General features: G+C 50.6%; 3 protein-coding genes across 3 annotated transcripts; all 3 read right to left on the bottom strand.

Annotated features, from left to right (window-relative positions):
• Positions 1-9006: 9006 nt before the first annotated feature.
• Positions 9007-14647, bottom strand: LOC104144872 (T-cell activation Rho GTPase-activating protein-like). Its single transcript, XM_068933765.1, has 12 exons — positions 14373-14647; positions 13620-13817; positions 13234-13275; positions 12713-12797; positions 12562-12609; positions 12204-12270; positions 11832-12004; positions 11448-11609; positions 10861-10970; positions 10313-10508; positions 9924-10041; positions 9007-9500 (listed from the first exon to the last, which is right to left on the bottom strand). The coding sequence occupies exons 1-12, from the start codon at positions 14645-14647 to the stop codon at positions 9007-9009; spliced, it is 1968 nt and encodes a 655-aa protein (XP_068789866.1).
• A 5347-nt stretch (positions 14648-19994) lies between these two features.
• LOC138066142 (T-cell activation Rho GTPase-activating protein-like) lies at positions 19995-25635 on the bottom strand. The gene is made up of 12 exons (XM_068933763.1): positions 25361-25635; positions 24608-24805; positions 24222-24263; positions 23701-23785; positions 23550-23597; positions 23192-23258; positions 22820-22992; positions 22436-22597; positions 21849-21958; positions 21301-21496; positions 20912-21029; positions 19995-20488 (listed from the first exon to the last, which is right to left on the bottom strand). The coding sequence occupies exons 1-12, from the start codon at positions 25633-25635 to the stop codon at positions 19995-19997; spliced, it is 1968 nt and encodes a 655-aa protein (XP_068789864.1).
• A 5347-nt stretch (positions 25636-30982) lies between these two features.
• LOC138066141 (T-cell activation Rho GTPase-activating protein-like) lies at positions 30983-36623 on the bottom strand. The gene is made up of 12 exons (XM_068933762.1): positions 36349-36623; positions 35596-35793; positions 35210-35251; positions 34689-34773; positions 34538-34585; positions 34180-34246; positions 33808-33980; positions 33424-33585; positions 32837-32946; positions 32289-32484; positions 31900-32017; positions 30983-31476 (listed from the first exon to the last, which is right to left on the bottom strand). Exons 1-12 carry the CDS (start codon positions 36621-36623, stop codon positions 30983-30985), a joined length of 1968 nt encoding a protein of 655 aa, XP_068789863.1.
• Between the last annotated feature and the right edge of the window lie 31099 nt (positions 36624-67722).

Here is a 67722-nt window from a genome sequence, read left to right as displayed (position 1 = left end):
CTCCTTTGCAGAATGTTGTCATCAGTGCAGTCCAGAAACCTTCTGGGTTGACCTTCCAGAAGAAATTGCCGTTGTGCAGGGTTTTGTTAGAATGTCAAAACTCAATATTTAATCGACTTTCTTAAAAAAAATTTTGACTCTTGTGAAGGTACTTGTTTCCAAATAATACAGAGAGCAGAAAAAACACTATAGCCATCAGATTTTTTTGAAATCTTAATTAACAACTCAGGTACTTTTATTTTGCAGTGCAATTAGTAAATTAAGAAAACAGAAATGTAATTAAGATAGTAACAGATATATGAAAAGAGAGAAACCACTTACCTTATTCTGACCTCTGGGTAAGCATATAAAACAAATGTATAACAGGAAGTGAAAACCATACCACTTCCAGAGAAAGTGAGTCGGCTAAAAATTGAACTAACACCAGTTTAGTGAAAGAAATCTTGAATGAAATCCTGGCTCAAGTGAATTCAAGAGAAATGATTGCTGGGTACGTGGCAGGATTTTACTCCTCATCTTTAACAAATGAGGATTTTGTTGCTTTTTCTGTCAAGCATGGCTGGGTAACCTCAGATAAGTTGGTCAGGGTCATGTTTTCAAACACACCCACTTAATTTACAAACCTCAGGCTTTGGATAATGATTTCAAAACCTACACCCATATAAGCTCAGGGTGCATAAACATCCTTCTGACACCACAAGACCCTTTGAAGGCTCACTACACCTGAAAATCCAGCAAAAGAAGTCATAAATGAACAACCGTTTTGCAGTCCTGCCCTTCTGTCTGAATGTGTCACTTCTCCTACCCTTTTACAGATTTGTATAGCCATAATATAGTAATGAGGATATTTACAAAGACTGCGCAAGGATAAACTAAGGTTTGTAGGTTGTACTGAAATTAGCACAGTAGATTCAAAATGCAAACTGCTTTTATACATTAATTTAGTAACTTTATTTTAGCGTGTAGTATACTAACCTTTGCAGTTTTTTTTTTTTTTCAGCATCATCCAGCAGTTTCCAGGGGAATCAATTTCACTTAGTTACACTTTTCCTGCCTGGGCAAAATTTGTTTGGCATCATAACTAATTGAATTAAAAAAAAAAAAAAAAGCCAAACTAGGCTGCAATATTACAGTGACTGGCCTGTTCAATTTGTTAGGTGCTTTTGTTTGATTTTATAGGCGCTTGTTATAGGCACTTTCTCTTTGATGTTCCCTCTCTTTGTGTTTGTTTCCAGTCATAAAACACCTGTTCTGATCTCCACATAATTGGGAAAAGTCAAGATAATGTAATTAGCCCAACATCCTTTAGCTAGTGAATCTTTTTCATGATGGGACTTTAGCTGAAAGAAACACTATTTCTTTCATCCTGCAATAATTATTCACTAATCTGTTTGGTCTGGGTCCGAGCTAAGAGCTGCAGTATTTTTTTCCATAATGAAGTCTCTGTAAATTTGGCTCCTCCTTGTGGATAATCTTTGTAACACAGCATTGGGCAACATGGTCTAATCTCTACTTTAAAAAATATTAGATCTACATTTTTAGGTTGCCTAGCCTTAGAAGCAGACAGAAATCATTAACGAATGATATCTAAAAAGTTGTGTGTCAGCACCCATTTCACATTTCACCTAGTGTTCACATACAAGACCAAGTCTGTCATGATTCTGCACTCTGCAGACATTTTTGTAAAAAGCCAGACCAAGGAGACGCAAGGGAACACGCTCTCCTGAAGAGACTGGTAAGCTCTTTATGCACAGTAAGGGTTTTGATAAGATTGTCATGAAGATTTGCAACGTGGGGGAAATTAAGAAACAACCTAAATTACAATGGCTGCAAGGATGCAAATGGCTAATCCGAGCAAGATTGCTCAGCACCCTTTGATTCCTTTTGAGTGAATTTTGCATTAGCTGGAGAAACCACTCCTAGTAGCAGCTAACCTGGCACCAGGAAGAACCTGGAGAGGAAACTCTTTCATAGAAAGTAACCCCATCTGCGTGTCTGTCCAGAATTTTGTTTCCTGATGATTTTTCAGTCAAGTATTCTTTCAGGAAAGCTGAAATAATTTGTTGTGTTTTCAGCCTTAGAATACCATATCTGAATGTTATACTGAAATGAAGGATCCTTTTCAAATGGAAACTCTATACATTCAAGTGAGAAAAATTCAATTTTTGACCTCATTAAAATTGTACAGGTCCTTCTTATATGCACTTTGTCTTTGATGTTCTCCCTTTTCCTGTTTATTTCCAATCAAAAAACGTAATAAGGAAAAGTCTAAATACATTTAGGTCCATCTGAAATAAAAATACTTAAATTTTTTTAGATATAATCCTTCTGGAGAATTTTTAAATTTGATTATTTGTGAAAGGAAGCCATTCAAGGGGAATTGATGCATTCTGTACAAAAATGATTTAGAAAATCTTGACTTATTTGTTGTGATTCAAAAGAGCAAGTATTACATAGTTTAGAATAAACAAATGCAGAGCATGGCTGGAATAGAAGTTATTGCATAGTGACATTTGAGGAATTTTATGAGAGAATATATTTTTCTCATGTCTCAGCAGTGCTCCCCCTCTTCTACATTAACTGAACCTTCATGGTGTCTTGAGAAAGCACTGCTTCTCTTTGTGCCTATCATATAGACTCCCCAGGCAGGAAAAACAGTGGGATCAGCAGATGGTCCTGCTCCTGGTAGTGACATTTCTATTGCTCCCAGCTTTGACAAATAGCAAGGGTAACATCAACAGCCACTTGACAAAGGGAAAAAAAACAGTCATCCTACTTTATTTCACTTTAGTACTGTTTCTCTTTCACTCTTAAGATAAGGGGAGGAGAAGGAGAAACAAAACCATGTCTCTACCATCATCTAATTTCTCTAGCAGATACAATCCAGATGTTTGGAACTGGATTTGGTACCTAGAGGGGTACCTCTCCTCCTCCTCTGTTAGCAACAGAGTGAGGAAGTGCCATCTGAGCCACAAAGCAACCCAAGGAGACAGCCAACCACTAAGCTTAACCTCTTTTGTGAGGGTGTCCTTAAGACAGGATTGTGACCACAGTGCTGTGATCAATTTCCTAATGACAAATGGCCAGGTGTATTGATTTTCCACTGGGACTAGGATTATAACAGCAATGGAGATATGGTATGAAAATAATCATTTAAAAATCCTTTTCCTAATATTTGTCGGCTAAGAAATTTGACTGATGTATTATCCAGTATCCATGCTACTGGGTGCAGAAAAAAACCTACGTAGACATTGGAAGCTTTTTCTGTACAGGTCTTTAGATAAAATAAATCAATATTTGCCCTTTTCCATGTGAGAAGAGGACATTCAACAGCAATGAAAGGAAGTAAAAGTCAAACTTCTAAAATAAAGATTTCCTTATAATTGACCTGTAGAATGTGTTGTGAAAAGAGCCTAAATGAGTCATTGTCATCGTCTCTGTGTCATGGTCCCAGAGAGAATCAGGGCATAAACAGCTGAAGTACTGGCAGGATTTTATTAAAGTGTTTGGAATTTGGAATTACTTCCATACCTTTAAGGATATGAACTATTTTGAGCATAGTAGGGAGTAAGTTGCTTTATTGGCAAGTTATTTTTGGCTGCATACTGTGGATTTCTTGCACCTTTCTCTACATTTTCTTATGATATTGACTTTGGAGATGATATAGATGACATAGAATCACAGAACAGTGGGAGAATGCTGTAGTAATTAAATAAGTATAATGCATATCTGTATGGATTTATTGGAAATTGTTTTACCAGCTCAGTCAATTATCCAAACAAACACCTCCTGCAGAAGCTAGTATTACTGTATTGTAATTAATGGAAATTCCTCATCCTGAAACACTGGGAGAAAGATACCTTTTAAAATTCGTTTCTCTCTCTCCTAACCTGAACCCTAACCTGAACCCTAATCTCAGATGGGCCCAAAATTTGAGCCCACCAGCCCCCGTTCCTGGCTCTAATGAAAAAGTTGCGCTGGGATCAAGGTTGGTGTAGCCCCGCATTTGCTTTGGCATGCCTTTGCAGCCTCACCGCACGTGGGGCTCTACACTTTCTCTCTCTCCTAACCCAAACCTGAATCCAAATCCTAACCCTAATCATAGCTGTGGCCTGACACCGGGCCCAGCAGCCCCCTTAATGGACTAAAGAAAAATCTGTCCTGCGAGGGATCTCGCTGCAGCCCCACATCTGCTTTGGAATGCCCTTTGCAGTATGTGGGGCTCTCTTTTCTCCCTCTCTTAACCCTAACCAGAACCTGAACCCATGGCAACACGGCTGGGCAAACGGCTGCGGTGTGGCCGTGCCCTGTGCCGAGCAGCAGCAGGCACCGGCCAAGCCTGAGCAAGGCTGGGAGCAGTGTCCCTGTCCTAAAGACTGCCACTCGGCTGGGAAACTGCGTCTCCCCGCTGCCCCATGCTGGCACAGCGCCACACTGATGGATGGGTGGGCGCTGGTGGCAATGGCTATATATATAAATATCTGAAGGGAGGCTGTAAAGAACATGGAGATTCACTTCAGCAGTGCCCAGTGACAAGACAAGAGCCAAAGAGCACAAACTGAAGCCCAGGAAATTCCATGGAAAAATAAGGAAAAGCTTCATTACTGGGCCTAAGCACTGGCCCAGGTTGCCCCAAGGGGTTGTCCATTTTCTCTCATGCTTGGAGAAACTGGAAAGCCGTCTGGGCACGGTCCTGGGCGGCCTGCTCCAGCTGACCCTGCTTGAGCAGGGCGGTTGGTCCAGATGATCTGTGACGGTCCCTTCCAACCTCCACCATTCTGCCAGTCTGTGAAGGCCGTTGTTCTTCGGCTGGCTCTTGCCAATGCTCGAAAATGAGAGAGGCCACGGTGTGCAAAGCCTGGGCGCTGTGCTGGGCAAGCTGAGCTGGGCAATGCCGGAGCAAAGATTTTCTCCTTTGCAGCGCAACCGTGGTGCCTCCCCAGGGCAGCTGCATCCCGTTGGGAAGACCAGCGGGCATGGCGTGATTTAAAGCCCCAGCAGGAGGCAGGCACAAGGAGCTTCCTTCCAGCTGCCCCAAGAGCCGGACTTCCAGCACTGTCTGCCAGCGCAGTGCTGGCGTCTTCTGCTTTCCTCGTGCTTGTGCGTTTCGAGCGTCTTCCAGAAACTCTCTTCCAAAAAGGGGTGAAGTGTGAAGCAGGTGGTGCAATCCTCCTAGTGGAGTAAGCCAAGGATCAGAGGAGCCTGGCTGACATCACTTGGCTCTCGCGCCAAAAGGCAGCTGCCGCTGAGGCAGCTGTAAAAGGGCATCTGGTCTTCCTGGCTAGGCGGCCAAAGGCAGCTTTGAGCCAGGCCCTCCGATAAGGGCCTTGTTGGCGACAGTGGTTCAAGTGCCTTAGCCCCGGAGGCCAGGAGGGCTGGGCTGGAGCCTTGCCTGTGGTCGGGTGCCCTGGGAGCTTGGTGAAGCAGTTTTCCGAGCTGCAGGCAGAACACGGAGCGCTAAAGCAAAGCCCTCTGCTTTCTGCGTCCTTCTCCTCTTTGGAGGCCTCCTAAAGCGTGTGTGTGGAAGAGGTGTCACGCGGGTGAAGGGGCTTGTCGTGAAAAGAGACTGCGGCCTGACAGGGCAAGCGTGCAAGGAAAGAGAGGGAGGAAGACAAAGGTTCTGTGCCTCTGTAGTTGAGGAAGTCAAGCTCTTGTGGGGTCTGCCTACGTTTGGGTCTTGTTGAAGCGTGGTGCTTCTCGGACTGGAGGCAGGGCAAGGGCAAGCGGAGCGGGGCCGGGCCACGCCTTTAAGCAACTCCTTCCCCCTACCGCTTGTTCCTGACCAAGGGGTGGAGCTGCCCTGGCTTATGGCCACCTCTCTTCCTTCCCTTTCCCCTCTTGCAAGTGCCTTACAAGAGGCTGCCCAAGGACAGAGCAGAGCAGAGAGAGGCTTTTCTTCCCCAAACCTCGCTTGCAGCCTCTGACAACAGCAAGAGCAGCGAGGCCGCTGCTCAGTCCCTTGCCCTCCTGCTGCGTAGCTCTGCCAGGGCATTCAGACACACCTGCCGCACCTGCCGCGTGGCAACAGGGACTGCAAGACGTGGCGTGCCGGAGCGCTTCAAAGAGAGGCACGGAGCAGGCAACTAGTGCTGCACAAAAGTGCTTTATTGTCACGGAGGCGCGGCGCCCCCGCTCCTGCCCCAAGGCTCCCCTGAGCCCTAAGCGGGCAGCTCAGTGCTAACCAAAGACAACTTCCAACGCGTCCAAACACAGTGCCTGCTTTCTTGCCTGCTTTCTGCCTTCCTTTTCATTTGGCCCTCCTCTTGCCTTTCCTTTCCTTATTGGTCTTTCTTTCTTCCTCCTTTCTCTTTCTTTCTTCCTCTTTCTCTGCTTTCCTCCTCTTCCTTTCTTTCTTCCTTCTTCCTTTGCTTTCCTTTCCTTGGTTTTGGTTTCCTTCTCTTTTCTTCTCTCTCCGCTCCTTAAGGAATTCCTTTCCCACTTCCCTCTTTTCTTCCTTTTCTCCTTCCCTTCCCCTTTTCCACCCTTTCTGCTCTTCCTTGGCTTGCTCCCTGCGATGTTGCCTTTCTGGTTTCCCTTTCGTTCTCTTTCCTCGCCTCGCTTTCCTTGTTTCTTCCTTCTTCACTTTCCTCCCTTCTTCCCGTCTGTCCTTCTGTCGCTCCTCCTTGCCTTCTTCTCCTCCTTCTCCTTCCCTGCTTCTCTTTCCCTTCCTCTCCTTATTTGTCGTCCCTTCCCTTTCTCTGTCTGGGTTTCTTTCCTTTGTCCTTTCCTCCTTCTCTTTCCAGTGTTTCCTCCTTCCTTCTTGCCTTCCTTTCTTTTCTTCCCTCCTCACTTTCCTTTGCCCAACACCTTTCTTTCCCTCTTCTTTTCCCTTATCCTTTCCTTTTCCTCTTGTCTTCCCGTCCTTTCTTCTCTCCCCTTTTCTTAGGCCTCTTTCTTCCCTTTTCTTTCCTCTTTTCTTCCTGTCTTCTCCCCTTTTTTCTCCCCTTGCATTTCTCTCCTCATTTCTGACCTTTCCTCATTTCTTTCCTTTCTGTCTTTGCCGAGTGTTTCTCTCCTTGCTTCTCGGGCCTGTCTTCATGCCCTTCTACTGTCTTGCTTGGCTCTCCTTGTTCGGCTTTCCTTCTTCCTGCCTTCCCATTTCCCCTTCCCTCTTCGCGTTCCCTTTGCCCTTGCCTTTTTTCCCCTCCCTGTTTCTCTTCCCGTTTTTCTTGCACGTGCCTCCTTTCGTCTTTCTGTTTGCTTGCTTCTTGGTTTCTTTGTTTCGCTTTCTTTTCGCTTTTGCTGCCTTGTCTTGCTTTCCTTGCCGCCTGCCCTTCCCTTGAGCTTGCCTGTCCTGGGCTCTGTTGGATTCTGCTGTCTCTCCCTGTTGTTCTCTGCCTCTCTCCTTTCCTTTTCCTTCCGCATTTCTTCTCTCCTTTTCTCCTCTCCTTTCCTTTGCTCGCTTTCTTCTTCCGTGCCTTCCCTTTTTTCCCGTGCCTTTCTGAAGTGACCGGCGGCAGGTTCGGCTCTTTCAAACAGGCAGCCACCACCTTTCCTTGCAGGCTGTCCCCTTGTGACCAGGTGACAAGCATGCCGCCAAGGGTTTCTCCTTTCCTTCCTTGTTTTTCCTGCCTTCCTTCCCTTTTCCTTGCTCGCTTTCCTCGCTCCAGGCCTTCTGTTCCTTCCTTCCTTCTTTCCTTCTTTTGTGCCTGGCTGCTTCACTTCCTTCTTTTCTTCTCTTGCCTTCTTCCCTTTTCCCTTCCTTGTTTTCTTCCCTTTCTTTCTTTCCCTCTTTCTCTTCTTCCTTCTTAAAGCCCTTTCCACTTTCTTGTTTTCCTTTCCTTCTTCCTCCTTCCCTTGCTCTTTCCTTTCTTCTTGCCTTCTTTCGCTCTTTTTGTCCTTTTCTTCTTTCCTCTGTCCTGCAGGTTTTGCCATGGTGTCAGCGTGATTAAGGGCTGCTTCTTTCCTTCCTTGCTTCCCTTTCCCTCTCTCTCTTTCCTTTGCTTCCTCCTCTTCCCTTTCCTTCTTTCCTCTTCGCTTCCCCCTTTTCATCCTCTCTTTTCCTTTCCCCTTTTTTCTCTCCGTTTTTCTCTCCGGGTTTTTTTTTCCTAACCTTTTCTCCTTCCTTTTGGGGGTACTTCCCATTTTCTCCCTTTTCCCTTTCCTTTTCCCTTTCTTGGTTTTACTTTCCTTTTCTTTCCCTTCTCCGTCCTCGGCAGTCTTTCCCAATTTTGTCTTTTTCCTTTCTTTTTCCTTCCCTTCTTTCTTCTTGCCTTTCCTTTCTTCCTTTTTTACTCTCCTTTGCTTTCCCTTCTTTCTTTTCTTACTTTTCTCTCCTGATTTTTCTTTCCACTTTCTTTCCTTTTCCTCCTCCTTTCCCATGTTTCCTTTTTGCCTTTCGTTTCCATTCTTCTTCTCTTTCTTCCTCCAGTCTTTTACTTTTTCCCATTCTCCTTCCCACTCTTCTCTTCTCGTCTTTCTTTCCTTTTTCTTCTCTTGTCTTGTCGTGTCTTCTCGTCTTGTCTTCTCTTGTCTTTTGTTCTCTTTTCTTTTCTTCTTTTTTCCTGCCCTCTCTTTTTCTTGCCTTTCTTTTCTTTCTGCTTATTCTTCTTTTGCCTTTTCTTTCCTTTTCTCCTTACATTTGGCTTTCCTTTTGTCCTTCCTGCTGTCCTGCCTGCTTTCCTTTGTCTTCCCTTCCCTTTCCCTTTTTGGTTTCCCTTTTCCTTCCCTCTTCTCTTCCCTTTTCCTTCATGCCTCTTCTTTCATGCCTCCTCGTCGTCGTCTTCTTTTTTTTTTTCCTTTTCCCCACTCCCACACCCGCGGCAGGTTTAGCTGTTCCTAACAGGAACGCAGAAGGTTTCCTCTCCTTGCAGGGTGTGTGGCTTCTTGGCTCAGAGGCGCAAGCCTGAAGCTTCTCCTTCGTTCTCCTCAGCCTGCCCTGCTGTTTAGACTGAAAGCACTTGCAAGCAGGCAAATCGTCCTTGCTCCACGCCCACGATGGCCTTGGGGGGGCTCCGAAGGCTGCCGAACCCCGGTTCGGCACGCAAGAGGACTGCTGGTGACTGCTCAGATGGTTCTTGCGGCCCGCAAGCAGGGAGAGGGAAGGGCAGCAGGTCCCGGGTGGATGAGGGAGGGGCCGTGGGAAGCAGGGAAGCAGGTCTCCAGGGAGTGCCTGGAGGAGGACTGGGGTGGAGCGCCGCTGGAGGATCGGGCAGGCAACACAGCGGGCTGTTTCTCCAGGGCCTCGTGCTCCAAGCTCAGCTCTTGCTGCCCAACAGCAACGTTGTGCGCGCTTCTGCTCCGCTTCTGGTGCCTGCTGCTGCCTTCCGAGGGCTTCTGGAAGGACAGGGCTGGCTCTGAGGAGCTCCTGGCCATCCGGCGGAGATCCTTTTCCCAAGGAGGCAGCAGTGGAGGGGCGGAGAGGCATGTTGCATATGCCCCGCTCCCACTGGGGCTTCTGCCGCTGGGCTGCTGCGCCTCAGAGGTTGGGGGGCTGCAGCCAGCTGCAGGCTCTGGGCTGTGGTGGGCAGCAGCATCTTCTTGAGCAGCAGCTGGGTGTGCTGTGGGCAGAAAGAGCCTGTTAGCTAGTTGTGAGGGGCCCTCTGAAGGGAAAGGGGGGCTTTCCCGGTGGCACCACGCAGCCGCAGCAGCCGGCAAGCTGCAACCTTAGCACCTATGGACGTGAGGGGCGGTTCAGGAGACACAAGGAGCCCCGGGGGCGATATTGTGCACGGGCAGAGCGCAGTTCTAGTCCATAGGGAGCAGCACTGTGAAGAGCAGAGCAGCTCTACAGGTGGTTAGCACTTTTGTGGAGTTAGCACGGTCTGTCTCAGCTTCGGGAAAGGCTTGCAGCACAAAAGCACTGCCATGAGCTACGGGACCCTCTGCACCCCTCTGCCTTGCCACAGGCCTCTTCCGAGAGCCAGCTGCAGAACTGGAACCAGCAGCCCTGGCCAGTGCCCGTCCTCAGTGCGGCCTCCTACCTGTGGAGCTGCCGGTGTGCTCGGGGGACTCGTCGGCAGCGGGGCTGCCGGGAAAGGCCATGTCCTCGCCAAACACTGCTGTGCAGTTGTCAATGAGGAACGCCACCAGCACCGTCACCTGCACACAGAAAAGCATGGACGTCAGGGCAAAGGGCTGAGAACGCGCTCCACAGGCTTGCCTGCTCCTGACGGACGTTCGTGTGCCAAAAGCTGTGCAGCTCTGGGGCTGCAGCTCCAGGAAGAGATTTGCTTGTCACACTGTGGATAGCCCAGCTGAGGGGTGCCCCGCATGCTCCCCAGCTAAATGCGGCTGCATTTAGCTTTTGCAATGGCCGTGCGACGGGTGGCCGTGCCCCAAAGTGGGGAGCTACCTGGGGAGTCCAACATACCTTGCTGTTCATCTCCATCTGCACTTGCAGCGGCAGCGTGCTCTCCGTGCCTGGGCTGAGCAGGCTGGGCCCAAGGCAGATGGCAAGATTGCTGGAGTCCATCCTGTTGGTGTGTGCGCTCTGGCTGATGCGGTGGAGTACAGCAAGCAAAGGCTTGAGCAAGAGGACATGTGGCCGGGGCAGCTGGTCCGCCACCCTACGGGAACACAAACAGAAGGTGCCGTGACTTCAGGGGGCAGTGGCCGCTGCCTCTTGCTGGGCGCACGTCTCAAGTTTCCTCCCACAAATGGCGCGTCCTCCAAAGAGAGCAACGCCTCTGCTTCCTTTCACTACTTTACACAAGGCCGCTTGAGAACCCCCCAACGGCAGCTGAGCAGCTGCTGAACTACAAGGTCTGGAGTGGCAAGATCTTGCCCAAAAGGCAGGCGTTTCAGCACCCTCCCTGCTTTTCAGTCGTCCACAGCGTGAACAGAGGCGAGGTTGTCAGGAGATGTTGCGGGAGGCTCTCCCAGGCACTGCCGAAGGCAGGCACTGCCTACCGCACTTACTCTCTCAATTCTGCAATTTTTTCCTCCCTGCTTGGCTTGTCCAGAGCCAGCATCCACTTCTCATACAGGGCCGCTGACAGCAGTGTGGAGGGGATGCTGCGGAGGAAGTCCTGCAAGGCCAAGACACAGAGGTGAGGCTTTGGCCATCAGCCCTGAGCCCAGGCGGAGCATCCCCGGCCCTCGGGCTCCCGACGAGGCAGCTTGCTTTGAGCTACCTGCTCTCCAAGGCGCTCGTGGCCACTGGCAGAGCAGTGGCGTGCTTGCCCGCACTTGTCTGAGGGCAGCAGCAGGCCCTGGTGCCTATCAGCCTTGAGTCTACCCCCAAATCTCCCTCTTCCTCCCTGAGGAGGGTGCTGGCGAGCAGGAGCAAGTGCGTTTGCCTGGGGCAGGCAGGAAATCGGTGGCACAAGAAGGCACACTGCAAACCAGGTGGAAACCACAGCTGCCAAGCTTTCCCCAGCCTGACAACATGTGGTTTGCCTTCCCGCGGGTTGCAGCTCTGAGCCCCCCCGGGCCCATCTAGGCCCTCGAGTGGGCCCATGCCGGCTCGCAAAGTACTCGCACAGCTGCAAGGCAGAAGAATTCACCTTCAAGACGACTGCCAGGAGGTGCACGGGCTTGCTTTCCAGCTCCACGGGCCCTCCTTGGTTGAGGGCCTCCTTCAGGTCCCTGCGGGCCCTCTCATTGGCAGCTTTGCGGAATATGCCCTCGCTGGCAGGTCCTTCCCTGTACAATATGGCCAGGAGATCCTGCAGGAAAAAGCAAGCAGCGGTGGCAGAAGCGTTCCTCGGCTGCAGAAAGGCCCGGGAAGGGAGGGGACGGGAGCTTCAGGCCTTGCCGGTGAGAAGGGAGCGGCCAGGGCAAAGCCCCACATGCCCTGTCTGCTGAGAGTCACGGCCCAAGCACTGCGCACGCTGCCTCGCGCGAGAAGCTGGGAGCAGCATACCTGCTGCACGGCCAGGCTGGCTTACCTGGACCGGCTGGGGCAGGCTCTCCTCTTCCGCGCAAAGCCTTGCCAGAGGCTGCCCAAAGAGAGGGCTCCTGAGGCCAGCCTGCGGCTGCCCTGGGCAGCCCCCGTTGGCCGAGGTGTGCCTGCGAGCAAACGGCCAGGGCAGCAACGTCTTCCTCTTGCGAGGCCCATCAGCTGCAAGCCAGACGAAAGCAAAAGTCAGGCTCCAAAAGCAGGAGGAGAGGTGTCTGCGTGCAGTGCCGTGTGCTGCCGACTGAAGAGGGTTTTGGCATGGCCAAGGTGCTGGCCGGCGGGGCAGCAGGGGCTCGTGCTTTAGAGCCGCCGTCGAGCGCCATGGGAGAAGGCAGATCCTCGGTTGCTCTTTTAAACTCACCAGGCCCGCAGCAAAGTCCCTCTTCAGGAGGTGATGGGACCAAGACAGGGCCCTGGGTGGTGCCAGCCTGCAAGAAACGGGTCCAGGTTACAGAGCCGCCCCGCAGCAGCAAGGGCTGCCAGCGAGTCGCTGCAGGGTGCCGAGAGGGTGCCGAGAAGGCACCAGGTGCCCAAACACGGCCCGGGGCACAGGCTGCCCTCCCGCACTGCCCCCGGCACTGGGCAGCTCCTCCCAGGCTTCCCCGTGGGGCAGCGGCCGGTGTCTGGAGGGCTCGGGCCCCTGCCACCTTCCCTCCCGACACTCAGGTACCTCCCGCCAGCAGCCGGCAAGGGCCGGGCCAGAGGCAGCCCCTGCTCACCTCCGCCGAAATCAGCGCCTCGACGGTCCGGGCACTCAGCGACACCGACTAGGCAAGAGAGCAAAGAGCCAAGGTGAGCAGCTGCTCGCGGGGGCTCTTCCCAAAAGCCCCGTGGCACTCGGGGCAGAGCGGAAAGCCCCGCCACACTTACGGGACCGTAGAAGCCAACGCCCTTCACAAGGAGCCGGAGGGAGGTCAGGCGGGTGAGCCGGGTCGGCTGGGCTCCTGGCCTTTGCCTGGGCACGGGGCAGCGACAAAGGCAGAGCTCGGTCACAGCCAGCCCTCTCTGCTCGCGCCCCGGGCACCAGCCCCGCACCTCCACCCCACCCGGGCACAGCAGACCTTCCGGCAGCGCCGGCTGGCAGCAGCGCTCCGCAACGCCCCGGCCCTGCGGCCTGCGGGCCTCTGCCGTGGGGGAAGGGGAAGGGGCAGCTCAGGCTCCCCGTCCAGGCAAGCAAGGAGCCGCGGTGACAGCTCCCCGCCGCTGCTGCCCATGTGCCCTCTCAAGGCCAAGCTGCTCCTGCCGCTCAGCCCAGCAGGGGCCCCGCGCAGGGGCTGTCCCTTTCCCCCACCTCCACTGCTGCCCGGCTGTGGGCAGCTCCCCCGGGAGCTCTCCACCGCCTGCAGCCGGGACGCCCAGCGCCGGCAGGCTGCAGCCCCGGCAGGGCTCACCTGAGCATCGCCTGGAGCCACAGCTCCTTGACCTCCTGCGACCTGCCGCCAGAAGGAGAAACAGCCTCAGCGCCCGCTCCTCCTCCTCCCCTGCTGAGGCACAGGCCCCCAGGCACATCTCGCCCGCTTGGCACCGCTCCACACCGCCATGCACCCAAGCCCCCCGTCGGTGTCCCCCCGCCGCGTCCCTGGGCTGAGCAGAGCTGCAGGGACGTGGTGGGGGCGGGGGGCGCGCACACCTGGAGCTGCCGGTGGGGGCGAGGGAAACGCGAGCAGGGCCTGTGCTTTCTCTCCCCGCTGCCTGAGCTGAGCCCCAGCAAGCCCGGAGAGGACCTGCCCTTTCCCTGCACGCCCCCCCCGGCCCTGGACATGTGCCCTAGACTCACCGGAAAGTGACCACGCACAGGTCGCTGGGCCACACGAGGATGAGGGAGTTGGCGCATTTCAGGCCAAAAACCTCCTCCTCCTCCTCCTCCTCCTCCTCCTCCTCCTCTGCCCGCCCGCACACCGCCTCGTCCTTCCCGCACAGCACCCAGAGCTCGCTGAGAGGCACGCGGTGCTTGAGCAGGAAGGTGGAGCCCCATCTGCCGGGAGGAAGAGCAGGCAGCGCCTTGGAGGTGGTGTGGTGGGGGCAGCCCCCGCAGTGCTGCAGGACAGAGGCCTAGCCTGGGGGCAGAGCCTTGGGGCGGCCACCCCGAGCCTCGGGCAGGAGGCGTTTGGTCGGGGGCTGCGCATGAGGACGGCAAAGGCAGGAGCCTGCCCCTTTCCTCTTCCACCGCCCTGAATGCAAGGGAAAGTGTGTCGCTCCCCGCAGCGTAGGGACAGCCATGCAGGCAACTGCAGGCCGTGTGGAGCACGGGTCGTGGTCAGGAGCAAAGGGCATGCCCGCGTTGCCTCCCCCTAGGGAGGGAGGACAGGAGGAAGGCCTCCTTCTGGGAGGCCTGCATGGGCCTTTTGGATCCTGGAGGCTTGGGCAAGCACTCTTTGGCAGGATGGAGAGCTGTTGCCCGGTGCTGGGCAGGCAGCCCCAAGGAGGCCCTTTCTGCTCTGGCGGGAGGCGCTCCGGGGAGGAGCAGTGCCCGGGGGCTGGTGGCAGAGGCAGTGGTGGGGGGAAGGATGGCTGGGGTTGTCTTGCTTACTTGAAGCTGGCGATGGCGACGGCATCGGCAAAGAGCAGGAGGTGCCTGTCCCGCGTGCGCTGGTGCCGGGTCACCTGCGCACGGTCGCTGAGCAGGAGCTGGGGGCTCCTGCGCGACACAAAGGCGCCGAGCGGCGCCGGGGGCCGGGAGGCTCCCCTGCCCACGAGCCCGAGGCGGGCACCAGGAGCCGCGTGGCCGGGGGCTCCGGACGGTCCCTGCACGTCAGGAGCAGGGCCAGGAGCGCCCCGGGCACGGCAGCAGTTGGCCTGTCCCATGGCGCCACGGCCGGGGCAGACGGCCGCAGCGCGGCCGTGCCCTGTGCCGAGCAGCGGCAGGCACCGGCCAAGCCTGAGCAAGGCTGGGAGCAGTGTCCCTGTGCCAAGCAGTGCCACTGGGCTGGGAAACTGCGTCTCCCTGCTGCCCCACGCTGGCACAGCGCCGCACTGGTGAAGAGACGGGCGCTGGTGGCCAAGGCTACGTGGTGCCACCGCAACACATTGTGATGCGCCAGCCAGGCCGCCGGGCAGCGCCAGGGGTGCAAAGGGGAGTCTCCCTGGCACGGCTGCAACATGCGCTGTAGTTGCTGGCCCAGGAGGACTCCTGCTTTGGAGGGGCAAGCAGGAGGGTCTGTGCCCGCTCAAGAACCGGGGCTAGACTCCAAGTTGCACGCTTCCTCTGCACTCAGGCAAGGGATTGGGGCTTATGAATCAGGTCCAGAAGTGTAAAGCAGTGAAGCTCCACTGATGTCCATGCACCTCAGCCATTTGACAGCACCTGAGCCTCTGGCCTTTCAGCTGCAACTCACCTCCCCTGCCAAATCCCTCTTGACGTACCGGGGGGGATCTGCATTTGGGCAAACGTTCTTTGGGTTACAAGGCGCGCTCCAAACTGCATAAGGTGGGCTGCCACCGCTCAGCTCTAGGGTTTCAGAAATCTGGCCGTGAAATGGAGGCATCTTTTCTGGCGCGACGTTTTACAAAGTGCTGCCAGATGCCTTTTGCAGCAATGGTCTGGCGCACCATCGTACCCCAGCGGAGCTTTGCTGGGAGCTCCTGGAGTGCTTAGGAGTGCAGCAAAGGGCTCCAAAGAGGAGGCAGGCCCTGGAGCATCTCTCAGATGAGGCAAGGCTGAGAGAGCTGGGCCTGTGCAGGCCGGGGAAGAGAAGCCTGAGAGGGGGGGATCTTCTCCATGGGCCTGAAGAGCTGAAGGGAGGCTGTAAAGATGGAGCCAGACTCTTTTCAGCGGTGCCCCAAGAGGTAGCACGTAGTCTCCATGCTTGGAGAAACTGGAAAGCCGTCTGGGCACGGTCCTGGGCGGCCTGCTCCAGCTGACCCTGCTTGAGCAGGGCGGTTGGTCCAGATGATCTGTGACGGTCCCTTCCAACCTCCACCATTCTGCCAGTCTGTGAAGGCCGTTGTTCTTCGGCTGGCTCTTGCCAATGCTCGAAAATGAGAGAGGCCACGGTGTGCAAAGCCTGGGCGCTGTGCTGGGCAAGCTGAGCTGGGCAATGCCGGAGCAAAGATTTTCTCCTTTGCAGCGCAACCGTGGTGCCTCCCCAGGGCAGCTGCATCCCATTGGGAAGACCAGCGGGCATGGCGTGATTTAAAGCCCCAGCAGGAGGCAGGCACAAGGAGCTTCCTTCCAGCTGCCCCAAGAGCCGGACTTCCAGCACTGTCTGCCAGCGCAGTGCTGGCGTCTTCTGCTTTCCTCGTGCTTGTGCGTTTCGAGCGTCTTCCAGAAACTCTCTTCCAAAAAGGGGTGAAGTGTGAAGCAGGTGGTGCAATCCTCCTAGTGGAGTAAGCCAAGGATCAGAGGAGCCTGGCTGACATCACTTGGCTCTCGCGCCAAAAGGCAGCTGCCGCTGAGGCAGCTGTAAAAGGGCATCTGGTCTTCCTGGCTAGGCGGCCAAAGGCAGCTTTGAGCCAGGCCCTCCGATAAGGGCCTTGTTGGCGACAGTGGTTCAAGTGCCTTAGCCCCGGAGGCCAGGAGGGCTGGGCTGGAGCCTTGCCTGTGGTCGGGTGCCCTGGGAGCTTGGTGAAGCAGTTTTCCGAGCTGCAGGCAGAACACGGAGCGCTAAAGCAAAGCCCTCTGCTTTCTGCGTCCTTCTCCTCTTTGGAGGCCTCCTAAAGCGTGTGTGTGGAAGAGGTGTCACGCGGGTGAAGGGGCTTGTCGTGAAAAGAGACTGCGGCCTGACAGGGCAAGCGTGCAAGGAAAGAGAGGGAGGAAGACAAAGGTTCTGTGCCTCTGTAGTTGAGGAAGTCAAGCTCTTGTGGGGTCTGCCTACGTTTGGGTCTTGTTGAAGCGTGGTGCTTCTCGGACTGGAGGCAGGGCAAGGGCAAGCGGAGCGGGGCCGGGCCACGCCTTTAAGCAACTCCTTCCCCCTACCGCTTGTTCCTGACCAAGGGGTGGAGCTGCCCTGGCTTATGGCCACCTCTCTTCCTTCCCTTTCCCCTCTTGCAAGTGCCTTACAAGAGGCTGCCCAAGGACAGAGCAGAGCAGAGAGAGGCTTTTCTTCCCCAAACCTCGCTTGCAGCCTCTGACAACAGCAAGAGCAGCGAGGCCGCTGCTCAGTCCCTTGCCCTCCTGCTGCGTAGCTCTGCCAGGGCATTCAGACACACCTGCCGCACCTGCCGCGTGGCAACAGGGACTGCAAGACGTGGCGTGCCGGAGCGCTTCAAAGAGAGGCACGGAGCAGGCAACTAGTGCTGCACAAAAGTGCTTTATTGTCATGGAGGCGCGGCGCCCCCGCTCCTGCCCCAAGGCTCCCCTGAGCCCTAAGCGGGCAGCTCAGTGCTAACCAAAGACAACTTCCAACGCGTCCAAACACAGTGCCTGCTTTCTTGCCTGCTTTCTGCCTTCCTTTTCATTTGGCCCTCCTCTTGCCTTTCCTTTCCTTATTGGTCTTTCTTTCTTCCTCCTTTCTCTTTCTTTCTTCCTCTTTCTCTGCTTTCCTCCTCTTCCTTTCTTTCTTCCTTCTTCCTTTGCTTTCCTTTCCTTGGTTTTGGTTTCCTTCTCTTTTCTTCTCTCTCCGCTCCTTAAGGAATTCCTTTCCCACTTCCCTCTTTTCTTCCTTTTCTCCTTCCCTTCCCCTTTTCCACCCTTTCTGCTCTTCCTTGGCTTGCTCCCTGCGATGTTGCCTTTCTGGTTTCCCTTTCGTTCTCTTTCCTCGCCTCGCTTTCCTTGTTTCTTCCTTCTTCACTTTCCTCCCTTCTTCCCGTCTGTCCTTCTGTCGCTCCTCCTTGCCTTCTTCTCCTCCTTCTCCTTCCCTGCTTCTCTTTCCCTTCCTCTCCTTATTTGTCGTCCCTTCCCTTTCTCTGTCTGGGTTTCTTTCCTTTGTCCTTTCCTCCTTCTCTTTCCAGTGTTTCCTCCTTCCTTCTTGCCTTCCTTTCTTTTCTTCCCTCCTCACTTTCCTTTGCCCAACACCTTTCTTTCCCTCTTCTTTTCCCTTATCCTTTCCTTTTCCTCTTGTCTTCCCGTCCTTTCTTCTCTCCCCTTTTCTTAGGCCTCTTTCTTCCCTTTTCTTTCCTCTTTTCTTCCTGTCTTCTCCCCTTTTTTCTCCCCTTGCATTTCTCTCCTCATTTCTGACCTTTCCTCATTTCTTTCCTTTCTGTCTTTGCCGAGTGTTTCTCTCCTTGCTTCTCGGGCCTGTCTTCATGCCCTTCTACTGTCTTGCTTGGCTCTCCTTGTTCGGCTTTCCTTCTTCCTGCCTTCCCATTTCCCCTTCCCTCTTCGCGTTCCCTTTGCCCTTGCCTTTTTTCCCCTCCCTGTTTCTCTTCCCGTTTTTCTTGCACGTGCCTCCTTTCGTCTTTCTGTTTGCTTGCTTCTTGGTTTCTTTGTTTCGCTTTCTTTTCGCTTTTGCTGCCTTGTCTTGCTTTCCTTGCCGCCTGCCCTTCCCTTGAGCTTGCCTGTCCTGGGCTCTGTTGGATTCTGCTGTCTCTCCCTGTTGTTCTCTGCCTCTCTCCTTTCCTTTTCCTTCCGCATTTCTTCTCTCCTTTTCTCCTCTCCTTTCCTTTGCTCGCTTTCTTCTTCCGTGCCTTCCCTTTTTTCCCGTGCCTTTCTGAAGTGACCGGCGGCAGGTTCGGCTCTTTCAAACAGGCAGCCACCACCTTTCCTTGCAGGCTGTCCCCTTGTGACCAGGTGACAAGCATGCCGCCAAGGGTTTCTCCTTTCCTTCCTTGTTTTTCCTGCCTTCCTTCCCTTTTCCTTGCTCGCTTTCCTCGCTCCAGGCCTTCTGTTCCTTCCTTCCTTCTTTCCTTCTTTTGTGCCTGGCTGCTTCACTTCCTTCTTTTCTTCTCTTGCCTTCTTCCCTTTTCCCTTCCTTGTTTTCTTCCCTTTCTTTCTTTCCCTCTTTCTCTTCTTCCTTCTTAAAGCCCTTTCCACTTTCTTGTTTTCCTTTCCTTCTTCCTCCTTCCCTTGCTCTTTCCTTTCTTCTTGCCTTCTTTCGCTCTTTTTGTCCTTTTCTTCTTTCCTCTGTCCTGCAGGTTTTGCCATGGTGTCAGCGTGATTAAGGGCTGCTTCTTTCCTTCCTTGCTTCCCTTTCCCTCTCTCTCTTTCCTTTGCTTCCTCCTCTTCCCTTTCCTTCTTTCCTCTTCGCTTCCCCCTTTTCATCCTCTCTTTTCCTTTCCCCTTTTTTCTCTCCGTTTTTCTCTCCGGGTTTTTTTTTCCTAACCTTTTCTCCTTCCTTTTGGGGGTACTTCCCATTTTCTCCCTTTTCCCTTTCCTTTTCCCTTTCTTGGTTTTACTTTCCTTTTCTTTCCCTTCTCCGTCCTCGGCAGTCTTTCCCAATTTTGTCTTTTTCCTTTCTTTTTCCTTCCCTTCTTTCTTCTTGCCTTTCCTTTCTTCCTTTTTTACTCTCCTTTGCTTTCCCTTCTTTCTTTTCTTACTTTTCTCTCCTGATTTTTCTTTCCACTTTCTTTCCTTTTCCTCCTCCTTTCCCATGTTTCCTTTTTGCCTTTCGTTTCCATTCTTCTTCTCTTTCTTCCTCCAGTCTTTTACTTTTTCCCATTCTCCTTCCCACTCTTCTCTTCTCGTCTTTCTTTCCTTTTTCTTCTCTTGTCTTGTCGTGTCTTCTCGTCTTGTCTTCTCTTGTCTTTTGTTCTCTTTTCTTTTCTTCTTTTTTCCTGCCCTCTCTTTTTCTTGCCTTTCTTTTCTTTCTGCTTATTCTTCTTTTGCCTTTTCTTTCCTTTTCTCCTTACATTTGGCTTTCCTTTTGTCCTTCCTGCTGTCCTGCCTGCTTTCCTTTGTCTTCCCTTCCCTTTCCCTTTTTGGTTTCCCTTTTCCTTCCCTCTTCTCTTCCCTTTTCCTTCATGCCTCTTCTTTCATGCCTCCTCGTCGTCGTCTTCTTTTTTTTTTTCCTTTTCCCCACTCCCACACCCGCGGCAGGTTTAGCTGTTCCTAACAGGAACGCAGAAGGTTTCCTCTCCTTGCAGGGTGTGTGGCTTCTTGGCTCAGAGGCGCAAGCCTGAAGCTTCTCCTTCGTTCTCCTCAGCCTGCCCTGCTGTTTAGACTGAAAGCACTTGCAAGCAGGCAAATCGTCCTTGCTCCACGCCCACGATGGCCTTGGGGGGGCTCCGAAGGCTGCCGAACCCCGGTTCGGCACGCAAGAGGACTGCTGGTGACTGCTCAGATGGTTCTTGCGGCCCGCAAGCAGGGAGAGGGAAGGGCAGCAGGTCCCGGGTGGATGAGGGAGGGGCCGTGGGAAGCAGGGAAGCAGGTCTCCAGGGAGTGCCTGGAGGAGGACTGGGGTGGAGCGCCGCTGGAGGATCGGGCAGGCAACACAGCGGGCTGTTTCTCCAGGGCCTCGTGCTCCAAGCTCAGCTCTTGCTGCCCAACAGCAACGTTGTGCGCGCTTCTGCTCCGCTTCTGGTGCCTGCTGCTGCCTTCCGAGGGCTTCTGGAAGGACAGGGCTGGCTCTGAGGAGCTCCTGGCCATCCGGCGGAGATCCTTTTCCCAAGGAGGCAGCAGTGGAGGGGCGGAGAGGCATGTTGCATATGCCCCGCTCCCACTGGGGCTTCTGCCGCTGGGCTGCTGCGCCTCAGAGGTTGGGGGGCTGCAGCCAGCTGCAGGCTCTGGGCTGTGGTGGGCAGCAGCATCTTCTTGAGCAGCAGCTGGGTGTGCTGTGGGCAGAAAGAGCCTGTTAGCTAGTTGTGAGGGGCCCTCTGAAGGGAAAGGGGGGCTTTCCCGGTGGCACCACGCAGCCGCAGCAGCCGGCAAGCTGCAACCTTAGCACCTATGGACGTGAGGGGCGGTTCAGGAGACACAAGGAGCCCCGGGGGCGATATTGTGCACGGGCAGAGCGCAGTTCTAGTCCATAGGGAGCAGCACTGTGAAGAGCAGAGCAGCTCTACAGGTGGTTAGCACTTTTGTGGAGTTAGCACGGTCTGTCTCAGCTTCGGGAAAGGCTTGCAGCACAAAAGCACTGCCATGAGCTACGGGACCCTCTGCACCCCTCTGCCTTGCCACAGGCCTCTTCCGAGAGCCAGCTGCAGAACTGGAACCAGCAGCCCTGGCCAGTGCCCGTCCTCAGTGCGGCCTCCTACCTGTGGAGCTGCCGGTGTGCTCGGGGGACTCGTCGGCAGCGGGGCTGCCGGGAAAGGCCATGTCCTCGCCAAACACTGCTGTGCAGTTGTCAATGAGGAACGCCACCAGCACCGTCACCTGCACACAGAAAAGCATGGACGTCAGGGCAAAGGGCTGAGAACGCGCTCCACAGGCTTGCCTGCTCCTGACGGACGTTCGTGTGCCAAAAGCTGTGCAGCTCTGGGGCTGCAGCTCCAGGAAGAGATTTGCTTGTCACACTGTGGATAGCCCAGCTGAGGGGTGCCCCGCATGCTCCCCAGCTAAATGCGGCTGCATTTAGCTTTTGCAATGGCCGTGCGACGGGTGGCCGTGCCCCAAAGTGGGGAGCTACCTGGGGAGTCCAACATACCTTGCTGTTCATCTCCATCTGCACTTGCAGCGGCAGCGTGCTCTCCGTGCCTGGGCTGAGCAGGCTGGGCCCAAGGCAGATGGCAAGATTGCTGGAGTCCATCCTGTTGGTGTGTGCGCTCTGGCTGATGCGGTGGAGTACAGCAAGCAAAGGCTTGAGCAAGAGGACATGTGGCCGGGGCAGCTGGTCCGCCACCCTACGGGAACACAAACAGAAGGTGCCGTGACTTCAGGGGGCAGTGGCCGCTGCCTCTTGCTGGGCGCACGTCTCAAGTTTCCTCCCACAAATGGCGCGTCCTCCAAAGAGAGCAACGCCTCTGCTTCCTTTCACTACTTTACACAAGGCCGCTTGAGAACCCCCCAACGGCAGCTGAGCAGCTGCTGAACTACAAGGTCTGGAGTGGCAAGATCTTGCCCAAAAGGCAGGCGTTTCAGCACCCTCCCTGCTTTTCAGTCGTCCACAGCGTGAACAGAGGCGAGGTTGTCAGGAGATGTTGCGGGAGGCTCTCCCAGGCACTGCCGAAGGCAGGCACTGCCTACCGCACTTACTCTCTCAATTCTGCAATTTTTTCCTCCCTGCTTGGCTTGTCCAGAGCCAGCATCCACTTCTCATACAGGGCCGCTGACAGCAGTGTGGAGGGGATGCTGCGGAGGAAGTCCTGCAAGGCCAAGACACAGAGGTGAGGCTTTGGCCATCAGCCCTGAGCCCAGGCGGAGCATCCCCGGCCCTCGGGCTCCCGACGAGGCAGCTTGCTTTGAGCTACCTGCTCTCCAAGGCGCTCGTGGCCACTGGCAGAGCAGTGGCGTGCTTGCCCGCACTTGTCTGAGGGCAGCAGCAGGCCCTGGTGCCTATCAGCCTTGAGTCTACCCCCAAATCTCCCTCTTCCTCCCTGAGGAGGGTGCTGGCGAGCAGGAGCAAGTGCGTTTGCCTGGGGCAGGCAGGAAATCGGTGGCACAAGAAGGCACACTGCAAACCAGGTGGAAACCACAGCTGCCAAGCTTTCCCCAGCCTGACAACATGTGGTTTGCCTTCCCGCGGGTTGCAGCTCTGAGCCCCCCCGGGCCCATCTAGGCCCTCGAGTGGGCCCATGCCGGCTCGCAAAGTACTCGCACAGCTGCAAGGCAGAAGAATTCACCTTCAAGACGACTGCCAGGAGGTGCACGGGCTTGCTTTCCAGCTCCACGGGCCCTCCTTGGTTGAGGGCCTCCTTCAGGTCCCTGCGGGCCCTCTCATTGGCAGCTTTGCGGAATATGCCCTCGCTGGCAGGTCCTTCCCTGTACAATATGGCCAGGAGATCCTGCAGGAAAAAGCAAGCAGCGGTGGCAGAAGCGTTCCTCGGCTGCAGAAAGGCCCGGGAAGGGAGGGGACGGGAGCTTCAGGCCTTGCCGGTGAGAAGGGAGCGGCCAGGGCAAAGCCCCACATGCCCTGTCTGCTGAGAGTCACGGCCCAAGCACTGCGCACGCTGCCTCGCGCGAGAAGCTGGGAGCAGCATACCTGCTGCACGGCCAGGCTGGCTTACCTGGACCGGCTGGGGCAGGCTCTCCTCTTCCGCGCAAAGCCTTGCCAGAGGCTGCCCAAAGAGAGGGCTCCTGAGGCCAGCCTGCGGCTGCCCTGGGCAGCCCCCGTTGGCCGAGGTGTGCCTGCGAGCAAACGGCCAGGGCAGCAACGTCTTCCTCTTGCGAGGCCCATCAGCTGCAAGCCAGACGAAAGCAAAAGTCAGGCTCCAAAAGCAGGAGGAGAGGTGTCTGCGTGCAGTGCCGTGTGCTGCCGACTGAAGAGGGTTTTGGCATGGCCAAGGTGCTGGCCGGCGGGGCAGCAGGGGCTCGTGCTTTAGAGCCGCCGTCGAGCGCCATGGGAGAAGGCAGATCCTCGGTTGCTCTTTTAAACTCACCAGGCCCGCAGCAAAGTCCCTCTTCAGGAGGTGATGGGACCAAGACAGGGCCCTGGGTGGTGCCAGCCTGCAAGAAACGGGTCCAGGTTACAGAGCCGCCCCGCAGCAGCAAGGGCTGCCAGCGAGTCGCTGCAGGGTGCCGAGAGGGTGCCGAGAAGGCACCAGGTGCCCAAACACGGCCCGGGGCACAGGCTGCCCTCCCGCACTGCCCCCGGCACTGGGCAGCTCCTCCCAGGCTTCCCCGTGGGGCAGCGGCCGGTGTCTGGAGGGCTCGGGCCCCTGCCACCTTCCCTCCCGACACTCAGGTACCTCCCGCCAGCAGCCGGCAAGGGCCGGGCCAGAGGCAGCCCCTGCTCACCTCCGCCGAAATCAGCGCCTCGACGGTCCGGGCACTCAGCGACACCGACTAGGCAAGAGAGCAAAGAGCCAAGGTGAGCAGCTGCTCGCGGGGGCTCTTCCCAAAAGCCCCGTGGCACTCGGGGCAGAGCGGAAAGCCCCGCCACACTTACGGGACCGTAGAAGCCAACGCCCTTCACAAGGAGCCGGAGGGAGGTCAGGCGGGTGAGCCGGGTCGGCTGGGCTCCTGGCCTTTGCCTGGGCACGGGGCAGCGACAAAGGCAGAGCTCGGTCACAGCCAGCCCTCTCTGCTCGCGCCCCGGGCACCAGCCCCGCACCTCCACCCCACCCGGGCACAGCAGACCTTCCGGCAGCGCCGGCTGGCAGCAGCGCTCCGCAACGCCCCGGCCCTGCGGCCTGCGGGCCTCTGCCGTGGGGGAAGGGGAAGGGGCAGCTCAGGCTCCCCGTCCAGGCAAGCAAGGAGCCGCGGTGACAGCTCCCCGCCGCTGCTGCCCATGTGCCCTCTCAAGGCCAAGCTGCTCCTGCCGCTCAGCCCAGCAGGGGCCCCGCGCAGGGGCTGTCCCTTTCCCCCACCTCCACTGCTGCCCGGCTGTGGGCAGCTCCCCCGGGAGCTCTCCACCGCCTGCAGCCGGGACGCCCAGCGCCGGCAGGCTGCAGCCCCGGCAGGGCTCACCTGAGCATCGCCTGGAGCCACAGCTCCTTGACCTCCTGCGACCTGCCGCCAGAAGGAGAAACAGCCTCAGCGCCCGCTCCTCCTCCTCCCCTGCTGAGGCACAGGCCCCCAGGCACATCTCGCCCGCTTGGCACCGCTCCACACCGCCATGCACCCAAGCCCCCCGTCGGTGTCCCCCCGCCGCGTCCCTGGGCTGAGCAGAGCTGCAGGGACGTGGTGGGGGCGGGGGGCGCGCACACCTGGAGCTGCCGGTGGGGGCGAGGGAAACGCGAGCAGGGCCTGTGCTTTCTCTCCCCGCTGCCTGAGCTGAGCCCCAGCAAGCCCGGAGAGGACCTGCCCTTTCCCTGCACGCCCCCCCCGGCCCTGGACATGTGCCCTAGACTCACCGGAAAGTGACCACGCACAGGTCGCTGGGCCACACGAGGATGAGGGAGTTGGCGCATTTCAGGCCAAAAACCTCCTCCTCCTCCTCCTCCTCCTCCTCCTCCTCCTCTGCCCGCCCGCACACCGCCTCGTCCTTCCCGCACAGCACCCAGAGCTCGCTGAGAGGCACGCGGTGCTTGAGCAGGAAGGTGGAGCCCCATCTGCCGGGAGGAAGAGCAGGCAGCGCCTTGGAGGTGGTGTGGTGGGGGCAGCCCCCGCAGTGCTGCAGGACAGAGGCCTAGCCTGGGGGCAGAGCCTTGGGGCGGCCACCCCGAGCCTCGGGCAGGAGGCGTTTGGTCGGGGGCTGCGCATGAGGACGGCAAAGGCAGGAGCCTGCCCCTTTCCTCTTCCACCGCCCTGAATGCAAGGGAAAGTGTGTCGCTCCCCGCAGCGTAGGGACAGCCATGCAGGCAACTGCAGGCCGTGTGGAGCACGGGTCGTGGTCAGGAGCAAAGGGCATGCCCGCGTTGCCTCCCCCTAGGGAGGGAGGACAGGAGGAAGGCCTCCTTCTGGGAGGCCTGCATGGGCCTTTTGGATCCTGGAGGCTTGGGCAAGCACTCTTTGGCAGGATGGAGAGCTGTTGCCCGGTGCTGGGCAGGCAGCCCCAAGGAGGCCCTTTCTGCTCTGGCGGGAGGCGCTCCGGGGAGGAGCAGTGCCCGGGGGCTGGTGGCAGAGGCAGTGGTGGGGGGAAGGATGGCTGGGGTTGTCTTGCTTACTTGAAGCTGGCGATGGCGACGGCATCGGCAAAGAGCAGGAGGTGCCTGTCCCGCGTGCGCTGGTGCCGGGTCACCTGCGCACGGTCGCTGAGCAGGAGCTGGGGGCTCCTGCGCGACACAAAGGCGCCGAGCGGCGCCGGGGGCCGGGAGGCTCCCCTGCCCACGAGCCCGAGGCGGGCACCAGGAGCCGCGTGGCCGGGGGCTCCGGACGGTCCCTGCACGTCAGGAGCAGGGCCAGGAGCGCCCCGGGCACGGCAGCAGTTGGCCTGTCCCATGGCGCCACGGCCGGGGCAGACGGCCGCAGCGCGGCCGTGCCCTGTGCCGAGCAGCGGCAGGCACCGGCCAAGCCTGAGCAAGGCTGGGAGCAGTGTCCCTGTGCCAAGCAGTGCCACTGGGCTGGGAAACTGCGTCTCCCTGCTGCCCCACGCTGGCACAGCGCCGCACTGGTGAAGAGACGGGCGCTGGTGGCCAAGGCTACGTGGTGCCACCGCAACACATTGTGATGCGCCAGCCAGGCCGCCGGGCAGCGCCAGGGGTGCAAAGGGGAGTCTCCCTGGCACGGCTGCAACATGCGCTGTAGTTGCTGGCCCAGGAGGACTCCTGCTTTGGAGGGGCAAGCAGGAGGGTCTGTGCCCGCTCAAGAACCGGGGCTAGACTCCAAGTTGCACGCTTCCTCTGCACTCAGGCAAGGGATTGGGGCTTATGAATCAGGTCCAGAAGTGTAAAGCAGTGAAGCTCCACTGATGTCCATGCACCTCAGCCATTTGACAGCACCTGAGCCTCTGGCCTTTCAGCTGCAACTCACCTCCCCTGCCAAATCCCTCTTGACGTACCGGGGGGGATCTGCATTTGGGCAAACGTTCTTTGGGTTACAAGGCGCGCTCCAAACTGCATAAGGTGGGCTGCCACCGCTCAGCTCTAGGGTTTCAGAAATCTGGCCGTGAAATGGAGGCATCTTTTCTGGCGCGACGTTTTACAAAGTGCTGCCAGATGCCTTTTGCAGCAATGGTCTGGCGCACCATCGTACCCCAGCGGAGCTTTGCTGGGAGCTCCTGGAGTGCTTAGGAGTGCAGCAAAGGGCTCCAAAGAGGAGGCAGGCCCTGGAGCATCTCTCAGATGAGGCAAGGCTGAGAGAGCTGGGCCTGTGCAGGCCGGGGAAGAGAAGCCTGAGAGGGGGGGATCTTCTCCATGGGCCTGAAGAGCTGAAGGGAGGCTGTAAAGATGGAGCCAGACTCTTTTCAGCGGTGCCCCAAGAGGTAGCACGTAGTCTCCATGCTTGGAGAAACTGGAAAGCCGTCTGGGCACGGTCCTGGGCGGCCTGCTCCAGCTGACCCTGCTTGAGCAGGGCGGTTGGTCCAGATGATCTGTGACGGTCCCTTCCAACCTCCACCATTCTGCCAGTCTGTGAAGGCCGTTGTTCTTCGGCTGGCTCTTGCCAATGCTCGAAAATGAGAGAGGCCACGGTGTGCAAAGCCTGGGCGCTGTGCTGGGCAAGCTGAGCTGGGCAATGCCGGAGCAAAGATTTTCTCCTTTGCAGCGCAACCGTGGTGCCTCCCCAGGGCAGCTGCATCCCGTTGGGAAGACCAGCGGGCATGGCGTGATTTAAAGCCCCAGCAGGAGGCAGGCACAAGGAGCTTCCTTCCAGCTGCCCCAAGAGCCGGACTTCCAGCACTGTCTGCCAGCGCAGTGCTGGCGTCTTCTGCTTTCCTCGTGCTTGTGCGTTTCGAGCGTCTTCCAGAAACTCTCTTCCAAAAAGGGGTGAAGTGTGAAGCAGGTGGTGCAATCCTCCTAGTGGAGTAAGCCAAGGATCAGAGGAGCCTGGCTGACATCACTTGGCTCTCGCGCCAAAAGGCAGCTGCCGCTGAGGCAGCTGTAAAAGGGCATCTGGTCTTCCTGGCTAGGCGGCCAAAGGCAGCTTTGAGCCAGGCCCTCCGATAAGGGCCTTGTTGGCGACAGTGGTTCAAGTGCCTTAGCCCCGGAGGCCAGGAGGGCTGGGCTGGAGCCTTGCCTGTGGTCGGGTGCCCTGGGAGCTTGGTGAAGCAGTTTTCCGAGCTGCAGGCAGAACACGGAGCGCTAAAGCAAAGCCCTCTGCTTTCTGCGTCCTTCTCCTCTTTGGAGGCCTCCTAAAGCGTGTGTGTGGAAGAGGTGTCACGCGGGTGAAGGGGCTTGTCGTGAAAAGAGACTGCGGCCTGACAGGGCAAGCGTGCAAGGAAAGAGAGGGAGGAAGACAAAGGTTCTGTGCCTCTGTAGTTGAGGAAGTCAAGCTCTTGTGGGGTCTGCCTACGTTTGGGTCTTGTTGAAGCGTGGTGCTTCTCGGACTGGAGGCAGGGCAAGGGCAAGCGGAGCGGGGCCGGGCCACGCCTTTAAGCAACTCCTTCCCCCTACCGCTTGTTCCTGACCAAGGGGTGGAGCTGCCCTGGCTTATGGCCACCTCTCTTCCTTCCCTTTCCCCTCTTGCAAGTGCCTTACAAGAGGCTGCCCAAGGACAGAGCAGAGCAGAGAGAGGCTTTTCTTCCCCAAACCTCGCTTGCAGCCTCTGACAACAGCAAGAGCAGCGAGGCCGCTGCTCAGTCCCTTGCCCTCCTGCTGCGTAGCTCTGCCAGGGCATTCAGACACACCTGCCGCACCTGCCGCGTGGCAACAGGGACTGCAAGACGTGGCGTGCCGGAGCGCTTCAAAGAGAGGCACGGAGCAGGCAACTAGTGCTGCACAAAAGTGCTTTATTGTCATGGAGGCGCGGCGCCCCCGCTCCTGCCCCAAGGCTCCCCTGAGCCCTAAGCGGGCAGCTCAGTGCTAACCAAAGACAACTTCCAACGCGTCCAAACACAGTGCCTGCTTTCTTGCCTGCTTTCTGCCTTCCTTTTCATTTGGCCCTCCTCTTGCCTTTCCTTTCCTTATTGGTCTTTCTTTCTTCCTCCTTTCTCTTTCTTTCTTCCTCTTTCTCTGCTTTCCTCCTCTTCCTTTCTTTCTTCCTTCTTCCTTTGCTTTCCTTTCCTTGGTTTTGGTTTCCTTCTCTTTTCTTCTCTCTCCGCTCCTTAAGGAATTCCTTTCCCACTTCCCTCTTTTCTTCCTTTTCTCCTTCCCTTCCCCTTTTCCACCCTTTCTGCTCTTCCTTGGCTTGCTCCCTGCGATGTTGCCTTTCTGGTTTCCCTTTCGTTCTCTTTCCTCGCCTCGCTTTCCTTGTTTCTTCCTTCTTCACTTTCCTCCCTTCTTCCCGTCTGTCCTTCTGTCGCTCCTCCTTGCCTTCTTCTCCTCCTTCTCCTTCCCTGCTTCTCTTTCCCTTCCTCTCCTTATTTGTCGTCCCTTCCCTTTCTCTGTCTGGGTTTCTTTCCTTTGTCCTTTCCTCCTTCTCTTTCCAGTGTTTCCTCCTTCCTTCTTGCCTTCCTTTCTTTTCTTCCCTCCTCACTTTCCTTTGCCCAACACCTTTCTTTCCCTCTTCTTTTCCCTTATCCTTTCCTTTTCCTCTTGTCTTCCCGTCCTTTCTTCTCTCCCCTTTTCTTAGGCCTCTTTCTTCCCTTTTCTTTCCTCTTTTCTTCCTGTCTTCTCCCCTTTTTTCTCCCCTTGCATTTCTCTCCTCATTTCTGACCTTTCCTCATTTCTTTCCTTTCTGTCTTTGCCGAGTGTTTCTCTCCTTGCTTCTCGGGCCTGTCTTCATGCCCTTCTACTGTCTTGCTTGGCTCTCCTTGTTCGGCTTTCCTTCTTCCTGCCTTCCCATTTCCCCTTCCCTCTTCGCGTTCCCTTTGCCCTTGCCTTTTTTCCCCTCCCTGTTTCTCTTCCCGTTTTTCTTGCACGTGCCTCCTTTCGTCTTTCTGTTTGCTTGCTTCTTGGTTTCTTTGTTTCGCTTTCTTTTCGCTTTTGCTGCCTTGTCTTGCTTTCCTTGCCGCCTGCCCTTCCCTTGAGCTTGCCTGTCCTGGGCTCTGTTGGATTCTGCTGTCTCTCCCTGTTGTTCTCTGCCTCTCTCCTTTCCTTTTCCTTCCGCATTTCTTCTCTCCTTTTCTCCTCTCCTTTCCTTTGCTCGCTTTCTTCTTCCGTGCCTTCCCTTTTTTCCCGTGCCTTTCTGAAGTGACCGGCGGCAGGTTCGGCTCTTTCAAACAGGCAGCCACCACCTTTCCTTGCAGGCTGTCCCCTTGTGACCAGGTGACAAGCATGCCGCCAAGGGTTTCTCCTTTCCTTCCTTGTTTTTCCTGCCTTCCTTCCCTTTTCCTTGCTCGCTTTCCTCGCTCCAGGCCTTCTGTTCCTTCCTTCCTTCTTTCCTTCTTTTGTGCCTGGCTGCTTCACTTCCTTCTTTTCTTCTCTTGCCTTCTTCCCTTTTCCCTTCCTTGTTTTCTTCCCTTTCTTTCTTTCCCTCTTTCTCTTCTTCCTTCTTAAAGCCCTTTCCACTTTCTTGTTTTCCTTTCCTTCTTCCTCCTTCCCTTGCTCTTTCCTTTCTTCTTGCCTTCTTTCGCTCTTTTTGTCCTTTTCTTCTTTCCTCTGTCCTGCAGGTTTTGCCATGGTGTCAGCGTGATTAAGGGCTGCTTCTTTCCTTCCTTGCTTCCCTTTCCCTCTCTCTCTTTCCTTTGCTTCCTCCTCTTCCCTTTCCTTCTTTCCTCTTCGCTTCCCCCTTTTCATCCTCTCTTTTCCTTTCCCCTTTTTTCTCTCCGTTTTTCTCTCCGGGTTTTTTTTTCCTAACCTTTTCTCCTTCCTTTTGGGGGTACTTCCCATTTTCTCCCTTTTCCCTTTCCTTTTCCCTTTCTTGGTTTTACTTTCCTTTTCTTTCCCTTCTCCGTCCTCGGCAGTCTTTCCCAATTTTGTCTTTTTCCTTTCTTTTTCCTTCCCTTCTTTCTTCTTGCCTTTCCTTTCTTCCTTTTTTACTCTCCTTTGCTTTCCCTTCTTTCTTTTCTTACTTTTCTCTCCTGATTTTTCTTTCCACTTTCTTTCCTTTTCCTCCTCCTTTCCCATGTTTCCTTTTTGCCTTTCGTTTCCATTCTTCTTCTCTTTCTTCCTCCAGTCTTTTACTTTTTCCCATTCTCCTTCCCACTCTTCTCTTCTCGTCTTTCTTTCCTTTTTCTTCTCTTGTCTTGTCGTGTCTTCTCGTCTTGTCTTCTCTTGTCTTTTGTTCTCTTTTCTTTTCTTCTTTTTTCCTGCCCTCTCTTTTTCTTGCCTTTCTTTTCTTTCTGCTTATTCTTCTTTTGCCTTTTCTTTCCTTTTCTCCTTACATTTGGCTTTCCTTTTGTCCTTCCTGCTGTCCTGCCTGCTTTCCTTTGTCTTCCCTTCCCTTTCCCTTTTTGGTTTCCCTTTTCCTTCCCTCTTCTCTTCCCTTTTCCTTCATGCCTCTTCTTTCATGCCTCCTCGTCGTCGTCTTCTTTTTTTTTTTCCTTTTCCCCACTCCCACACCCGCGGCAGGTTTAGCTGTTCCTAACAGGAACGCAGAAGGTTTCCTCTCCTTGCAGGGTGTGTGGCTTCTTGGCTCAGAGGCGCAAGCCTGAAGCTTCTCCTTCGTTCTCCTCAGCCTGCCCTGCTGTTTAGACTGAAAGCACTTGCAAGCAGGCAAATCGTCCTTGCTCCACGCCCACGATGGCCTTGGGGGGGCTCCGAAGGCTGCCGAACCCCGGTTCGGCACGCAAGAGGACTGCTGGTGACTGCTCAGATGGTTCTTGCGGCCCGCAAGCAGGGAGAGGGAAGGGCAGCAGGTCCCGGGTGGATGAGGGAGGGGCCGTGGGAAGCAGGGAAGCAGGTCTCCAGGGAGTGCCTGGAGGAGGACTGGGGTGGAGCGCCGCTGGAGGATCGGGCAGGCAACACAGCGGGCTGTTTCTCCAGGGCCTCGTGCTCCAAGCTCAGCTCTTGCTGCCCAACAGCAACGTTGTGCGCGCTTCTGCTCCGCTTCTGGTGCCTGCTGCTGCCTTCCGAGGGCTTCTGGAAGGACAGGGCTGGCTCTGAGGAGCTCCTGGCCATCCGGCGGAGATCCTTTTCCCAAGGAGGCAGCAGTGGAGGGGCGGAGAGGCATGTTGCATATGCCCCGCTCCCACTGGGGCTTCTGCCGCTGGGCTGCTGCGCCTCAGAGGTTGGGGGGCTGCAGCCAGCTGCAGGCTCTGGGCTGTGGTGGGCAGCAGCATCTTCTTGAGCAGCAGCTGGGTGTGCTGTGGGCAGAAAGAGCCTGTTAGCTAGTTGTGAGGGGCCCTCTGAAGGGAAAGGGGGGCTTTCCCGGTGGCACCACGCAGCCGCAGCAGCCGGCAAGCTGCAACCTTAGCACCTATGGACGTGAGGGGCGGTTCAGGAGACACAAGGAGCCCCGGGGGCGATATTGTGCACGGGCAGAGCGCAGTTCTAGTCCATAGGGAGCAGCACTGTGAAGAGCAGAGCAGCTCTACAGGTGGTTAGCACTTTTGTGGAGTTAGCACGGTCTGTCTCAGCTTCGGGAAAGGCTTGCAGCACAAAAGCACTGCCATGAGCTACGGGACCCTCTGCACCCCTCTGCCTTGCCACAGGCCTCTTCCGAGAGCCAGCTGCAGAACTGGAACCAGCAGCCCTGGCCAGTGCCCGTCCTCAGTGCGGCCTCCTACCTGTGGAGCTGCCGGTGTGCTCGGGGGACTCGTCGGCAGCGGGGCTGCCGGGAAAGGCCATGTCCTCGCCAAACACTGCTGTGCAGTTGTCAATGAGGAACGCCACCAGCACCGTCACCTGCACACAGAAAAGCATGGACGTCAGGGCAAAGGGCTGAGAACGCGCTCCACAGGCTTGCCTGCTCCTGACGGACGTTCGTGTGCCAAAAGCTGTGCAGCTCTGGGGCTGCAGCTCCAGGAAGAGATTTGCTTGTCACACTGTGGATAGCCCAGCTGAGGGGTGCCCCGCATGCTCCCCAGCTAAATGCGGCTGCATTTAGCTTTTGCAATGGCCGTGCGACGGGTGGCCGTGCCCCAAAGTGGGGAGCTACCTGGGGAGTCCAACATACCTTGCTGTTCATCTCCATCTGCACTTGCAGCGGCAGCGTGCTCTCCGTGCCTGGGCTGAGCAGGCTGGGCCCAAGGCAGATGGCAAGATTGCTGGAGTCCATCCTGTTGGTGTGTGCGCTCTGGCTGATGCGGTGGAGTACAGCAAGCAAAGGCTTGAGCAAGAGGACATGTGGCCGGGGCAGCTGGTCCGCCACCCTACGGGAACACAAACAGAAGGTGCCGTGACTTCAGGGGGCAGTGGCCGCTGCCTCTTGCTGGGCGCACGTCTCAAGTTTCCTCCCACAAATGGCGCGTCCTCCAAAGAGAGCAACGCCTCTGCTTCCTTTCACTACTTTACACAAGGCCGCTTGAGAACCCCCCAACGGCAGCTGAGCAGCTGCTGAACTACAAGGTCTGGAGTGGCAAGATCTTGCCCAAAAGGCAGGCGTTTCAGCACCCTCCCTGCTTTTCAGTCGTCCACAGCGTGAACAGAGGCGAGGTTGTCAGGAGATGTTGCGGGAGGCTCTCCCAGGCACTGCCGAAGGCAGGCACTGCCTACCGCACTTACTCTCTCAATTCTGCAATTTTTTCCTCCCTGCTTGGCTTGTCCAGAGCCAGCATCCACTTCTCATACAGGGCCGCTGACAGCAGTGTGGAGGGGATGCTGCGGAGGAAGTCCTGCAAGGCCAAGACACAGAGGTGAGGCTTTGGCCATCAGCCCTGAGCCCAGGCGGAGCATCCCCGGCCCTCGGGCTCCCGACGAGGCAGCTTGCTTTGAGCTACCTGCTCTCCAAGGCGCTCGTGGCCACTGGCAGAGCAGTGGCGTGCTTGCCCGCACTTGTCTGAGGGCAGCAGCAGGCCCTGGTGCCTATCAGCCTTGAGTCTACCCCCAAATCTCCCTCTTCCTCCCTGAGGAGGGTGCTGGCGAGCAGGAGCAAGTGCGTTTGCCTGGGGCAGGCAGGAAATCGGTGGCACAAGAAGGCACACTGCAAACCAGGTGGAAACCACAGCTGCCAAGCTTTCCCCAGCCTGACAACATGTGGTTTGCCTTCCCGCGGGTTGCAGCTCTGAGCCCCCCCGGGCCCATCTAGGCCCTCGAGTGGGCCCATGCCGGCTCGCAAAGTACTCGCACAGCTGCAAGGCAGAAGAATTCACCTTCAAGACGACTGCCAGGAGGTGCACGGGCTTGCTTTCCAGCTCCACGGGCCCTCCTTGGTTGAGGGCCTCCTTCAGGTCCCTGCGGGCCCTCTCATTGGCAGCTTTGCGGAATATGCCCTCGCTGGCAGGTCCTTCCCTGTACAATATGGCCAGGAGATCCTGCAGGAAAAAGCAAGCAGCGGTGGCAGAAGCGTTCCTCGGCTGCAGAAAGGCCCGGGAAGGGAGGGGACGGGAGCTTCAGGCCTTGCCGGTGAGAAGGGAGCGGCCAGGGCAAAGCCCCACATGCCCTGTCTGCTGAGAGTCACGGCCCAAGCACTGCGCACGCTGCCTCGCGCGAGAAGCTGGGAGCAGCATACCTGCTGCACGGCCAGGCTGGCTTACCTGGACCGGCTGGGGCAGGCTCTCCTCTTCCGCGCAAAGCCTTGCCAGAGGCTGCCCAAAGAGAGGGCTCCTGAGGCCAGCCTGCGGCTGCCCTGGGCAGCCCCCGTTGGCCGAGGTGTGCCTGCGAGCAAACGGCCAGGGCAGCAACGTCTTCCTCTTGCGAGGCCCATCAGCTGCAAGCCAGACGAAAGCAAAAGTCAGGCTCCAAAAGCAGGAGGAGAGGTGTCTGCGTGCAGTGCCGTGTGCTGCCGACTGAAGAGGGTTTTGGCATGGCCAAGGTGCTGGCCGGCGGGGCAGCAGGGGCTCGTGCTTTAGAGCCGCCGTCGAGCGCCATGGGAGAAGGCAGATCCTCGGTTGCTCTTTTAAACTCACCAGGCCCGCAGCAAAGTCCCTCTTCAGGAGGTGATGGGACCAAGACAGGGCCCTGGGTGGTGCCAGCCTGCAAGAAACGGGTCCAGGTTACAGAGCCGCCCCGCAGCAGCAAGGGCTGCCAGCGAGTCGCTGCAGGGTGCCGAGAGGGTGCCGAGAAGGCACCAGGTGCCCAAACACGGCCCGGGGCACAGGCTGCCCTCCCGCACTGCCCCCGGCACTGGGCAGCTCCTCCCAGGCTTCCCCGTGGGGCAGCGGCCGGTGTCTGGAGGGCTCGGGCCCCTGCCACCTTCCCTCCCGACACTCAGGTACCTCCCGCCAGCAGCCGGCAAGGGCCGGGCCAGAGGCAGCCCCTGCTCACCTCCGCCGAAATCAGCGCCTCGACGGTCCGGGCACTCAGCGACACCGACTAGGCAAGAGAGCAAAGAGCCAAGGTGAGCAGCTGCTCGCGGGGGCTCTTCCCAAAAGCCCCGTGGCACTCGGGGCAGAGCGGAAAGCCCCGCCACACTTACGGGACCGTAGAAGCCAACGCCCTTCACAAGGAGCCGGAGGGAGGTCAGGCGGGTGAGCCGGGTCGGCTGGGCTCCTGGCCTTTGCCTGGGCACGGGGCAGCGACAAAGGCAGAGCTCGGTCACAGCCAGCCCTCTCTGCTCGCGCCCCGGGCACCAGCCCCGCACCTCCACCCCACCCGGGCACAGCAGACCTTCCGGCAGCGCCGGCTGGCAGCAGCGCTCCGCAACGCCCCGGCCCTGCGGCCTGCGGGCCTCTGCCGTGGGGGAAGGGGAAGGGGCAGCTCAGGCTCCCCGTCCAGGCAAGCAAGGAGCCGCGGTGACAGCTCCCCGCCGCTGCTGCCCATGTGCCCTCTCAAGGCCAAGCTGCTCCTGCCGCTCAGCCCAGCAGGGGCCCCGCGCAGGGGCTGTCCCTTTCCCCCACCTCCACTGCTGCCCGGCTGTGGGCAGCTCCCCCGGGAGCTCTCCACCGCCTGCAGCCGGGACGCCCAGCGCCGGCAGGCTGCAGCCCCGGCAGGGCTCACCTGAGCATCGCCTGGAGCCACAGCTCCTTGACCTCCTGCGACCTGCCGCCAGAAGGAGAAACAGCCTCAGCGCCCGCTCCTCCTCCTCCCCTGCTGAGGCACAGGCCCCCAGGCACATCTCGCCCGCTTGGCACCGCTCCACACCGCCATGCACCCAAGCCCCCCGTCGGTGTCCCCCCGCCGCGTCCCTGGGCTGAGCAGAGCTGCAGGGACGTGGTGGGGGCGGGGGGCGCGCACACCTGGAGCTGCCGGTGGGGGCGAGGGAAACGCGAGCAGGGCCTGTGCTTTCTCTCCCCGCTGCCTGAGCTGAGCCCCAGCAAGCCCGGAGAGGACCTGCCCTTTCCCTGCACGCCCCCCCCGGCCCTGGACATGTGCCCTAGACTCACCGGAAAGTGACCACGCACAGGTCGCTGGGCCACACGAGGATGAGGGAGTTGGCGCATTTCAGGCCAAAAACCTCCTCCTCCTCCTCCTCCTCCTCCTCCTCCTCCTCTGCCCGCCCGCACACCGCCTCGTCCTTCCCGCACAGCACCCAGAGCTCGCTGAGAGGCACGCGGTGCTTGAGCAGGAAGGTGGAGCCCCATCTGCCGGGAGGAAGAGCAGGCAGCGCCTTGGAGGTGGTGTGGTGGGGGCAGCCCCCGCAGTGCTGCAGGACAGAGGCCTAGCCCGGGGGCAGAGCCTTGGGGCGGCCACCCCGAGCCTCGGGCAGGAGGCGTTTGGTCGGGGGCTGCGCATGAGGACGGCAAAGGCAGGAGCCTGCCCCTTTCCTCTTCCACCGCCCTGAATGCAAGGGAAAGTGTGTCGCTCCCCGCAGCGTAGGGACAGCCATGCAGGCAACTGCAGGCCGTGTGGAGCACGGGTCGTGGTCAGGAGCAAAGGGCATGCCCGCGTTGCCTCCCCCTAGGGAGGGAGGACAGGAGGAAGGCCTCCTTCTGGGAGGCCTGCATGGGCCTTTTGGATCCTGGAGGCTTGGGCAAGCACTCTTTGGCAGGATGGAGAGCTGTTGCCCGGTGCTGGGCAGGCAGCCCCAAGGAGGCCCTTTCTGCTCTGGCGGGAGGCGCTCCGGGGAGGAGCAGTGCCCGGGGGCTGGTGGCAGAGGCAGTGGTGGGGGGAAGGATGGCTGGGGTTGTCTTGCTTACTTGAAGCTGGCGATGGCGACGGCATCGGCAAAGAGCAGGAGGTGCCTGTCCCGCGTGCGCTGGTGCCGGGTCACCTGCGCACGGTCGCTGAGCAGGAGCTGGGGGCTCCTGCGCGACACAAAGGCGCCGAGCGGCGCCGGGGGCCGGGAGGCTCCCCTGCCCACGAGCCCGAGGCGGGCACCAGGAGCCGCGTGGCCGGGGGCTCCGGACGGTCCCTGCACGTCAGGAGCAGGGCCAGGAGCGCCCCGGGCACGGCAGCAGTTGGCCTGTCCCATGGCGCCACGGCCGGGGCAGACGGCCGCAGCGCGGCCGTGCCCTGTGCCGAGCAGCGGCAGGCACCGGCCAAGCCTGAGCAAGGCTGGGAGCAGTGTCCCTGTGCCAAGCAGTGCCACTGGGCTGGGAAACTGCGTCTCCCTGCTGCCCCACGCTGGCACAGCGCCGCACTGGTGAAGAGACGGGCGCTGGTGGCCAAGGCTACGTGGTGCCACCGCAACACATTGTGATGCGCCAGCCAGGCCGCCGGGCAGCGCCAGGGGTGCAAAGGGGAGTCTCCCTGGCACGGCTGCAACATGCGCTGTAGTTGCTGGCCCAGGAGGACTCCTGCTTTGGAGGGGCAAGCAGGAGGGTCTGTGCCCGCTCAAGAACCGGGGCTAGACTCCAAGTTGCACGCTTCCTCTGCACTCAGGCAAGGGATTGGGGCTTATGAATCAGGTCCAGAAGTGTAAAGCAGTGAAGCTCCACTGATGTCCATGCACCTCAGCCATTTGACAGCACCTGAGCCTCTGGCCTTTCAGCTGCAACTCACCTCCCCTGCCAAATCCCTCTTGACGTACCGGGGGGGATCTGCATTTGGGCAAACGTTCTTTGGGTTACAAGGCGCGCTCCAAACTGCATAAGGTGGGCTGCCACCGCTCAGCTCTAGGGTTTCAGAAATCTGGCCGTGAAATGGAGGCATCTTTTCTGGCGCGACGTTTTACAAAGTGCTGCCAGATGCCTTTTGCAGCAATGGTCTGGCGCACCATCGTACCCCAGCGGAGCTTTGCTGGGAGCTCCTGGAGTGCTTAGGAGTGCAGCAAAGGGCTCCAAAGAGGAGGCAGGCCCTGGAGCATCTCTCAGATGAGGCAAGGCTGAGAGAGCTGGGCCTGTGCAGGCCGGGGAAGAGAAGCCTGAGAGGGGGGGATCTTCTCCATGGGCCTGAAGAGCTGAAGGGAGGCTGTAAAGATGGAGCCAGACTCTTTTCAGCGGTGCCCCAAGAGGTAGCACGTAGTCTCCATGCTTGGAGAAACTGGAAAGCCGTCTGGGCACGGTCCTGGGCGGCCTGCTCCAGCTGACCCTGCTTGAGCAGGGCGGTTGGTCCAGATGATCTGTGACGGTCCCTTCCAACCTCCACCATTCTGCCAGTCTGTGAAGGCCGTTGTTCTTCGGCTGGCTCTTGCCAATGCTCGAAAATGAGAGAGGCCACGGTGTGCAAAGCCTGGGCGCTGTGCTGGGCAAGCTGAGCTGGGCAATGCCGGAGCAAAGATTTTCTCCTTTGCAGCGCAACCGTGGTGCCTCCCCAGGGCAGCTGCATCCCGTTGGGAAGACCAGCGGGCATGGCGTGATTTAAAGCCCCAGCAGGAGGCAGGCACAAGGAGCTTCCTTCCAGCTGCCCCAAGAGCCGGACTTCCAGCACTGTCTGCCAGCGCAGTGCTGGCGTCTTCTGCTTTCCTCGTGCTTGTGCGTTTCGAGCGTCTTCCAGAAACTCTCTTCCAAAAAGGGGTGAAGTGTGAAGCAGGTGGTGCAATCCTCCTAGTGGAGTAAGCCAAGGATCAGAGGAGCCTGGCTGACATCACTTGGCTCTCGCGCCAAAAGGCAGCTGCCGCTGAGGCAGCTGTAAAAGGGCATCTGGTCTTCCTGGCTAGGCGGCCAAAGGCAGCTTTGAGCCAGGCCCTCCGATAAGGGCCTTGTTGGCGACAGTGGTTCAAGTGCCTTAGCCCCGGAGGCCAGGAGGGCTGGGCTGGAGCCTTGCCTGTGGTCGGGTGCCCTGGGAGCTTGGTGAAGCAGTTTTCCGAGCTGCAGGCAGAACACGGAGCGCTAAAGCAAAGCCCTCTGCTTTCTGCGTCCTTCTCCTCTTTGGAGGCCTCCTAAAGCGTGTGTGTGGAAGAGGTGTCACGCGGGTGAAGGGGCTTGTCGTGAAAAGAGACTGCGGCCTGACAGGGCAAGCGTGCAAGGAAAGAGAGGGAGGAAGACAAAGGTTCTGTGCCTCTGTAGTTGAGGAAGTCAAGCTCTTGTGGGGTCTGCCTACGTTTGGGTCTTGTTGAAGCGTGGTGCTTCTCGGACTGGAGGCAGGGCAAGGGCAAGCGGAGCGGGGCCGGGCCACGCCTTTAAGCAACTCCTTCCCCCTACCGCTTGTTCCTGACCAAGGGGTGGAGCTGCCCTGGCTTATGGCCACCTCTCTTCCTTCCCTTTCCCCTCTTGCAAGTGCCTTACAAGAGGCTGCCCAAGGACAGAGCAGAGCAGAGAGAGGCTTTTCTTCCCCAAACCTCGCTTGCAGCCTCTGACAACAGCAAGAGCAGCGAGGCCGCTGCTCAGTCCCTTGCCCTCCTGCTGCGTAGCTCTGCCAGGGCATTCAGACACACCTGCCGCACCTGCCGCGTGGCAACAGGGACTGCAAGACGTGGCGTGCCGGAGCGCTTCAAAGAGAGGCACGGAGCAGGCAACTAGCGCTGCACAAAAGTGCTTTATTGTCACGGAGGCGCGGCGCCCCCGCTCCTGCCCCAAGGCTCCCCTGAGCCCTAAGCGGGCAGCTCAGTGCTAACCAAAGACAACTTCCAACGCGTCCAAACACAGTGCCTGCTTTCTTGCCTGCTTTCTGCCTTCCTTTTCATTTGGCCCTCCTCTTGCCTTTCCTTTCCTTATTGGTCTTTCTTTCTTCCTCCTTTCTCTTTCTTTCTTCCTCTTTCTCTGCTTTCCTCCTCTTCCTTTCTTTCTTCCTTCTTCCTTTGCTTTCCTTTCCTTGGTTTTGGTTTCCTTCTCTTTTCTTCTCTCTCCGCTCCTTAAGGAATTCCTTTCCCACTTCCCTCTTTTCTTCCTTTTCTCCTTCCCTTCCCCTTTTCCACCCTTTCTGCTCTTCCTTGGCTTGCTCCCTGCGATGTTGCCTTTCTGGTTTCCCTTTCGTTCTCTTTCCTCGCCTCGCTTTCCTTGTTTCTTCCTTCTTCACTTTCCTCCCTTCTTCCCGTCTGTCCTTCTGTCGCTCCTCCTTGCCTTCTTCTCCTCCTTCTCCTTCCCTGCTTCTCTTTCCCTTCCTCTCCTTATTTGTCGTCCCTTCCCTTTCTCTGTCTGGGTTTCTTTCCTTTGTCCTTTCCTCCTTCTCTTTCCAGTGTTTCCTCCTTCCTTCTTGCCTTCCTTTCTTTTCTTCCCTCCTCACTTTCCTTTGCCCAACACCTTTCTTTCCCTCTTCTTTTCCCTTATCCTTTCCTTTTCCTCTTGTCTTCCCGTCCTTTCTTCTCTCCCCTTTTCTTAGGCCTCTTTCTTCCCTTTTCTTTCCTCTTTTCTTCCTGTCTTCTCCCCTTTTTTCTCCCCTTGCATTTCTCTCCTCATTTCTGACCTTTCCTCATTTCTTTCCTTTCTGTCTTTGCCGAGTGTTTCTCTCCTTGCTTCTCGGGCCTGTCTTCATGCCCTTCTACTGTCTTGCTTGGCTCTCCTTGTTCGGCTTTCCTTCTTCCTGCCTTCCCATTTCCCCTTCCCTCTTCGCGTTCCCTTTGCCCTTGCCTTTTTTCCCCTCCCTGTTTCTCTTCCCGTTTTTCTTGCACGTGCCTCCTTTCGTCTTTCTGTTTGCTTGCTTCTTGGTTTCTTTGTTTCGCTTTCTTTTCGCTTTTGCTGCCTTGTCTTGCTTTCCTTGCCGCCTGCCCTTCCCTTGAGCTTGCCTGTCCTGGGCTCTGTTGGATTCTGCTGTCTCTCCCTGTTGTTCTCTGCCTCTCTCCTTTCCTTTTCCTTCCGCATTTCTTCTCTCCTTTTCTCCTCTCCTTTCCTTTGCTCGCTTTCTTCTTCCGTGCCTTCCCTTTTTTCCCGTGCCTTTCTGAAGTGACCGGCGGCAGGTTTGGCTCTTTCAAACAGGCAGCCACCACCTTTCCTTGCAGGCTGTCCCCTTGTGACCAGGTGACAAGCATGCCGCCAAGGGTTTCTCCTTTCCTTCCTTGTTTTTCCTGCCTTCCTTCCCTTTTCCTTGCTCGCTTTCCTCGCTCCAGGCCTTCTGTTCCTTCCTTCCTTCTTTCCTTCTTTTGTGCCTGGCTGCTTCACTTCCTTCTTTTCTTCTCTTGCCTTCTTCCCTTTTCCCTTCCTTGTTTTCTTCCCTTTCTTTCTTTCCCTCTTTCTCTTCTTCCTTCTTAAAGCCCTTTCCACTTTCTTGTTTTCCTTTCCTTCTTCCTCCTTCCCTTGCTCTTTCCTTTCTTCTTGCCTTCTTTCGCTCTTTTTGTCCTTTTCTTCTTTCCTCTGTCCTGCAGGTTTTGCCATGGTGTCAGCGTGATTAAGGGCTGCTTCTTTCCTTCCTTGCTTCCCTTTCCCTCTCTCTCTTTCCTTTGCTTCCTCCTCTTCCCTTTCCTTCTTTCCTCTTCGCTTCCCCCTTTTCATCCTCTCTTTTCCTTTCCCCTTTTTTCTCTCCGTTTTTCTCTCCGGGTTTTTTTTTCCTAACCTTTTCTCCTTCCTTTTGGGGGTACTTCCCATTTTCTCCCTTTTCCCTTTCCTTTTCCCTTTCTTGGTTTTACTTTCCTTTTCTTTCCCTTCTCCGTCCTCGGCAGTCTTTCCCAATTTTGTCTTTTTCCTTTCTTTTTCCTTCCCTTCTTTCTTCTTGCCTTTCCTTTCTTCCTTTTTTACTCTCCTTTGCTTTCCCTTCTTTCTTTTCTTACTTTTCTCTCCTGATTTTTCTTTCCACTTTCTTTCCTTTTCCTCCTCCTTTCCCATGTTTCCTTTTTGCCTTTCATTTCCATTCTTCTTCTCTTTCTTCCTCCAGTCTTTTACTTTTTCCCATTCTCCTTCCCACTCTTCTCTTCTCGTCTTTCTTTCCTTTTTCTTCTCTTGTCTTGTCGTGTCTTCTCGTCTTGTCTTCTCTTGTCTTTTGTTCTCTTTTCTTTTCTTCTTTTTTCCTGCCTTCTCTTTTTCTTGCCTTTCTTTTCTTTCTGCTTATTCTTCTTTTGCCTTTTCTTTCCTTTTCTCCTTACATTTGGCTTTCCTTTTGTCCTTCCTGCTGTCCTGCCTGCTTTCCTTTGTCTTCCCTTCCCTTTCCCTTTTTGGTTTCCCTTTTCCTTCCCTCTTCTCTTCCCTTTTCCTTCATGCCTCTTCTTTCATGCCTCCTCGTCGTCGTCTTCTTTTTTTTTTTCCTTTTCCCCACTCCCACACCCGCGGCAGGTTTAGCTGTTCCTAACAGGAACGCAGAAGGTTTCCTCTCCTTGCAGGGTGTGTGGCTTCTTGGCTCAGAGGCGCAAGCCTGAAGCTTCTCCTTCGTTCTCCTCAGCCTGCCCTGCTGTTTAGACTGAAAGCACTTGCAAGCAGGCAAATCGTCCTTGCTCCACGCCCACGATGGCCTTGGGGGGGCTCCGAAGGCTGCCGAACCCCGGTTCGGCACGCAAGAGGACTGCTGGTGACTGCTCAGATGGTTCTTGCGGCCCGCAAGCAGGGAGAGGGAAGGGCAGCAGGTCCCGGGTGGATGAGGGAGGGGCCGTGGGAAGCAGGGAAGCAGGTCTCCAGGGAGTGCCTGGAGGAGGACTGGGGTGGAGCGCCGCTGGAGGATCGGGCAGGCAACACAGCGGGCTGTTTCTCCAGGGCCTCGTGCTCCAAGCTCAGCTCTTGCTGCCCAACAGCAACGTTGTGCGCGCTTCTGCTCCGCTTCTGGTGCCTGCTGCTGCCTTCCGAGGGCTCCTCGAAGTAGAAATGTGTACTATTCCTCAACAGTAGAATATACTAGTCTAACCAAGTGTAAATGGAATAAAAAGACAAAGAATTTTGTAGATATATGCTGCGATAGAGCTGATTTAGAGTAGAGGTACTTGATGTATGAATAGATAAGCATTACATTTTACCAGCCAGCCCATCTTTCCGTGCAGAGAGCAGACAGTCACTCTGTAAACCAGGCATGCATAGATGTTCTTTTCTTTTAATATAAGTTTTCTCTGTAGAGTCTCTGTTCTGCATTAATATTCCTATATTTTATGAGAGCACAATCCTGTCATTTATGCGACATTAATTCTTTCATCTTCCTGAAAAGAACAGAACTGCAGATGCTACATGCAGTCAGACTTTCACAGGTGAATTGCAGTGTCTATAATTCAAGTTTTCAGCCTAGAAAGTGATCCTGCTCCCCAACAGTAACTAGAGGCTGAATTTTGAAATGGAATTTACTGAGCAGGCTGCAGTTGGTCATAGGCACTGTCAATGCTTCTGATAAATCAGATACTGATAGTTATCCTAGTTTTTTGTACTGAACAGACTTCTGACCTGGGCTATCTGAAAATTCTTATGTTGCTATATTTGTTCAGTGAAAGTCAGGCTTCTTCTGAATAGCTCATAGGAGGCAGATAAGGAAGGCAAATGATTGGCTTGTTTTACTGACAGTATCCTCACTGCCTGCCAGAATGCTAGTAGAGAACTTGGTAGGTTCTTTTTTTTCAGGTTTTAATTGGCAGGTTCCAGGTTGTTCATCTGACAGTCATGCCTGGCTCTGAAAGATAAGACCGTTGTAGCCAAGGAGATTCAATTATCTCAGGATTGGAAACTCTGGAAAATTCAGCATTACGTGCAAGTTTACAAACTTTGAAATAAACCAGCCCATCCTGAATTTTTCTAAACCTTAATTTTGTTAATTTTTGTATTACTAAAAAACTCATTATGTATTAACAATTATCATACGTGTACCTGAGGTACTACAGCTTTTAGTTATACCCACACGAGGTGCTAAATGTAGTGCCAGGGAGAGACTGCTGTGTAGTAACCTCCTGATTTCCTTTTACTGGCAGTATTTGTGCTGTGTTTGTGTACTTTCTGAAAAGAGATATAGTCTAAACTCAGCCTCTCTGTGGAGATGAAAGGTGCATCATCATTGTGTGAAACAAAAAATACATTTGTTTGCATGATGCCCAGTAAGCCACCCTTCAGATCTTCAGCTCTTGGAAGGAATGGATAGGGGCTGAGCTATTGAAATTACTGGATAACCTTATTGCATCATTGAACGCTGCTTTGAATTTTTAAGGGCACATATTGACAGTCTTTGAATTTACTCCATGTAACTGCTTGAAAGCCACATCTGAACTTCATTTTTGTTTGTTATTTCTCACATTTGTCATAAAGTTTGGCCCAACTAAATGCTGCTAGCAGGGGCTATTTGGAAAAGCATACCCAGCTCACAAGTATGAGTGTGTATGTGCTCCGGCTGGCACAAATCAAATGACTCATATGTCAAGAATGTATCTCTCTAGATTCACTTCAACTTTATAGCTTCAGATTGCTTTGTCTTTGCTTTTCAGCTGACATCAAAGAATGTTAAAATATAGGGTTTTGTCTCCAGGCATTTTCCTTGGTTTAAACTGGAATTTTCAAATGTTTCCTTTTCATAGAGCAGCAAATACAATGTTTTGTGCTCAGAAAACATTTCCCTTAAATGGCAGACACTGAGCAGCCATATCCCTTTTCAAGTCCCTCCTTCCATTAACCGGCCTTTGCACTGTTTACTTAAACAGACAAATGCCCTTAAAAAGATGGACTCTTCACTATGCTTAAAACCATTTTTCTGGAGGGAATTACTGGAAACCTCATTACTCAATATTGAATATAAATATTATCATTTTGTTAGGATCAAGGCCTGCATCCTTATGGGTGAGGTCTCCGTTTTGTTCTCTTTTTCTCTCTCCTCCTCTCCTTCTTGGCCGCTTAGACAGGCAGTAGTTCTCATAGGTATTGAAAGGATTGATCGCTCCAGTTCTTCAATCCCTCTAGACTTATGAAATGTTCAAAATAAATTCTAATTTAATCTTCAATTTATCATAGGGAAATCCCAATACATTTTGTAGCTAAAATAGACAGATGTCAATCTCCAAAACCATTTTCTTTATCTATGGTGCAAATAGTTCCACAGGGAAAAAATGCAGTGAAGCAAAATAAAGTAAACATCAAAGAATAATACAAGGTATCACAAAAAGTAACTGGTGAGAGAAGAGCTAAAGATATGCCAAAATGAACATTACAAGTTTTGGAATAGGAAATCTTTTTCAACGAGTACATTTTATATCCAAAACAAAGCACTTGCTTGGTACACTAATGTGGTGTGACACAAAGATAGCCTGAATAATTTAAAATTAGCACTCGTAAATGGAAGAGTTTTCTGGAGAAGTTTTTGTTCTATTTTCAACTATGTATTTAATATAGATGTTATATTGTGATTCACATTGTTCCACCTAACCTACTGTCAGTTTTCATTAGTGTAATGTGGCTTGGCTCAAGCCTGGAGTATGAAAAAATCAGTTCACCATTGTTGCCTTGGTGCTATTTTGACACTTGGACATTTGTTATTGTCATTGAAGTGGATGTTCTGCAGATACCGTTATTACTGAAGATACCTTCCTTATTTAATAAGAAAGAATGTTTTCTTATGATTTATCTGAAGGGCTGCTTGTTTCCAGAAGTTTTAAAATAATACTATTATAATGTTAAAAGGGTAATACAAGGGTTGGTGTTTCCCACCATGTTGACCTGTTTTTTTAAGTGTTTGGCACTTAGATAAACCATGTGCTTAGACAAATCTAATTTAAACAGTTTTTAAAAGGTTTATCCTCACCTATAGGCTTCTGTAAAGTCAAACTGCCATTCTTCCTCGTGTTTAGCCACCTTTTAGTCAATTGGATCCATTCTTCCTCTATAATCTGTCACAGCTTTTTGTAAAGAGTCAGCAGACCCAATCGCCTCTCACGTCTTCCTCTCAATTCAGACCTGATTGGCACAGATATGTGCAGTACCTGCCCTGCTGTATCTCAGCAGCATGTAAGGATTGCATAGATACTGAGCAGGCTCTTCACTACTGTGGAGATGCTTTGGGGATTTAGTTCTTTTTCTCAGTGGTTTCCTCATATCCCCTATCAGTATTTGAAAGCTATGCTGGTAAGGGTGAAGTGACAGCCCAATGTGAAAACCTTACATGCTCTGCACTCAGTGTGACCATCATCACCAGCTTCTGCAGATTTGTCCTGGAACCCACTTGATCTCCTAAAGTCCTGGAGAATGATGTTCTTAGCTCCTGTGGGAAGAGCTGTTATACAGCAAGGTGTTAAGAAAATAGGGGACCCAACATTTTCTGAGATGTTCTGAGATGTACTTACTATCCCTATCCAAATGGGCTATTATGTACACATGACAGTCGGGCCTGCGTGGGTCAATGGTGCACGAGCAGCCAGGTGCAGCGGGTGATTCATCCACCCTATTAGAAGCGATAGGATAAGAGTCCAAAGACCAGCAAGTCAAGGAAAAAAATGGCCATCCAGAAACAAACCGCTAAGCTGGCTACCCACCATTCTGACAGAGATCTTCTTAGGGTTTGTTAAGTAAACAGTCTAACCCTACCAGCAGAACTACTAATTTTAAGCTCTACTTGAAACTTATCATAGTGAAAAGCAGATTGCGTTACATGTGGAGCTATTCAGAAATTCATCAGTATAATTATTTTGCACTGAAAGTGCCAATTTCACAAACTATTAGAAAAGGACAATTTTAATATGTTTAAAACCTCTTTGAAAAATGCCTTAAACTTGTTTAAATATTCTATTTTGACTTTTCTGAGTGAGGTTTTTAAACAGTCTCATTTTGAAATCTAGATTTACAGAAAAATTGAAGCCAATTTGAAACCAAATGTTTGATCCTGACAATAAAAAACTGAAACATCTAATCTAAGGTTTTTCTTTTACACGTTTCCAGAGTGTAAGCATGCTTGCGATTCTGAATTTTGTTCTTTTTTTGGATTGATATTTTTGTTTAGAAATTTCAACACTTTTTATGGATGTGAAAATAATTTTCAACTTGCTTCTAATTGATCACTCTGCTGCATGAATGTGGACAAACCTGTCCTGCTTATAAAATGGGATAATTATATATTTTCAACTGAGGACAGTAGGTCAAATCTTGAGTCATTAGTGAAGACAATGACAAAATGCCATTCACTTTGATAGTGTCAGGATTTCACCCGCCCTGTACCTAAATAAAATGTTTTCCTACTCTTTCTAACTGCTTAAAGAAGTGGATGCATATCTCCCAGTCCTTCAAATTTCTAATGCATCTCTTCTCCTTCTCCTATCCTCAACTTTTGTCCATGTAGGGGCTGAAATTGCAGTTTCTAGCAGAGACACCCAGTTCTGCAAACTAATGTGCAAGTGTGAAGAAACCTGAGAGCATGGTGGCTACAGGTAGCAGCGACTGTAGAGCTGGTCACTGGCCTCCTCCTGTTTATTGAAGGAAGCATTTAAAAGATACCCCATGTAAATGCTTATTGTGCGTTAGCTAACATTGCTAATGCCCATAGAATTTTGTTAAATAAATTTCTTAGGGAGAGAGTTTGGGGCAATGTTTGGGCCATGCCTAATAAAATTGGCTCAGGTCATTAAAGGAGCTATGGGTTGCCACTGCAGAATAAATCCTCAATGCTACCAGTAGCAATCAGCGCAATCAGAGTGCTGCACTGCAAACGGTAATACCTACTCTCTTTTTTTTAAATGGAAAATATTCAAAATTAGTAAAGGCAACTGCTAGAATCCTTGAAGAAACAGTTTAAAAAGATGAAGGTTAAATAATCTACTTAGAACATATACCGGTTGGGATGCTCAGAGTAGATTTGATTACCTTAGAGATAAATAATCACAGCATGCCCTAGAAATCCTTTCAACTAAACACAGGAACGGGCCTCATGTGGGGAAGCTTTTATTCTGGAGTACCCTGACACTCCTAGCAGAGTTCACTAATACAGAATCATTTTTTATAGAAAAATATGTTATTTTATGTAGAAAAGCTAAAATGTGTCTCTTCTGCAAGTACATTAGCCCATCCCATGCAGCCTGCTTCCCAGGGCAGCCTCTGTTGCTGTCTCTGAAGCTCTCCGTATACAAACACTCATGAGTATCCAATGTCTGTCGATATCATGTAAGAATGACTTTGATTTGAGTTTTTGGAAAAGAGGCCTCATGCCTTTTGGAAATTTAGCAGCCCCTGGAAGGAAACCAGCGGCATTTCCAATGCGGACTGTTTTAGCTGAAAGGAGCCAAGTGGTGGAGGAACTGCACTGCAGCTCGTCTGCCTTGGGTATGGTTTCTTCCACAAGCTGCAGACTCTAGTAATGAATATTGCAGGACATTTGGCAAGGTTGTGATGCAAAACAGCATAAGCAAAAAATGAATAAAGTCTCATAAAGTCCTTCTACTGCAGCACTAAAAGGTCTGGGGTAATCTCAAGTTAGTTACTGCTTTGCTGTAACATGAAGTTAGGTCCTTCTTCTTCCTTTTCAAATGATGCTAAGCAATTTGGGTAACTGTTTACTGACAATGGCTATCTGGCATCTATGAAGATTGCTTTCCTGAAGAAATACTTTTTTTTTTTTCCTCTCTTGCACTCCTAGTTTAATGTTGAAGTTCCTCCTGTGATACACCTGAGGTTGTCAGCATACAAGGAGAGGCAAAAAAAAAAATTTCCTTTTCTTTTATTTGAGCTCAGCTGGGGACAAGAAACGGGAAGCCAGGCAGGGGGCAGCATCTGCTCAGCCTGCAACGAGCAGCTGGGCTCCGGCTGGAGACCAGAGCCCAGAAAGGATGAACATTAGCTGTAGTTGCTTGTGTATGGGCCCTTGGGAAGTTTCGCAAGTACAGAGAAGAAGTTTTGATTCTTTTCGATAAGCTGTGGTAGTTCACACAGTGGCGACAGATCAAAGTAGCAGCAGTCCCAATGGTAAAGATAATTTGTATAGATAACAGTGTTCTGTGGAAGGAAACTTACTGCTACATAATTTGCTTAGCATTCATGACTAGAAAACTATATGCTAGAAAAGGAAGCAGTGACAATAGGTGGTATATCTGACTGTGGACTTCTTAGTGTCACTAATTGTCTGCAGTGCTGATTTAAGTGGAAGCAGAGCAAAAAGTGACAACCATTCCAGTTAACTGCTAATCTAGCAGTTACTTCCTCTCATATACATAGGCCCTTGTTTCTTGGTGAGAGCATAGCACTGTTTATGGGAGGACATGAAGAGCTGCAGATTGCTCTGAATATCTGAATAACAGAACATCTAGACAGTCATCTTCTGCTGATGCTGACACTGGAAGTGACAGATTAAGGTCTGAATTGCAAAAGAATTAGATCCAATTCCTGATCCTCCTTTATTTTTTATAATAGATAATATACAAAAAACTGTGACAGCTCCTTTTTACCTAAGTAAAACCTACGAGTACCTAAAAAACAACATTGAACAGACAGTATCACCAGTCCTAAGCACCTTTGTAGAGCTAAGCCTGTGCAAAGTAATGTCTGTCATATGTAGTTGGTTCTTTCTTTCATCTTATTCTAGGGAAGAGGAGAGATGTGTGAAGAGTGGAATGTTTTCACCTCAACAGAGGGCTTGTTTTGGTGTTTTGTATTTTAAAAGCACTTACTTTAAAACCTGCTTACAGTAGCTTTTGAAAAAGCAAGGTGCAGAAAGGCATGTGCAGCAATCAGGAGATACCTTTTTGTCCTTGTTCATCTGCAACACAGACAAGCTTTACCTGACTGAGAGGCAGCTTCATTTTGGGCTCCCATGTCCATCTGCATGCGCTCAGAAAGCTGAATGCGTCTATAATCATCACCTCTTTGGAATGAAGGCCTGCCACCACTGGCAGCATTAAAGCAATTGCCTGCTGCTGCTGAAAGGCCTGCACAATGCCAAGGGAATGCAGGTGTCTCCATCTTTGTTACTGGCCTGGTCTGTGCCACGGAGAGCTTCAGAGACAGCGACAGAGGCTTCCCTGGGAAGCAGGCTGCACAGGATGGGCTAATATACTTGCAGAAGAGACATAGCACAGTGGTGTCTCGCAATCATTTTAAAACCTGATGTCCTTGTGCTCACTAGTGCCTCCTCCCTCCCCTGTATTAGCACACTGAGATTTATAATGAAATACACTGTTACAGCCCAGCTATTTCTCCAGCCAAGGTTGGACAATTGATATTGTCCTTTCCCAGGCCCACTGGAATTGAGGGGGGCTTTGTCAGAGCAGAAGCTGGAACAAGATTTGTCCTTGAGGGCTATATTCACTAATGGATTTAGGCAAACTGGAGGTATCTAGTCCAAAACTAATTTAGTACTTACACTTCCTGCTTATTTCCATCTAGAGCTTTTATTCCGCATGCTGAGGTACTCTCAGCCCAAGATGATAGGTATAGGGCTTTCCTACAGCCAGATTGGGATAGAGAAATTAGGTAGAGTGGTGCCAAGTTCACTAAAGGACCCATTCCAGAAGACTCAGAATATATGCATTAATAATGGCCAAGGACTACGTACCAAGTGCCATCAGGGCTGCCTTCTTCTCCTCATCACTCCCAGGACCGTTTCTGCATCTTATCTGTGACTGCTAACATAAGCAAGAGTTATAATCTTAGAAGAAGGAGCCATGGTGTTCCCTCATCCTTGTCAGATGCCCTTATCAAAGCCATCATATTTTCCGCAAGTCTTCTCACTCCTCAGTCCCATGTCTCTCAGATCCACTCCTGAACTCATATGCAGTTTCAACAGAAGGAGAGATTGTGTCCCTGTCTCTCCCACCTGCCCCTCCTTTAGCAGTTATTGAGTCCTCCTGGGAGGAGCAGCTCTCTAGCTCAGGTCTCCTGCTTCCTGGAGGAGCCTTGTCATCACCAGCCACATAGGTTAAAGGCAGGTGCCACTCTGAAAGTAAAGAGTGGATCTTTTTCCACTCTTTGAAAGAAGCATTGTAGGTACCTCTTCTGAGAAGGATTCGTAGCTTTGGGTCCTCTAGAGATTGAAACACCTGCTGGCAGCTCTGAATTAATTCTGTCAGATCCTCAGAATTGTAATCCCCTTCCTCCACCTTGCTTTTTATTGTCTGCCTCTGAATAGGGGCATTCTGGGTATTTCTGCAGATACTTCACTCCAACCCATGAGCTGTATGGACATCCAGTGCACGCCAGGGGATCCTGCATTCTGCTCCTGCCGTTCATTATTGCCTAAATTCTTCATTGACTTGCTAGAATTTGGGATGTTTATGTGAGTATTTATATGTAGGGATTTTTTTTTTCTACTGGATATGTATTTTAAACTGTTTGTTGGTTGCACACCCTATCTACAGCTAGTCTAAACATATCACTTGGGTAAGCCAAATGAAGCCAATAGTTTTGTACGAGAGGTGTAATGTTTCTGCAGCCATCCTCACAGTCAGTCACTTGTCTCTAGCGTTTTAGTGCTACCAACTAGTCTATCCTGATGTTCAAATAGAAATAAATATATATTAAATTAAAAAAAAAAACTGCTTCTTCCCACTTTCCTTACATAGATTAGAAGTGTGCATAGTAGCATTAAGAGCAGGCGATTGTCCCAAAGCAAAGTTATGCCTGACTCACATCAGTTTATACATTAGAAGCTCACCTGTTCCAGTAATGGGGACACTGTGAAATTCTTATGCAGGTATTTCTCAAGGAGTGAACAAGCTCATGTAAGTAAGGATTTGTAAGATAAATGCTTGTACTATACTTTATAAAATTAATTCAATCCAAGCAGCTTACATTGCTTGATTATGATCTAAAACTCAACCCCACCAGCTTCATTTATTCACATATGGCCCAGGTTGACAAAATTCATAAATACGCAATATTATTCTAGCAAATTGCAAGCATGTTTGTTTTCTCATTCAGTTTTAATTAGGAAAGACCACTGGGAATCCTTTGAAAGGTTCTGGAACCCATTTTAATGACATCCTTTTGTTTGTTTTTCCATGCAAACTTTAGCTGGTCTACTCATGGAAAAGATAATTAGCAATATACAAATGTAATCCTCAAAAAGCAAAGTTGTCTATGTTACTTAGTAAAACAAACAAACAAACAAATGGATCTTATTTAGGCACGGCAATTTTCTAGCTAGTAGGAATATAAGTGAACAACTGAAGTAAAATGGCTGATATCTTTCTGCCTGATTTCTTATATGACACAAGGATTTAGGCAAAAAAGATAGGGAGGGGTCTTCCCTATCGTGAAAGTGCATGCTAGAAGACAACTATTGCTTCCTACCTGCAGAAGCTAAAAGGGAAGCAACCACCTGAGTAAGGAGTAGGGAGTGTGTCCATTGCACAGCAGGTACATGCTGTCCCGTGTCTGCCCAGAGGAACGTCACCAGCTATTGCCCAACTCTCAATTAGCTTTATAAACCAGAACTTTCATCCACGTTCCTAAAGTGTTTACAGTCATGATATACAACAATGCTTTCCATAAAGAAAAAAAGCGTATATGTAGGTATAAGTGAGTTGGAACTGTTGAAATGGTATAGTCATTGCCACCACCACATAGTGAAGTAATGCTGCCCATTTATTTTTTTGCTGAAATACTTATGGAAATGTTGTATGGTCATGTTGATCTAACGGCAGTCAGGTGTGGCTTTTCTTGATCTTCTTTAAGAGAAATTACAGCCCTGTCAATGCATATTTCCAACCATGCTCCAGAAGCAGATGTTTCAATTCCAGAGAGCAAAGCACAGTCCTGTGTCCTCCTGCTTCAAGACATTCTTTATTAATCAGTACAAGAATCTTCTGCTCTAGAATAATTTCTTGCTACTAGTGTGATTGTATCCCTTTCCAACTCATTTTCAAACCGGACTATTTCTGTGGTAGTAACTTAGCACTTCACTGTAATTTTCTCCAGCAGATCTGTGTTATTTTTCTCAATCTTATGTGCAGACCTCTCCGGATGGCTCTTCTTCCTTGTTTGCTGCTGATACACTGTACTGTTTTACAAACAGTAACTCTTCTCATTACTTCTACTTTCTTTTTTTTTTTCCCAGTATGAATTGCTAGAATGCAAGTATCACCACAGTTTGCAAAAATTTCCATGTAGCTGGGGGATATTCTGCAGGAAGGAGGAGAAGTGAAAGAAGTCACCTTTTATTAGTGCAAGCGCCTTGAATCCAACATAAGAAAAAAGAGTGCAGTAAGTCAAAGCTGCTTTAGTTGCTGATTTTTCTACAAGAATGACTTCTTTGTCAAAAGGTCAAAGTGAGTTTCATGCAAATTTATAGAAAATTATTAACTCTTGAAGTGCTGGAAACATCCTGTGAGACCTGTAACAGACTTTCTCTTCTTTGAGTTTACATTTCAGTAGATGCATTCCTGTGTTTACGTATAATACACATCTACTACATCAACCCTTTTCTTAGGCATTACATCAGCCTTGGAAGAGAGCTTCTGAAAGAAGCTTTTCCATGATGCAAGTTGACCGTCTGTTCAGGATGGATTCTTTAAATATGTTACTTATTAGTAGTAAGGGAGCCTTGGTGGGACAGAGGAGAGGCCTCATCCTAATCCCACTGAAGTCAGAAGAAAGACTCCCATTAATTTCAAAAGGCCTTTGGATCAGTGCCTGTGAGAAGCTATTTTATGAATGCCACTTGCCTTGAGCAACCTAATGATGCCTACGTCTCTTCTGACTTACTAGGACATGCTGTGATATAGAGCCCCTCTTTACTTCAGGTTTTCTATACTTAGGTGGAATAACATCACCTTTTGACCTAAAATTTTGAATCTTAAAGGTTAGGAGGAGAAACTGGCAATAGGACCAGTAGTTTCTTTGATATATCCCTGTTTATTTGTGAAGAATGCAAATAGTTTTTTTTTTTCCCAGAGCACAGTGGGGATCAAGGAGGTTACAGCTCTCCCACTTCTAGCACCAAAACCTTATTGTGATATTAATTTTCTGCCTTTTAACAAATTCCTGTCCACAGTGCTGCCATGGTCTGACCATGCAAGTACTCTCTTGTGCAGTTTGTTTTTTTCTGTCACTTCCGATATCTCACTTGCAAAGTCTCCCCTGACTTACTACTTCATTTTACTTATCATCTCCTATTCAGTATCTAGGAGGGAAACTGGTCCTGGCCATTATCTGCAGATCTGTCCCTATGCATGTGGACAGCTTGTTTTGAGCAGTCAAGTATTTTCTGAGCAGGATCAAGTTATTAATGAGAGCATGTAAAAAAGAAACGCTTGTCAAGGCTACTGCTGACAGGATTTCCCACCTCAAAGCTTTGTAAGGACAGGGAAAGACTTTCTGGAAGCAAATTCTTCTCCTTGAAGGACTACTTGGCATCAAGATATGAATTCTGTGTGTTTGCACTGACCTGTCAGAAGGTGAATTTGAACTTATTACTGTTGCTTATCCTGCTGGAGCGTGGGCTTGATTTGTGAATGTGCAGTGTTTACAGTGGGGAACGTGAGCTGGGCAAATCCAAAGACAAGAGTTACAGTTTGTCAGCATAGTATCTCTAAAAAGAAAGATTATATGCAAGCACTAGTAATGTAGCTTGGGTGCCAGCCTAATTCTGAGGGCCTGTTGTGTTCATTATAATGACACATTGCATTCCTCAGTGCTGGGAGATCATTTTATCACAGCTTTTGAAGTATAAACTGAAGTCAAAGTAGAAGCTGGCTTTTTTGTTGCTGTTGGGAAGGTCACATAATGCACCCTGTAGAAAGAAAGCTTGGGGCACACCAGAGGGCACCATTAAATAGAGGTACCAACCAACCTTCTGAAGTAGCTGTGCAGGCAGCAAAAATTGACTTAAGCTAGACAATTTCATGGCTGCTTTCCATACAGTTGTTGTGCTAACCAGGACTCTTATTCCCCTCAGTGCTTCTCTTGGCAGGGCTATGTGACATGAGGCGGTGCCATGCTGAGATATGGGCTCTGAATGAGGTGGCTTGGCTACAAGGAGCAGTTATAGTCGTGTTGATGCAATGCTTGACCTGAGCTAACTGGCCTTTCTGAGACACCATATGCATTTGTCCAAGAAGAGGTTCTGTGTTGACATGCCCATTTTATTTCTAGCCCTCACGCTACCCTGAGCATCTTCTGCTGAGCAATGCAGACACACTCCTGTACTAGCTGTAAACAAGCCGTCTTCTCTGGTCTTGGATACTGTGAGAGATGGTTAGTTTCACCACCTTGCAGATATGAATTAAAAATTGTCTCCCTTCTCTGTTTATTTCAGAGCACTGTTGGCCTGTTGATGCTTTGGCCATATTCTTCTAGCATATGCAAAACTCTGAACTGTGCATGTAGGGAAGAAGAAGGTTATACTGAAAATACAGGACACTAGAGAACAGCTGTGTTGTGCCTATCTATCATTAAATAAAGAATAGAGCTCTAAAAGTGTTTACAGATTGTAAAACAAAAGCAGATTGAATATGTTTTAAATTCTAGGAACTAACCTAAAATTTGCTGTAAAACAAATATATGGCTTGCAGCTGGAAACTTGTCAAAACATTCAAATGATTTCTCTGCCCTGTCTGGAAGGAGTTTTTCTGCCGAAAGTCTTCAGAACGGTAACAGATGTACTATTGCATAAGAGAGACATCCTTGTTTTGAATGTCAGTGTATGGTACAGAAAGACATACAACATAAGTAAAGTTCTTTTCATCTTACCTAGGTCTCTGTTTCCTCCTTAACATCTTGCTCCATGTACTTCTGTGTAAAAGTGATTAGCAGCGATATGGAAAGATGAGAACATACATCATTATAAGAGAAAAAGCCATCTGGCTCAGTGCTTGTGGCTGGCTCTTAATTCAACCATGTTGGTTTTTTCCATGCCCCTCAAGCCCCTCCTTTTCCAGAAACAATCTATGTGATCCCACTTCTCTTCTTCAGTAACTTGTTCCAGATGGACAGCTTTGCACAGAAGAGATTTGCCTTAGCTTCTCAGTTTATTCCTAGTTTCTTTGTTTTTAGATTGCTTCCCCTTTCTTTGAAACTCCTCTGTCCATTCATCTAACTTTCTCTGGCTCTCTTTTCTAGTTTTTAAACGTAATCCAAAGATATTTGTGTCCTACAGACATTTTTATCAAACGCACAGTGCCTATCACACAAGGATAATGAAGTCTCTCTTGCTTTTAAATGAAGATGTGGAAAAGAGGTTGTGGGAGGCTGTGGAAGTAGGTAGCTTTAAAAACAGGATTCAATTCATCAATATGAATTCAGCATTTTTTTTGGAATATTCTATTTAATGGATTATATAATATTACTAATATCAGTCATAATCTTACCTCTTGGATAGTTCACTTTAGGATGACATCTACACTTCAGAAAGCTTAAATCTGCAGTTCACACCTATCTCTTGGTTTCCTGGTCCACATGTCACCAGTCTGAGTTCACTCCTAATCTCTCTTTTGGAGGAACTTGACTGATTCCCTCTGAAACAAAATGTGCACATGGCTCTGGAGGTGTGCCCCACTCTTGGGCTCCCTCCCAGCAGCCAGGAAGGATGAAACTCGCCCAGTTTGGCCTCCTCCTCTTGCACAACCGTCTCTCAGTCTCCTGGCAGTCTTCAAACCCGCAGGCAGCCTCACTTGCTCTCATGCTACAGCCCAGAACATGAACCATCAAATATGCAGCACAGCCCTCAGAAGTTTTTGAACACTTTAGGCTGAAATAACAAAACCTATAAAAGATAATTTTGTTGCTGGGCATCACACTGGGCCCATGGGCTGTGTCTGTGCTATTAAATGAAATCCCCAGGGCTTGCCGGTCCATGCTGGGGGCAGGCTGCACAGCGTGGCAAGTATGGCCAAAGCCCACACACCTAAACCATTGTCCTCCTGAAGCAGAGCAGTGTCACCCACGCTCACTCCCAGAAATAGCTCCTGTGCTAGGCTGTCCCTAAAGGCACCGGGCATTGCCTGTGAGGCGACTTCACAGCCTGGTCCAAAACTGTGCCAGGCAGCAGAACTGAGCCAAGGGGACAGCTGAGTGCCAATGGTCAAGCTCTGTTTAGTGTTGGCAGAGCTGAGGAGTCTGTATTTACAAGAAATACTAGAAACTGGAAATAATGATGGCTTCATGGGAGGCCATAATTAGAGGCCTCATGGGAGTTCAGTGATTCTGAAGATGGGAAAAGAAGGTCTTTCATAACTGGAGTGTTATGCCCTTGATCGTCCCAGCAAGGAAGTAGCCTGCTTTCCTGGATAAGAAGCAAGACTGGGATCATCGGGGTAGGAGGATTTCCCATAATTTTCTCCTCATACTCTTCCCTGAATGCAATGTGATCTCTGCTAGAGCAGTGCACTTACTTACCCATGAGTTTCTTGCTGGGCTAAGTGTGGAAAACACATTGTCATCTCAGGCACAGCTCAATTCATTGCTGCAGTCTCTCTACCCCCACAGTACTATACGATGCACTTAATATATCATATTATTACAGCAAGATGGAAAGCACCGAAGTGATTGAGCAGCAACACTGGGAAACCACACCAGTCATAGCAATGGGCAGCAAAACACGCTTCTAAACTTTGCAAGCAAAAGCTAAATTAGCCACTTCCAACTTACCGTACTGAAAAAGTTCCACTACAATCCCTCTCTACCACATAATATTTAACATCAATTAAAATTGAAGGCATAGTAAAACACAGAATAACAGAATGCCTTCTATAAATATATTTTAAAATAAATATGCTTTTTTTAACATGGAAAAAAATACTAACCAAAATAGTGGATATCTCATAGCTCTTATTGTTTAGAAATGAGGATTTTATTTTTCCAGTCTGACTCTTAATTTTTCCATTCTCTCTTGATTTGGAGTGTAAGGCAAATACAGTACAGCTACATTTCTGCTTTCTGTCCTACACCTTGCAGATCACATTGACAACAATTTAAGCAAAAGGATTGCTAGGAGTTACAAGGATCATCTGATTTACAGAAACTCTTAGACTGGAGACATACCATGCTCTCCCCAAGGAAAACAGAAAAGAAAGAATGTTGTATAGATTATGCTGCATATTTTTATTAATATCTTCACCATCTCTCTGCATTTGTGCTGGTTATGAAGGGGAAAAACTTTCAGTGGGAAATCTTGCTAACAAAAGTGGCTAAGTAGGCTCAGTTCCACGTCTTTAAGGACAATGACAATAGCACTCAGTCAAACCATCCTTTTACCTTTGTTTTCTCACTCCTTGGATGGAAAGCCTTCTGAAAGCTAGTTGTTTATATTGGTGTTCAATACAGGCATTAGTAAATCTTAGAGAACTGCAAATATGAAGATTACTCATAGCAATTTCATAGTGCTGAGTATTACATGGGCAGCTATTTCAAGATAAGTGTACTGTACTCACATGCACATTTTGAAGGATTGCCTATGCCTTTTTCTAGATAAGTAACTGAGCAACAAAGCATTTCAAGCACATTCATCTGATCTGAAATAAGAAATTGATTGAACTACATTTGCAATTGTTTCATTTCACTTACAATAGCTTTTGAGTGGCTGAGCTTACCTAGCCCAAATACCCAGGAAGTGTTAATGTTAATCTTATCTGTTAAAATAAAAAATCAACTTCAGAGTAAACTTTCAATGTTGATAATTAGCTTTTTCACAATATTGTTGCTGATGAGGATGTCTCCATTCAGCAATGGAGATCTTGTAACTTTTCCCTCTGCCTCTCCTTCTACACATACCAGGTGAGACCAATTTGTGAAAATCCATGACTCAATTACACCCAGGTTGCACCTAAAGCACTGCAGGATCATGGCTGTAGTTTTGTGTACTGTGGTAGCTAGGCACCACTATCATGCAATAGTTGCCTTCCAAGGTAGCTGTGTTTCTCTCATGTTTAATTTCCTTCATCCACTGTATGATTGTCTGAGGATTCACTCTCCCAGGTTTTGCCTTCCGCAAAATTATTGCCTCCTACACGCTGGAGGATGGTGGAATTTGCAGCTTTTAAGATGCCAGAGCTAAGCTTCAGTCCGCTTATTTTTTGATCTACAATCAGGATCATGGCTTTGCTCTGGGGTGTTTGTCTTGTTACATATACGAGTAATTTAAAAAGTTAAATACCATGATGCTTTCTCACAAAAACTAGATCTGTTCTCTCATCTGGCAGCTATGCTGAAGCCATAGGGAGAACTGCTATCTATTAGAAATGCATCTTTTCCATTCAGGAGGGCAAGGAGGTTGTGGTAGGCAGATAAAATGGCTGTCATGCTCCAAGGAGCAGGGAACTGCTTGCAGATGTTTTCTTCTTTTGCCTAGATCTGTACATTTCTTTTGCTAGCTTAAGTAACTAGCCTCTGGGTTTGTAAGCCATGAAAAGCTGTTGCCTTCCCTAACATTTCTTATGGAGGTGGTTAGGGAGTTGCTGTGAACGTGTTATCTCCCATACCCTTAGCTATCCACAACACCTGTAGAGGTGAACCGTAATCACAGATTATCAAGATGGATTTGGCATCAGCTTAGTCCAGGGCCTAAGGCAGTGGGATCCTAGGGGTGCACTTCAGTGAAAGGGTTGGAGATAGCTGGTCAGTGATCTGGGAACTCAGGGGTAAGTGTGCTGGAGGGGCGACCGAAAGCCCGGGAGAGGTCAGTGTGCTGCAGGCCATGCATGCCCATAGCAGAGGTCTCCTCTGGAGGGACCTGCCATGGCAGCTGGGTGGCTGCTTTGGGCTGGGAGCATTACCAGATCTGTGTGACATTAAATTTTTTGGCAGGAAAACCTTTGTGGAAAAAGCAAAAGTTGCACAGAATCTTGTTTTAATTATTTGTTTCTAACCTCACTACAAATGGAAAAAATTTCTCTGGAGACGGTCTACTTGTTATTTTCCTGTTGTTTTATCTTTCTCCCAGTTCACAGTGGGGTTGAATAATCCTCAAATGCCAATCTGGAGGTTGACACTTAGGCCAGGTTGCAGAGCTGAAATACAGAAGATGGTTCTTTTCCTTCTCTTTTCTTTTATAAAATTCCTTTACCTTTATTCTGCTTGTGCTTCATTCTCTCTTCCTCTTTTATTTCTGCCTTTCCAATAACACATTGCCACCATCAGTGCCTTCAATAAACAACCCCTTCATCTTGCCCACACTTTTTAAGGAGCTTCTGTTTGTAGGCAACACTATAGGTTGGTTGTGATAAATGTACATTTCCATAATCAGGAAAAGTAAGGTGTTAGAAGCTCATCCATACGTACAGGCAATCAGTAAAAGTAGAGCATTTGGTGAATATTTTTCACCAAAGATTTTAGGAATATCAGTGTAATTTGTAGTAAATTTTCACCTCGTGAATCAATCTGATCCAAAGATTATATGTAAATTGGCTTTTCTCAAATGCATATGACATTCTGAATTTCAGCGTCTGAATAGAAATCTCACATAACCATGGCCAGTACCCAAGAAGAAAATTTGCTATCAAAGAACTGAAAAATGGGTTCACTGCTTGAAGGTCAAAATTTCACAAGAATATAGGTAATTAGGAGACAAAGGAAAAGAGAGCAGGAACATGCAAGCTTTTCTGCAATAGCAGTGATGTTAGCGCATTTGGATGTCTCATGTCATTGGGCAGATTGAGCTTCATACTAGAGCATAAGCGGTTCTTTTTAAAAGCTAAGCTGTTATTTCAAATTGATAGGATTTTCCATCAGGTAGTAATTATTCTAAAATTGTTCAGACTATAACCTATAAGAAATTTACTTGACATTATCTTGAGAAGTAAGTTTATCCTAGGCTTACTTTAAGATCATAGGACTTATTTTACAGAGAGTTATGAGATACATTAGAATGCATAAGTCATGTAGAGGGGGATTATGTGATACTTAGTTATATCTAGAGCTAAACTTGGGCCTTTTTCTTTCCTCCCAGTTTAATGTTTTAACTTCAATAAAAATGCTACTCCTCTTGAAAATATAGAAACATTAAAAATACACTTTCTTCTTTGTTTTTAGACTGAAAATATAATTCCATGTGTTAAACCTCATTTTGAAAAATTCATTTATAATATAAACACATAAAGTCACTTCTAAACTCAGTTGCTTCTACTTGTTCTCTACCTGTTTGAAATATAAAATAAGCATCCAACAATGTAAGGAAATAGAACATATATCTGACTATTGCTAGTTTTCAAAGCATCTTACAATATGTGCCACCCTTATTACAAATAGCGACAAAAACTTGCACGGAAGGAAGCGGCAGAACTGGGATGATATCCCAAGTCTCCCAGCTTGCCTATCTGTTGGGCCATACCATTGACTCTGTTACAAGACATAGTTTTTGTAAAAGACTTAGAAGTTCAAGTTTACCTATTGGTCTTCTCTGGATGCACTCACCCTCCCCGTCCCTAACATCCAAGTGCGGTGTAGTCTCTCAGCTGCCTTTGATTCCAGTAAAGAGATCCTATTTTGAAGCTGTATCAGCCAACTTTGTTAAAGAAACTGAGATCTTGGCAGTCATTCTGGATCGCAAGTTCTTTCTGAATATCTAAGTTGCAATGATATCAAATCATACCATTTTTTTACTGTCGTTCACACCTGACACTCAGTTTGTGTTTTTTCCTTTCAGATGTAGGATGATGCTTGCTTTGTCATTTACAATGTGACATGACTTTGTCATGTGTTGCAGTGTACCCTTTATCAGTTAAAATCACTCATAAACTGCAAGCAGGGCAGAAGGCAGACAGATGAGCAGGACAGAAGATTGGAAAACCTAGGCATATGCCTGGAGAAAGGAGGGAGAGACATCTAGTAGATATTTCAAAAACTTTATTAAACAATCAAATTATTTTCAGTCAGATCCTAAACATTGAATTGCCTCTGCCTATGCCCATCAGGCCGAGCAGCGTTCGTGCCTGCCATGGGCAGAGTCTCTCGCCTTTCCTGCCGTGGGCAGAGTCTCTCGCCACATCCCATTCCATGCGATACAGCACGACGTCTCCTCTGTTGAACTTCCCCTGTGCATCCAGGACGATGTCCTGTAAAGTCCAGACCACAGAGAAGCCTGGATGGGAAAGAATTGAGCTCCAGCTCCACTAAAATAGAAAATATTTATGGTAAAAATGTGACATGTTTTCTGGTGTTTGTTTAATGGCATGAACATTCCCCACAGTGAACACCTAATTTCTTTGTGAAGAAGTTTGCTCAGTTGAAACTTCAATATTCTCATTAATTTTGGAAAGTGGAAGACCAATTCTGAAATACGTTATGTTTGTTTACCATCGACTGCTTTAGTGCTCTTTGTTAAATTTAAGGACAAGTCCTCCAAAGTCTGAATTCAATTCCATGGTTGGATGAGGGCTGCCATACTTTTGCCAGGTTTCTCCAGCCACATCCACTCTGCGTGGATGCTCTGACAAAGTAAATCATGCACAGCTGCTTAGATATATTCATCCTGCAGCTACACTGTGGAGACACCACTGCACACCTCTGGGCCAGGATTATATCTCCTCAATATAGAAAGGTACCTTTAGATGCAAGGTTTGAGTTTGACTCTCCCTATATTTGCTAAGCATCACACAAAATTGAAACATATTTTAGATGGAGAATCTAAACATCACACAAGAATGCTAATGACTGAATGATACTAAAAATCTTTTCTCTGCTGGGAATAGAATATCCTCCTCCCAGTATGCCTTTAGACCTCCTGTTTTGCTAGTCTGATTGCAGGAACTTTAATAGAAGTTCAACATTTTTAAGTACCAATTCCTTTATTTAAAAAGCAAAACTCTTTCTTTTTTTAACTTTTGCTGTACACTAATCTTGGTAAAATCTAGCAGTAAAGAAACTGCAGCACTGCCGTAGGAATTTTTTACAAGATTGACTTATTTCTTCCTGCTGAACTTTCCAATTACAAGAAAAATATGCTACTCTTTCCTAAAAATAGATTTTCTCAGTTACACTGAGAAATAATTCTATCAGCAGGTGTCCTGACAGATGCAGCCTTTACTCTTACTGGTTAATAAATAATGAGTGTGTCTTTTCAGATCTTCATATAGTAACTTATAAATGGTCTGTTTATTTTACCTTTACCTGATAAAGGTAAGTTCATTGTTCTGATGTCAGATAAGGAATTATAACATCCTTAATTTTCCCCTGTATATTTTCTCCCTAGCATATAAATTTTTGATACCTTGGTGAGGGCATCTTAGCATATGCCTTCTTAGAAAATATACAGGTGAAGCTGTATAACATATATATAAAATACATACTGATCATTAAGTTTATTTTTGAAAATTACAAGTATGTAATTGGCACTTAAGATATTGTGTTGTTAGAGCATTACTATGTTTATATCTACAGTGTTGCACATATTGACATCTAGCAACTTCCAACTGCACACTTTCCTCCTGAGTCTGAAATTCCCCACAAGGCTTTTAAATATAGAGCTTTTTCTGTGTATGTTATCAAAAAGGGACAGCATTATTTGTAAAAAGTATTCTAACTATAAAGAAGGTGCCTACCTGAAGCAGGCACCGATGTGAATTAGTTGCTATTTGTTATTTCATTTCTTCCGCAGAATGTTTGCACTTCCCCGTTCCTAGGGATAGCTACAGCTCCTTCCTTTCTCTCTCTCTCCCTCTATTTATTTCTCTCTTTCTTTCTTTCCTTCTCTCTCTTTATTTCTTTTTCTTTCTTTCTTTGGACAGAAACAAACACTGCAGAATTGTCAGCACTGCCTGGCTCCATTCCACTTGGGAATTACCAACATGGAAATCTTCAGCTGTCCATTTAAGGTAATTTATCATCTTTTTACAATAACTACCTCCTTTTTTTTTTCTTACAATAAGAAGGAAAGAAAAAGCCAGGCTAAGAAACACATCTTGCATGAAATGACCATAAAATGGTGTGAAGTCGCATTTTCATCTTCATGTATTTTCCATCTGAAAACAAATTATTTGTTTCTTTGTGTTCTAATCAAGCCAAATAATTTCATCAATTTGCTGCACCTAATTTTTCACCTAAAGATTTTTCCAGAAATCAAAAATTGCAAAATGTTCCACAATGAAAACCAAGGTAGCTTGAAAAATCTGTAGACGGTAAAACTGGACAAGCATAAGTATATAGTAGAAGGCTTGGAAACTGGAGAGGGAGACAGCTTCTTGGATCCATCTAGTCTCTAGAAATGCAAAGCCACATGAGGTAGCCTCCGTGACTGCACAGCACAGGCAAACATGGTATTTTTCATCATCTGATAAAGCTTATTAAAATGTTGTCTACAGCACTTTTTTTCGGTTATTCTTTCTCAGATGCTATGTTACACCCTTCATTTTACATGATTCCCAGGGGAAATAACGGCCACATTTTTCAGCCATTGGGATGAGAGAGAAAATCTCTCTCATTTCAAGCCAAGGGAGATATATTAAATAGAAAACAACAAAAGAGCGGTCTGATTTTCACTAAAATAAGGCCCCTTTCCATTGTTCTTCTTGATAATAATGCCTGATTAAAGAATGCAAGACTTAAGCTGGTATACTTGTATTTAGTGAACACTTTCAGAGAAAATGACCTCTAATTCATTCTATATTTCTGAGTATACAAACAAGGGAGGAGTAGCCTGGAATTATGTGGGTTGGTAATTTAGCTTAAAAAAAAAAAAACAGAAAGCTACAAAAGATTAATAAGTGTTTTATTATTAGCCTTCAGCCATTTTTACCTGTTTGAGCCCAAGAAGTTCACTACAAGCAGATTCAGGGGATCCTGCCAACTTGGACCGAAGCAGACTTCAAATGGAATGGGAGAAAGAGAGTGGGAGGGGAGGTTCCTCATAGGATCCCATTTTTGTTAGTTTTTGTTCCTAGGTTATTAAGTTAGAATGCCCTAAAATAATGTCTGTTTGCCTTCATTAATATAAGTCCTTGAAGAAAGAAACTGTGAGCCAGAAAGCTCATGCCCTAAGTGACTTCATAAAAAAACATGCAAGAACTGAGTATGCAAGCCTCCTGGTTTTGCAGCCCGAACTTCTAAACTGCAGTGCCCCGCTGCTGAGGACTGACAAATAGGCACTTGCACCTGGAACACTCACCCGCAGCAGAGATCAGAGACAGAAGGGCATGGCGCTCGGACTAGCTCCAAAGGCTGGCAAGCTGAGAGCACACGAAATTTAGTACGTGGGTCTTATTGCAACAATCTGCAAGAGCCTGGGGAGAAAGAAAAGGCGAGCTCAACCAGATCTCTGACAAAGGGTTTGTTCATTCCAGTTAGATTTAATGCTGATGTCTACCAATGTTGTGGTTTTCATCTGCAAGTGTGTCTTGACCTGGGAATACATTTGGTATTGTCAAGTTTTAATGTCAAATTAACTTGCGTGAAGTTGAAGCCAGACTCTTGTGGTATCCAGGCAACTGTTCCAAAACAGTGGTTACCAAGAGGCTCAGATGAGTGAAGCTCGAGGCAGCAGATCCACCGTCTCACTCGAGCTCTGTTTTGAGCAAGCTCATTTGCACACGTGCACCTGAGGGACTGTGTGACCATCTTTGGACTGGAGTCAGCATTCTGCTCACTGCAGGGTTTTTTCTTGTAGCTTCCCATAACAGCCTTTTAATGACAAAGCACATCTGAAAACCAGTGCTTTAATATACAGGCAGCCACTGAATCCAGGATCAGGAGCCATGAACCAGGAGTGGGTCAAGTTTTTTCACCCATGCTGTACTCAATTCCTCTGCCTTTTTTCCTGGAGGTTGTCATGATCCCACTCTTCCCTTCAGTTCTCTGCTCCATCAGAAGAGCCAGAAAATAGCTATAGACTGTCTCTGGCATTGGAAAGTCAGTTTGCACCCTGGCAACCTGGCAGCAGGCACAGCAAGTCAACGCATGCTTCTTGTTTCAGCATCTCAGTGTTCTCTTCGGAGATGATCAAATTACCTCACTTCCAGCTCCAAACTGAAGCTGTTTTCCTTAGAGGGAACTAAGGCCCCTTCTGTTTAGTCCGTAGAGAAAGATGGCACCTGCAGAGGGTAACTGGGATGTCCATACCAGCTCTGGTGCTGAATTGCCCTCTGAAGACAACTGTCTCTCTACATTGCCTATGTAGGAAACCCATTGTGCAAGGTCAGCTGAGTTTCCCAGAACTGTAAATCCGTCTTGATCTGTAGGTATTAAACCATGTGCACCTCCAGCAGTAACTCCCAACAATGTGGCTCACTGGCTACTATCAAGATCTCAGTAAATGCTCCATGAATCATGTGTGCCTCAGGTTCAAGGAATATGCTGGCAGCAGGACAGCGTGGAGGACTGTCCCCTGCCACAGGAGCCAGCTGGCAGGCCAGGAGCAGAATCACAGAATTACAGAGTGATTGAGGTTGGAAGGGATCTCAGGAGATCATCTGTCCAACACCCCTGCTCAAGCAGGGTCCTCTAGAGCACATTGCTCAGGATTGTGTCCAGATGGCTTTGGAATATCTCCGGGGAAGGAGACTCCACAACCTCTCTGGGCAACCTGGTCCAGTGCTCAGTTACCCTCACGGTAAAGAAGTTTTTCCTTCATATTCAGACTGAGCAATGCAGAAAAGTCCCCGAAAAAGTCTGAGAACAGCGTTTCTCTAGCATATGTCGCTCCGGCAGAGAGGCTGACCACAAAAGAAGCAAGTAGCCGAGGCACACTGCTGTACCATCCTGAAGCATTATTGTTTCCAGGTACAGGACTAAGTACTGCTCGCTCTTCCAGATGCTAGAGGTCAAATTTTGCTTTTGGATCTGATTCATCCAAAATAGCTGACAAGGGCAGTAAAGGCTAGATTGTTTTTTTTTTCTCCTGTATTCTCAATGCTGCTGAGTAATTCCCTTTTATAGAGCTGTCTTCTTGAGATATACAAGGCTTGCTCCTTATTTCATCCTCTTCCTAGTTCTCCATCTAACTATTTTCATGTAGAAGATGCAAGTGAAGAAGAGTAGAAGAAAGGATGAATAAGGGCACAACACACAGGCGCAGGCAAAAAGTGCCCCTACTTCTTCTGACTGAAAATAAGTGAAAGAAAGGACATGAAACCTGATTTTACAAAGTGCTTCTCAAATGTTGCTAAGCTCTTACTAGTTACAGTTTATGGCTACATTCTTTTTCTTGCTCTGAGTTTAAATAATTTTCAGTGGGAGTCCTTTATAGTGGATACTTCAGATTTGTTGGCACTGATTTTGCTATTAATATTTTTTACTCTCACACTTATGACAAAACACCACGTCCTCACAAAAAGTCTATGCCTGCCTAGAAATTTCTAGTTTTGACATAAATTACTATCGTATTCACGTATCCTGTGTATTCTTTACAGTATTTTGCTTCTGAGATCTGAATGCCTGTGTGCATACCTGAAGTTAGGCAGATGAGTAACTCCACAGAAATGCTTGCAGGCCTCCGGCCTTGCTTTTTAAAATGAAACTTTGCGCACCAGCCTTAAGTGATTTTTGTGTGTGTGTGTGACTCTTGCGAGACGCTCTCTTTGGTGATCCTAGTTACAACATCAGGAGTTGTAACATTAGTGTAGCTCGTTACATCTGTAATTGCCATGACGTGAGCCAGTGTGATGGCTCTGAAGATGTGTTACCAGCAGGACTGCGTCTCGGCCATCAGAAAACAGAGTCCAGCTGCCTGAGGCTGTCACTAACATGATACTCATGTTACCACGTGCTGCTGAATCACAGCCACGAATAGAGAGATGGGGCCTCAGCATCTGGGAGGGTCTCTGGCTCCAGCCCCCTTCCCAAAAACCCACTTTGTTGGTAACAATTTTTTTTTCTCTGTGAAAATGCTCTAAGGTCATTTTACAAGTGGATTTATAGTTCTGAGTAAATGGTAATACTTTTCCAGCTGATGCCATAGAAAAAATTCAAGCAAACAGCTTTAATCCAGAAGTTGCTACTTTGTCTTTAATACCAGCATCATCCTCAGTTTTGTCTTCTGAGCTTGTCCATCCAGCTTTTCTTTAGTTTTTCCCTGTGTTTTGAATACCAATAGCCAGGCACTTTGCTGACAACCAGAACTAGTAGTCTGCGTCTCTGAGCAGTGAAGACAGGCTTCAGATCATTTCTACCCTTCTCTCAGAGGACAAAGAGTTGTACTAAGCACAGTCCATAATGCCAATAACCAAAATTTCATAGAAAATGTTCCACATGAAGGTAAAAAGTACAAAATTTACCATGGACTGACTGTACCCACCTTTTAAGGACTGGTGCCCCCCAGGACTGTAAATCTACACCACTCCCCATCATTTCTTTTCAGATAATGATAGAAAAGGTCTAGTAAAATGTTCTTGTTTTAGTTAATCATTCCTTCAAGCTCTCCCAGCCAAGCTGAGTTTCACTCCACGAGGTCAATATGCTCCTTGTACTCACAGCCAATGTTCCTTTTTTTTATTAGTATATCGACAGTGCAGTTTACTCCAGTAAACTCCAGTGTCAGAG

This window comes from Struthio camelus, chromosome 2 (assembly GCF_040807025.1).
Source record: "Struthio camelus isolate bStrCam1 chromosome 2, bStrCam1.hap1, whole genome shotgun sequence".
Taxonomy (NCBI): Eukaryota; Metazoa; Chordata; class Aves; order Struthioniformes; family Struthionidae; genus Struthio; species Struthio camelus.
The sequence above is the reverse complement of the archived record's forward strand: the minus strand, read 5'-3'. Positions and strand labels throughout refer to the sequence as shown.

Bases quoted from the DNA above. Each gene is read 5' to 3' on its own strand.
- LOC104144872 (XM_068933765.1), bottom strand. From the start codon at position 14,647: ATGGGACAGGCCAACTGCTGCCGTGCCCGGGGCGCTCCTGGCCCTGCT. The intron at 11,610-11,831 runs GTAAGCCAGCCT...TTTTTCCTGCAG, and splicing joins GCCTGCCCCAGCCGGTCCAG to GATCTCCTGGCCATATTGTA. The intron at 10,971-11,447 runs GTGAATTCTTCT...TTGGCCTTGCAG, and splicing joins TCCTGGCAGTCGTCTTGAAG to GACTTCCTCCGCAGCATCCC.
- LOC138066142 (XM_068933763.1), bottom strand. From the start codon at position 25,635: ATGGGACAGGCCAACTGCTGCCGTGCCCGGGGCGCTCCTGGCCCTGCT. The intron at 24,806-25,360 runs GTAAGCAAGACA...TCCTCCCGGCAG, and splicing joins GTCGCCATCGCCAGCTTCAA to ATGGGGCTCCACCTTCCTGC. The intron at 23,598-23,700 runs GTAAGTGTGGCG...TCTCTTGCCTAG, and splicing joins GCGTTGGCTTCTACGGTCCC to TCGGTGTCGCTGAGTGCCCG.
- LOC138066141 (XM_068933762.1), bottom strand. From the start codon at position 36,623: ATGGGACAGGCCAACTGCTGCCGTGCCCGGGGCGCTCCTGGCCCTGCT. The intron at 35,252-35,595 runs GTGAGTCTAGGG...TTCTGGCGGCAG, and splicing joins CTGTGCGTGGTCACTTTCCG to GTCGCAGGAGGTCAAGGAGC. The intron at 33,981-34,179 runs GTGAGTTTAAAA...TCTGGCTTGCAG, and splicing joins GGGACTTTGCTGCGGGCCTG to CTGATGGGCCTCGCAAGAGG.